Raw genomic sequence first — 72,089 nt, forward strand, 5'->3', positions numbered from 1 at the left:
CCCAAGGACCTACAGAAATAAGGGAACCATCTCATGTGTCACCCTACATTCTAAAAAAAGAGCGTGGGTCCGAGACTGTCGTCACTAGGCGTCATGGAAATCCATGGAGATGTCCCGAGGACATGGAGAACTCAATAGAACTGGTGGGTAGCAGCACACACAGAAGATACAGGAGATGGACCGGTTGGAGACAACACAAGAGCATTGAGGGAAGGTTGAGATAGGAGGAAATGCAACGGGATAGTCTTCAGAAGAAGCAAGTAGACCAAAAATAGGGTAGAACCAGGATGTATTGACCAAAGTTCATTAATCTCCAGGCAACCATTCCATTTCCACCAGGTAGGAATAGAGAAGGAATTGGGTAATTTCATTACAAAAGCAATTTTTAAGGTTCCATAGTCTAGTGAACGCAAGAGCTATGTCTTGCACCATCATCTGCCTACAAGTCAGGTGAGGAAGTCCACCAATGATATGTGGACATTGTGGGAAGCATACAACCTCTGTCTTGGTATTCACATGTTCCCTTTGAGTAGCTGACCCTTTACCAAAAATAGTAAATTGTAGGGGATCTGACTACAGGCAATAAGAAGACTAAGACTAAAAGCATTTCTTCAAGGAATTAGTCAAGGTGAAGTAGGATGAGGACCATTCAAGAAGGAGATGAAAATGAGGGGAAAGAGGAAGCCTCTAATGAACTGGTTAGGAAAGGAAGTTCCTCCAGAAATATGAGGGACTCGGTAGGACGTGAAGACTTTGAAGAGTTTGTGTTGAACTTTGAGGATTATGACCTTTGGGAATCCATCAAAACCCATCTATCCAATCCAGAAGGAGACGGTGTCCGTGAGTAACATTGATCTATTTCTGCTGTCTTCATGGCATTTGTGTTCTCTTTCATTACTATTTCAGGCGCCCTGTAATATAAGATGGAAATGTTTCCAATTCTGCTTGACATTATAAATATAAAAGGGGTTGTCTATTCAGTTTGGACCACCAGGGGTCTTATACCCACCACAAATTAGTGATTTTATCACCAGTCATTTTTGCTACAAATGAACATCCATCCATGAAGATAAATGATACATCTTCTCCAACATTTTCTAAATAAGTGTCAGACATTGCATACTTCTTAACCAGATTTTCTCAGATTAATCCAGTTATGTCGCGAGGCAACTTGGAAATGAGTGGGGACAAAAAAAGAGCAATAATGCTTAGCCAACCACACATTTATCAACCCTACAGCCATATTAATTCATTTTTTTAAATAAAGACTGATGGTGAGCCCTTTATAAAAAAACTTGCGTATCTTTTTAGAACAGTAATTCACAACCCTTACGACAAAGACTTATTAATAAAGGTTGAGGCATAAAAGCCCATAAAACAATATATGAAGGTTGTAAGCAGTCGTCTGAACCTGGTGATTTTGGTGAGACCGGCCGACCATCTCACGTGTATGGAGGCTTCCCGACTTTCCCTTGATGATAGGGGAAAGACGGAATGGACAACTGAATTTCAATGGTCGATACTATTGTTTGCAAGGTAGACAAGATGGTAAAAGTTGTAAGGTAGCAGCCAAGAAAAGTGCATACACACGTGGTCAAAATTGTTGGTAGCCCTTGTTTAATGACAGAAAAACTCACAATGGTCACAGAAATAACTTGAATCTGACAAAAGTAATAATAAATGAAAAATCTATGAAAATGAACAAATGAAAGTCAGACATTGCTTTTCAGCCATGCTTCCACAGAATTAAAAAAAAATAAATAAAACTCATGAAATAGGCCTGGACAGAAATGATGGCACCCCTGAAAATAATGTGACAAAAGGGACATGTAGAATCAAGGTGTGCCCACTAATTATCATCACAGGTGTGTACAATCCTGGAGTCAGTGAGTGGCCTGTATAGAGGCTCCAATACTCACTGTGCTGTGTGTTGTGACAAGGTGTGTATCACACTCACCATGGACCAGAGGAAGCGAAGGAAAGAGTTGTCTCAGGAGATTAGAAAGAAAATTATAGACAAACATGTTACAGGTAAAAGTTATAAGACCATCTCTCAGCAGCTTGATGTTCCTGTGACTACAGGTGCGCATATTATTCTGAAATTTAAGCTCCATGGGACTGTAGCCGACCTCCCTGGACGTGGCCACAGGAGGAAAATTGATGACAAATCAAAGAGACGGATAATACGAATGGTAACAAAAGAGCCCAGAAAAACATCTAAACAGATTAAAGGTGAACTTCAAGCTCAAGGAACATCAGTGTCCAATCGCACCATCCGCCATTGTATGAGCCAAAATGGACTTCAGGGGAGACGACCAAGGAGGACACCATTGTTGAAAAAACTCATAAAAAAGCCAGACTGGGATTTGCCAAACTACATGTTGACAAGACACAAAGCTTCTGGGAGAATGTCCTATGGACAGATGAGACAAAAATGGAACTTTTTGGCAAGGAACATCAGCTCTATGTTCACAGATGGAAAAATGAAGCATATCAAGAAAAGAACACTGTCCCCACTGTGAAACATGGAGGAGGCTCTGTTATGTTCTGGGGCTGCTTTGCTGCATTTGGCACAGGGTGTCTAGAATCTATGCAGGGTACAAAGAAATCTCAAGACTATCAAGGGATTCTAGAGAGAAATGTTCTGCCCAGTGTCAGAAAGCTTGTTCTCAGTCGCAGGCCATGGCTCTTGCAAGAGGATAATGACCCAAAATACACAGTAAAAAACACCCAATAATGGCTAAGAGGAAAACATTGTCCTATTCTGAAGTGGCCTTCTATGAGCCCTGACCTAAATCCTATTGCGCATCTTTGGAAAGAGCTAAAACATGCCATCTGGAAAAGGCAACCTTCAAACACAAGACAACTGGAGCAGTTTGCTCTTGAGGAGTGGCCAAAATACCTGTCGAGAGGCGCAGAAGTCTCATTGACAGTTACATGAATCGTTTGATTGCAGTGATTGCCTCAAAAGGTTGGGTAATAAAATATTAAGTTAAGGAACCATCATTTCTGTCCAGGCCAATTTCATGAGTTTTATTTTATTTATTTTTTTTAAATTCTGTGGAAGCATGGCGGAAAAGCAATAAATCTTTGATTTATTATTTTGTCAGATTCAAGTTATTTCTGTGACCAGTGTGGGCTTTTCTGTCATTAACGAGGGGTACCAACAATTTTGACCACATGTGTATGTGTATGGGGGAATCAGGAGACATAGCTGTCCTATAAACGATCCTTCGGTTGACAGCTCTCTTGGGTATATGGCCAACTCATGGGATTTTTGCCACTCTAGGCTGATGGATGCTCCAAAATTTGCAACAAAGGATCATGGATCACTTTTGAATGTTGCAGTTTTTAAGGAAGTGATATTGGAGACATGCATTTTCCGTGTATGAACAGCACAGCAGGAGGTGTTTGCTTTATGGTAGCTTCAATGAATGGGATTCAATTGGCAGAGAACTGTGAATAAACCAATGCAGTCTCTAGGAAGAAAACAAGGACTGAGAGCAACAGAGCGGTGTGCCCTGTGCAGATAGAGTGCAAACACCTGAGTATCTTGCTACAGAATGAGTCAAAAATTGGAAAGCATCTCACCATGACCTCGTAGGTATTGCCTATGACCCAATTATAGCACAGTGGCTCAGTGGTTAGCACTGCAGCTTTCCAGCGCTGGGGTCCTGGGTTCAAATCCCCTCCATATAACCATTAGCTAACACTTGGTTGTCTCATGTCTAGTTCTGAATCTGGAGGATCCTCCATCCCTGCGCAGGCAGCTTGTAGCAAAGAATCGCACAAGCCGGAAGGAAGCCACTGTCTTCCCACCACAGATAAACTGTGCCAAGAAAAAGCCAGAGAAGAAGGGGCCTCACGAGGTATGACCAAAAAACGAGATGCTTGGAGAGTAGCAGTCCTTGACAGTGCCACCACTTTTCTGTTTGTGTTATGGTGGTGAACCTCTTTGACACTTGCCAATGGCCCTAGATGCCACTTGGACCATTTGTATTGACCTGCTGTTTGATATCTCTAGGTCTTTGTGGAGCTGAACGAGCTTGTGTGTGAAGGAGCCCATGAAATGCAATGGAAGGAGACCGCTCGATGGATAAAATTTGAGGAGGATGTGGAGCAGGACACATCACGATGGGGAAAACCTCATGTGGCTTCACTGTCCTTCCGTAGCCTGCTGGAGCTCAGGAAGACCATCACTCATGGTGGGTTTGGGCATCGATTTGTTCACTATTTCTCAGTAAAGTCCCAGAATTTGCAGGAGGAACTCAGTGCTTATTTGATGTTGCCCCCTTAATATCGGAAGCATGACCCTGCTGGTATTGCAGTATGTTGGATATGACATCAGGATGTCCACCTGGACTTGTCCCAGCGTAGGTCTCATGTAACTTCTGCAGCTTTCACATTTTTAGGGCAGGGTTTCTGTAGCCATCTATGAGCACCTATGGCTACCAGTCGTATAGGGACATCTGTGTTTGGCAAATTATAATGGGGGCAACACTGGAGGGATGGGGCTTCGTTATGGCAGCATCTGCAGCTAGCACACGGTTATAGGGTAATCGTAATGAGGTGTCTGTGGCTGGCACAATTGATGGCTGACAATCTGGTATGGAGGTATCAGTGGTCCTGGTGGCCTTTACAGCTGCAGAATGATGCTGTGCAGTCGGGGAACACATTGAATGTTACATGGCAGTAAATCTCATTGAGTACAGTGTAATGATTGCAGGATGTTCAACTCTCGTCCTCTGTTTCATGACTGTATTCGTTTTTCAGGAGCTGTACTCTTGGATTTGGACCAGACCACTTTGCCCGGAATCGCCCAGATGATTGTAGAGACCATGGTTGTTTCTGACCAGATAAGAGCCGTCGATCGAGCTAACGTTTTGCAGTCTCTTATGTTGAAGCACAGGTAATCGGTGAAGTGGACCTGAAGTGACTGTAGACTTATCCTTGTGGAAAGTCGTAGATATATCTACAGTATATACTACCCATGGTTCTAATTTGTGTATAGAAGTCTGTGGCCTCTAATTTTGTTGTTTTCATATATCAAATGGACTTTAAAGCAATGAGCTTCCATGAGTGAGAACGTCTCTGCCGAGTGCTTTACTGGAGATTGTATCAATATTTGTTATGGTAAAGCCCCTTTAGAGGCGACCGGTCACCTCTCCGGACATGTATGTTTTAGAAAATACTTAAATTCCAAATGAAATAAGAAATCCGAATCACATTTTTATAGCTCATTGCCTTGTGCTGTCACTTTGTTATTCCTCCAAGAAATTTATGTTCAATTTGACAACTGGGCGTTACCAATTGGGGGCGTGTTTATCTCAGTCAGAAGTGATTAGAGAGGATGTGAGAGGACACCACCTCCCTGTCCGGTAACACCCAGTTGTTGATTTATTCATACATTTTTAAGAGGAACAGTGGAACAGATCGGCGCCGGGTTCTAAAAATTGTCACCTTACGGGAAATACCTAGAAATGACGAGTCACGGAAGATCACCAGGTCTCATTAACGATGCCACCATTTCTTTTGTAGCCACCCTAATGATGGAAGGGATTCTCACCACACTCGTAATACCTCCACTCCTGGTGCAAGCAACCACGTCACCCCCAACAGCCCACCCAAAGAAACCACAACCAGCAATTCCCATAATGACCAAGACAGCAAGCAGGTGAGCTTATACAGTAGGTTCTGTCTTAAAGGGGTTGGCTGGTGCTTTAGTATGATGGCCTGTCCTTAGGATTGGTCATCAATACCAGGTTGGTGGGGTGCAACTGTGGGTACACCCACCGATCAGCTGTTGCCCGTGCTGGCAGCGGCTAGATGTGATCAGTTGCAGAGAAACACAGCACAGCTCCACCAACTGCATGGTGGTCGCAGCGGGTACTGCAGAACTACCCTTATTAATTTGAATAGGGGTGGATACTATAGTGATATCACAGTACAGTACATAGTATATACACAGTGAAGGCACAGTAGTATTATTATTATACATTTATATAGCGCCATTTATTCCATGGCGCTTTACATGTGAAAAGGGGAAAAATAGACAAGAACAATAAACATATGTAAGACAAGGGACACACAAGTACGGAAGGAGAGGGGACCCTGCCCGCGAGGGCTCACAGTCTACAGGGATGGGTGAGGATACACTAAGAGAGAGTAGAGCTGGTTGTGCGGTGGTTCAGTAGACCGAGGATCATTGCAGGCTGTAGGCTTGTCGGAACAGGTGGGTCTTCAGGTTCTTGAAGGTTTCCGTTGATGGTGAGAGTCTGATGTGTTGCGGCAGAGAGTTACAGAGTATGGAGGAAGCACGGGAGAAGTCTTGTATGCGGTTGTGGGAAGAAGAGATGAGAGGGGAGTAGAGAAAGAGATCTTGAGAGGATCGAAAGTTGCATGCAGGTAGGTACCAGGAGACCATGTCACAGATGTATGGAGGAGACAGGTTGTGGATGGCTTTGTATGTCATGGTTAGGGTTTTGAACTGGAGCCTCGGGGCAATAGGAAGCCAGTGAAGGGTCTGGCATAGGGGGGAGGCTGGGGAATAGCGGGGAGACAGGTGGATTAGTCGGGCAGCAGAGTGTAGGATAGACTGGAGGGGTGCCAGTTTGCTAGAGGGGAGGCCAGAGAGTAGGAGGTTGCAGTAGTCAAGGCGGAAGATAAGGGCGTGCACTAGTGTTTTTGTGGTTTCATGGTTGAGGAATGCGCGGATCCAGGAAATATTTTTGAGTTTGAGGCAGTAGGAGGAGGCAAGGGCTTGGATATGTGGTTTGAAAGACAGGGCAGAGTCGAGGATCACCCCAAGGCACCGAGCGTGCGGGACGGGGGATAGAGAGCAGTCATTGACATTGATGGATAGGTCTGGTGGAGGGGTAGCGTGAGATGGGGGAAAGATGATGAATTCTGTTTTGTCCATGTTCAGTTTAAGAAAGCGAGCAGAGAAGAAGGCTGAGATAGCAGACAGACATTGTGGGACTTTGGTCAGTAAGGAGGTGAAGTCAGGTCCAGATAGGTAGATCTGCGTGTCATCGGCATAGAGATGATACTGCAAAGCCGTGGGATTCTATGAGCTGTCCCAGGCCGAAGGTGTAGATGGAGAAGACTAGGGGTCCTAGGACAGAGCCTTGAGGAACACCGACAGACAGGGGGCGAGGTGAGGAGGTGGTGTGGGAGATGGAGACACTAAATGTTCGGTCTGATGAGATCCAGGTTAGGGCCAAGTCTGTGATGCCAAGAGATGAGAGAATCTGTAGCAGGAGGGAATGGTCCACGGTGTCGAAGCCAGAGGACAGGTCCAGGAGGAGGACAGAGTAGTGTCGCTCGCTCTTGGCGGTTAGTAGGTCGTTAGTGACTTTAGTTAGGGCAGTTTCAGTTGAGTGATGGGGTCGGAAGCCAGACTGTAACCGGTGAAAGAGGGAACAGGAGGAGAGGTGGGAGGACAGTTCAAGATATACATGCTGTTCCAGTAGTTTTGAAGCGGAAGGCCTCTTTCACACATCCGTTTGTCTCCATCAGTCAAAATCCGCTTGACGGATGGTCATCCATTGGATCCGTTTTTTTACGGATCCACCAAAATTTTGGCGTCCGCTGACATGACTGGACGGATCATGAAACTTTTTTTTGCCTGGCCGGATCCGTATTTTTCACAGCGCATGCCCGGAAGAATTACCTTTGGCAGAAATTTAACCCTAAACCCGGTTCTGGCGGCTGAAAAAAACTCTCTCTTTCTCCTTATTCCAGACACGGTTCCTTTAAAATTCTACCTTACACGGGTCCGTCAAAACAACGGTCCGGTGCCACCCGTTTTTTTCAATCCGCCTACGGATCCATTTTCCACCATTTTGGCCGATTTAGACTGAGCAGAAAAACGGATGTGTGAAACAGGTCTTAGGGAGAAGAGATATCGGGCGATGGTTAGACACAGAGGATGGGTGTGATTGAGGCATGTTTGAAGGATGAGGGAAAGACACCATTTGTAAGTGAAAGGTTGAAGAGGTGTGTTAGAGAAGGGATGAAGACTGTGGCAAAGTTAGGGATGAGGTGGGACACTAGGGATGTCATGCACAAATGTATACAGAGATGTCACAGTACAGAGAGATTGCATACTGTGATGTCACAGTACAGAGAGATTGCATACCGTGATGTCACAGTACAGAGAGACTACATTCAGTGATGTCACGGTACAGAGAGATTGCATACCATGATGTCACAGTAGAGAGATTGCATACCATGATGTCACAGTACAGAGAGGTTGAATACAGTGATGTCACAGTTCAGAGAGACTACATACAGTGATGTCACGGTACAGAGAGATTGTGGGTCGCCCTCCCAGGGCCATGGGGTACTCGGTACCGGGCCAGTATCAGTGGGATGTGTCACAGCGGCGGTGACCCGGACTGTGGCCCTGGGCGCCCAAGTAATAGGAAGATGTGGATGTAGTTAGATGAATAGTTTATGACGCCACATATGGTGTTCGGCAAGGGAGGTGTTAAGCCGACACTGCAGACAGATCCTCTGGGACAGATGGTGTGGTGCAGCAATGGTGTTATAACCCTCCACAGGCAGGGCTGTTGTCCCAGGTCAGTGTAGATGTGGAGACACTTAGATGGTGTAGTGTCCAGCGCAGGCGATGCAGCAGTGCCAGGCGGACGGACGCAGGAAGGAATGGAGGACACCAGGGCATGTAGTTCCAAAGCTTTACTCACAGTCTGTAGTGCCCGCTTCTGTGCCATGTCCTCCAGGTCAGGGACTCAGTCAACCTCCAGGCAAGATGGAATGCTCCCTTCCACGCTCCACCAACTTATGTGCCTTTCTGAACGTCTCCTCTATAGCGCCTTTAAGTGTGAAGATCTCCTAGTACTGAGTTACACTGGAGTTCCTCCTGACAGATGTTCCCAAGAACTCTACTTGTACGGCAGACAGCTGTAGCCTGCTTCGGGGACTCCCTTCTCCTGAGTCCCGGCTCTCTATCCGTGTTGCTGTTGTGCCCTCAAGTCTTAGATGGGAGTAGTGCATTTACAGCTCACTACTCCACCGGTGTCTGCTGCAGAACCATAAGTGTCCATACAACCTCGGGGACCGGGCCCCGGCCTTGCGCTTAGAACTTCTAGGCAGGGTTCTTCCTCTAACCCACGTCCTATGTGTTCCCTTTTACTCCTACGTTCCGTACTTGTCTTTCCCTTCTATGGAAGCTCCGGCTTCGGTTCAATGTCCTTCTCCTTCTTTCTTTTCCCGTGCCAGCTGGCTCAGATCACTGTGGCAGCTGCAGCACTCCTTCCTCCATCCCTCTTCCAGGGATTCCCACTCCTCTCCGAGTGGCTCTCTGACTGTCCTTCCTCAGACTGAACTGAACTCAACTGACCTCTATCCTGGAACTGTCCCGCTCTTTTATATGTCTCCTAAACTCCACCCACCTCCCAGCACGTCTAGTGTTCCAAGCAGGGAACCACCAAAGGTGCTCTGCTTCTCTCTAAGCAAGGAGCTGCAATGTGGTTTTGCTGAACTACTCTATTGTGTGGGGTGCGAGTGTTGGAGCGTGGTCAGGAGCCCCCAACTTACCTGGATGGTGGGAAACTACACCTTAGGAGAAGGTGCAGTACCTCTGTGGTGACTGAGCCTCAGGGGCGCCACAATTGCATACCATGATTCACAGTAGATTGCATACAGTGATGTCACAGTACCTTGATAATACACACAGCAGTGTCACAGTGCAGGAATAATATGTACAGTGATGTCACAGTACAGGGATAATAATCAGCAATATTACCGTGGATAAGTAATGCACACAGTGATATCATAGCACATACTGTAAATACAGTAAGTAATAAAACACATAATCCTGTTGCACTGCTGGTATACTGAGTCACCGCACAGGTAGAGGGATACTACGCACAGCAGAGATACAACTACGATTTCACTGTAATAACTGTTCCATTTCCTGTCGCCCCCAGTAACACTTGCTGCCATTACTGTGTCATCTCCTCTAATTCTGTGATGTAGAAATCCCTGAATGGGCCTGATGGTCATCGGCTAAAGCACCGGAAGCTCATGGAGAAGATTCCAGAAAATGCAGAGGCCACCGTCGTCCTCGTGGGTCAGTAAATGTCGTCTGTATTCACCTGTGTACACCTCGCCTCACATTTATTAAATGTATTACAGTTTTTGCGCCTCATTTGACAAGTGGGTGTGGTTTTGTAATGAAGGAAAATGGCTTGGCAAAGAATGGGCGTGGCTCTTAATGCGCAAAATAATGGACCTCCCAAGAATTGTCCCCCCAGTGTAGCACTGACCACATGTGCTGGTATTATTCGCAGGTTGCGTGGAGTTCCTAGTCAATCCCGCCATGGCGTTTGTGCGTCTCAAAGAGGCGGTCCTGCTGGAGTCCGTCCTGGAGGTGCCGGTTCCTGTGCGGTTCCTGTTTGTTTTGCTTGGTCCCTCTCAGTCTAATATGGATTACCACGAGATCGGCCGCTCCATCTCCACTCTCATGTCAGACAAAGTAAGTACACCCTCTTCTCACAATGGGAGCAGACTAGTCACTACTATAGGAGGTATCCCAGTAAAGTTTCAATTAGAATCATAGAATCGTAGAGTTGGAAGGGACCTCCTGGGCCATCTGGTCCAACCCCCTGCTCAAAGCAGGATTCACTAAATCATCCCAGTCAGATGTCTGTCCAGCCTCTGTTTGAAGACTTCCATTGAAGGAGAACTCACCACTTCTCGTGGCAGCCTGTTCCACTCATTGATCACTCTAACTGTCAAAAAGTTTTTTCTAATATCTAATCTGTGTCTCCTCCCATTCAGTTTCATCCCATTGCTTCTAGTCTTTCCTTGTGCAAATGAGAATAAAGTTGATCCTTCTACAATGTGTTGTAGAAGGATCGGTGTTGTAGAAGGATCGGGCAGCACGGTGGCTCAGTGGTTAGCGCTGGAGTCCTGGGTTCGAGTCCCACCAACGACAACATCTGCAAGGAGTTTGTATGTTCTCCCCGTGTTTGCGTGGGTTTCCTCCGGGCACTCCGGTTTCCTCCCACACTCCAAAAAAAACATACTGATAGGGAATTTAGATTGTGAGCCCCATCAGGGACAGTGATGAAAATATGTGCAAACTGTAAAGCGCTGCGCAATATGTTAGCGCTATATAAAAATAAAGTATTATTATTAATGTGACAGCCCTTGAGATATTTGTAGACAGCTATTAAGTCTCCTCTCAGTCTTCTCTTTTGCAAACTCAACATTCCCAAATCCTGCAACCTTTCCTCATAAGACAGGGTTTGCAGACCGGTCACCATTCTGGTCGCTCTTTTCTGAACTTGCTCCAGTTTGTTGATGTCTTTTTTAAAATGTGTATAAACAATGTATAGTCACTGCACACGCTGATTGTACTTAATGTGAAGTAAATTTATTGCTTGACAGTGAGGAAGCGACATCAAACGACGTTTCGGCCACATCGGCCTTTATCACAAAGTCGCTGTAATCAAATACATACATAAAAATATCAAAAAAATTGTAAACTTTATACAAAATATATACACATAGTATCCAGAGAGCATGGAATATAAGCACTAGAATTATTTAGAAAGATGTGGAGACATCAAACACGTCTAACTGAGAGATAACGCGGTAGATAAGAAACATGAAGGAGCGTGGTCATACCCTTTTCAATTGAATGTAGGGTCTGTTTTCACCAAATCGATAGTGTCACTGCTAGGCATAAATGAGTTGATAGCATATTCTGTAAGTAGGGATAGATGAACATATCGTTAGGGTGACAAAGAAAAAAAGAAAAAAAAATAAAGAGTAAAAAATCAAGTACTGAACTGGGTGTCTGGAGGACAGATGGATAAAACAGATTAACCAGCATAAGTGGCGTAGCTAGTTGTATACAAAAAAAGACAGTGAGGGACTGTAAAAATATGCCCAGGTATCTAGCTGTCCAGACAAAAGCTGTATTCTATTTAGGGAAAACAAAGAAATATACCAAAGTTGCCGCTAAATCCTGTTCCTTGAAGAGGTGGTGGACTGGTAAATATGCCACTGCTAAACAAAGAAAAAGGGGGGACATTAGAGATGTGGCAGGATCGGTGGTCCTGGATTGGGACCATACAAAAGTTGGTGATGCAGCGGTGGTCCTGGGTAGGGACCATGGTAAGGTTGGTGGTACAGCAGTGGTCCCAATGGGACAGTACTTACTATTATTGGTGGCTCAGTGGAGTGTGAAGTCTGCACAATGGTGCCAGAGCAGTGAGTGAGCGCTGGATCACAGGCTGTGCTTTTTATACTGTCTGGTCCGGTCATGTGACCGGAAGTGACATCAGACGCCGGGGCGTGTGCATTGGAGCACGGCCGTAGTGTCTCACAGTGATCCCCACCAAAAAGATGGCGCTGGCTGTTCACACATGCGCAGTAGAGCGCAATCAAAGAAAACCTAATGAGGCCATGCAGAGACTGCTGTAGCTCTGAGTGGGACACACGCATCAGGGGGGGAGGTGCAGCGTGCTATATATAAAGAGACTGGGCAATTAACATATGGAAACAAATATAAACGAACAGTATTATTGCAAATCATACATGTAAATATACAGCATTTGAATTGCGTAGGAGTCCAAACTTAAACAAACATAAAAAATAAAAGAAATGAAAAGAGTGATGTCAGACCTAGGGGAGAGAATGGAGAAGGTTATGAACTCAAATCAAATGAATTATGAAGATTAGAAAAAAGGAAAAATAAAGAAGGAAAAATAATAAAGGGAAAAATAAAGATATAAAATGAGAATAGTAGAAAATAAAAAATAAAAATAAAAATAAACAAAAAATAAAAAATAAAAAGTAAAAAATAAAAAGTAAAAAAGAAAAAAGAAAAAAGAAAAAGAAAAAGGAACAAGGGGGGAAAAAAAAGAAAAAAAGAAAAGAAGAAAAAAAGGAAAAAAAAGGGGGGGAAAAAGAAGCCTGCAAGGAACAAAATATAAGGGGGAAAAAAAATTTTTTTGAAAAGTAAATAAAAAGACCAAATTTGTAAAGAAAAGGTGAAAATAAATTGTACGGCAAAATGCCTTCAAACAGAGGAAGGGAAAAAAAAGGGGGGAGGGGGGGGTTGTGGAAAACTTTTTTGCAAACAAGAAAAAGAAAAAACAAACAAAAACAAAAAAGAAAAAGAAAAAACAAAAAACAAAAAACAAAAACAAAAAACGAAAACACATTATGTTTCATTATCTTACCGCTTGGGTTAGATGTAAAAAGGGGAGACTCAAGAAGGCAACCAATCAATGGGTCTAGGGAAAGAGGAAGAGAAAAAAAGGAATTTTTATAAAAATTATTAGATTAGCCAATCGATTTCTCGATTGAGACCCCTCGGATGTAAGGTGTCTAGTGTGTAGATCCAGAATGTCTCCCGTTGCTTTAAAAGGCGAACATGGTTCCCACCTCTTTTGGGTCTAGGGACTTTTTCAATAATTTGGAACCGTAGTTGAGATACGTTGTGTCGGGCTTCCTTGAAATGGGCAGGAAGTGGGAGCCATGTTTTCCCGCATCTAATCGTAGACTTGTGACTGGATATTCTGTCCCTGATTGCCTGGGTGGTTTCACCCACATACAATAAACCACATGGACATTTGATGATGTAAACGACGAAGTTAGTTTCACAAGTGAAGTAATCCCTAATTGGATAGGATTTGCCAGAACGTGGGTGGACTATCTCACTGCCTTTGATGATATTGGAACAGCTCATGCAGTTTAGGCAAGGGAATGTACCAGTTCTCTTTTGTCCTGTTAGAGTATGTGTATTGATGTGACTGGAGGTACCCAGGTCAGCCCGGACAAGCTTGTCCTTAAGATTTTGAGGTCTCCTCAGGCACATCAATAGTGGGGATTTAAAGAGGTTAATCCTAGAATAGGATCTGGTCAATAGAGGCCAATGTTTGTGGATGAGATTATGTATTCTTTGCATGGACGGGTGGTGACCATGGACGAATGGGAGTCTGGGTGGTTTGATTGTTGTGGTTCTGGTGGTGTCGGGGTCAATCCGTGCTTTAGTCATCTCAGAAGCCAGAAGTGTAGATGGATAATGCCTAGATTCAAATCTATCAGACATTTCTTGTAATCTGAGGTCTCTAGTCGAAGGATCTGATACAATCCTGGTAATCCTTTTAAACTGTGATCGTGGGAGACTATTACGGGTGGACCTTGGATGACAACTGTCATACAGAAGGAGATTATTGCAATCGGTGGGTTTAGTGTAAAGATCGGATGACAGTGTTCCTTGTGCATCTTTTTTGACCCTAGTATCAAAAAAACTGATTGATTCCAGGTTGTGGGACATTGTAAATTTCAGCTCATGCCTGGCATTGTTGATGGTATCATAGAATTTAGAAAGGCTAGTTGAGTCCCCACCCCATATGCAAAAAATATCATCAATGTAGCGAAGCCACACTGTGGCAAATTCCTGGAAAAGTGGATTGGCGTAAATGTAGTCTCGTTCAAACTTATCCATGTAAAGATTTGCGTACGCGGGGGCTACATTAGAGCCCATCGCGGTGCCGCATGTCTGGATGAAAAAATCATCCTGGAATCGGAAGAAGTTTTCCCGTAAGACTATATTTAGAAGGTCCAAACACAAAGCCTGTGTGTCCGGTGCAGTATTAGCTTCCATGAGAGTTAGTCTGACTGCCTCTATACCTTTATCATGTGTTATTGATGTGTATAGACTGTTGACATCAAAGGTGCAGAGAATGCTGCTGGGTGAAACGGAATTAATGGAACGAATCTTATTCAGGAAATCGCCTGTGTCCAAAATAAAAGATTTAGTGGTGTGAGTAAATGGAGTTAATATTTTCTCTAGAAAAATGGATAAAGGATTGAGGATGGAGTCCGTGGAAGCTACTATTGGACGTCCAGGAGGGTTGTGTAGGTTTTTGTGGATTTTGGGGAGGGTGTAGAGTACCGGGGTTATGGGATGTTGGTTTGTCAGAAATGTTCTAGTCTTTGCATCTATGGTCTTAAGCTGCATATGTTTGTCAAGAATTTGGTCTATTTTCCTACGTATTTGGAATGTCGGGTCAGTATGAACTTTCCTGTATGTGTTGGTATCCGAGAGTTGTCTCTGAATTTCGGTCACGTATTGATTCTTGTTCATGACAACGATTGCTCCTCCTTTGTCTGCCGGTTTTATAATGATGTTTGGATTGTCCCTCAAGGATGAGATAGCTTGTTTTTCAACAGGTGATAAATTATGGCGGACGGGAAGTAGGCCCAATCGTTGGTCATGGATGGTCTGTTTAATATCCCTGTCAAGAAGGTCTATAAAAGTCTCAACTGCATGATTGGTTTTGGTAGGCATAAAGCTACTTGGGTTGTGTAGTCCTAAGGTGTCAATTGTAATCGAGGGGCTAATGACCCGATTGGAATCTGGAGCTATGCTGTTGGCTACCCTTGTTGAAGAATCGTCAAAATGTACCTTTAATCTAATGTTGCGGTAAAATTGTTGTAGGTCTTTCTCTAATTGGAAAGCATCCCATCTTGGTGTTGGACAGAATGAGAGTCCTAGGTTTAGCACTTTAAATTCTAAAAGGAGAAAGGGAGTAATCAGAGATATTTACAATTAAGTTTGGACTCCTACCTGTTGCGACCGAAGAGTCATCTGGCGATTTTGTTCCCCTCCTCCTCGACCGCCTTGTTGGCGTGCGTTTTGACCTAAAAAAGGAACTCTGGAAAGAGAGGTGCTGCCAGTGTCGCTCCCGGATCCTGGTGAAGAACCGCCAACTGGAGAGGATCCCCCGGAGGCTGTGTATCCCCCTTGGTGGCGGCGGAGTCTGGAACGGTAGTGTCTTGGTGCTGGACCTTACCATCTGTACACTCTGTTATTCAGGTAGTCTTCTGTGTCACGTTGAAATTTAGACCTCTTCCGTTCTTCTAGAGTTTTTCGATGTGTTAATAAAACAGTATCAACTTTATTTTTGAGAGTACTAAACTCAGTATTACTCAAAGTTGAAGTTAATTGGGTCTCTATAGTAGAGATTTTTGCTTCGGTATCAGTTATGGCTTCTTGAAGGTATTCGATTGTTAATAGAATTATATCGAATGAGCATTTATTCAGAATTCTCTGAAAAGTGGCACAGTACTTAGCGTTGTCAGAGAAAAGAGTAGGTCTCAAGTGGCTACGAAGCCCGCGGGGTATCTTCCCTTGTCGATGGTATTCGCCCAACGTGGCGCAGTGTAGATCATAAGCTATGAGTCTTTTCTTTTCTTTCTCCCAGTCTCTCGTCTTGATGTCCCTACTGGGAACGTGAAGAAAATCTGAGCCAGATCTGATTTTAGATAAAATTGTTGATCCTAGTGCATCGTCGTACATAAATGTTTCAGACGTCATGGATACTGGGTCGGTGCTAATAACCAAAGAAAACTGATACTAGGTAATACAGATGCCCCAAACTGGACACAATATTCCAGATGAGGTCTGACCAAAGAGGAGTAGAGGGAAATAATGACTTCACGTGATCTAGACTGTATGCTTCTGTTAATACATCCTAGAATTGCATTTGTCTTTTTTGCTGCTGCATCACACTGTTGACTCATATTCAGTCTGTGATCTATTAGTATACCCAAGTCTTTTTCACATGTGCTGTTGCTTAGCCCTATTCCTCCCATTCTGTATATGCTTTTTTCATTTTTATTGCCCAGATGTAGTACTTTGCATTTCTCCCTGTTAAAAACCATTCTGTTAGTTGCTGCCCACTTCTCCAGTTTATTTATATCTTTTTGAATCCTTTCTCTCTTCTCTAGTATTAGCTATCCCTCCTAGCTTTGTGTCATCAGCAAATTTAATCAGTTTACCCTCAATTCCTTCATCTAAATCGTTGATAAAGATGTTGAACAATACAGGGCCCAGGACAGAGCCCTGTGGTTCCCCACTTGAGACATTCTTCCAACTGGATGTGCAGCTATTTACGACCACTCTTTGGGTCCGATCACTAAGCCAGTTATGAATCCACCTAACAGTTGCCTTGTCCATTCCATACTTAGTAATTTTTTCAATAAGGATTGTATGAGATACTTTGTCAAATGCTTGGCTGAAGTCAAGATATACTATATCTACAGCATTTCCTTGATCCACCCAATCAGTGATTCCGTCATAGAAGGAAATTAAGTTTGTCTGACATGACTTATTAGTTACAAACCCATGCTGACTCTGTTTAATCACTTCATTCTTATCCCGATACTGACATACATGTTGTTTAATAATTTGTTCAAAGATCTTTCCTGGTATAGAAGTCAGACTCACCGGCCTATAGTTGCCTGGGTCCACCTTCTTCCCCTTTTTGAAGATAGGAACAACATTTGCTCTTCTCCAGTCTTCTGGCACTTCTCCTGTTCGCCAAGAATTTTCAAAGATTATGGAGAGGGGTTCAAAAATTTCTTCTGCTATCTCCTTCAGTACTCTGGGGTGTAATTCATCTAGCTCTGCTTGCTATCAGTGAATGGGAAGAGGAGAAAGCTATTTAGAAAAAGGAGATTTCCTTTAATATATTACTAGAATGCAATGAGCTCCCCATAGTGGTGGCTGCAGACAGGTTTTTATCCTGTATCTCTGTATACAGTGAGCTCCCCCTAGTGGTGACAGCAGACATGATCTTATGTATCTCTATATACAGGGGGCTCCCCCTAGTGGTGGCTGCAGACAGAATCTTATCATGTATATCTGAATACAGGGAGCTCCCCCTAGTGGTGACTGTAGACAGAATCTTATCATGTATCTCTGTATACAGTGAGCTCCCCCTAGTGGTGACTGCAGACAGGATCTTATCATGTATCTCTGTATACAGGGGGCTCCCCCTAGTAGTGGCTGCAGACAGAATCTTATCATGTATATCTGTATACAGGGATCTCCCCCTAGTGGTGACTGTAGACAGAATCTTATCATGTATCTCTGTATACAGGGAGCTCCCCCTAGTGGTGGCTGCAGACAGGTTCTTATCATGTATCTCTGTATACAGGGAGCTCCCCCTAGTGGTGGCTGCAGACAGGTAATGTCACGCGGGGCTTAGGTCAACTAAGGCAGAAATACCTGGGGCCCCTGTGATGTCCCTTTAACTAGGGGCAACCCTGTCTGACCCTCAACCCAGGGTTTTTGCTGAAGGTGAAAATGCCTGAGCCTCCACCCTTTCCTTATCTCCTGCTCAGCCCTAAGCTTAACCCTCCACCCTCCACCCAGTGAGGAGACAAACCACCGAAGCCCCAAACAATAAAGACAGACCGGGAGAACTTAAACTGCACCGCGCCGCATACACACAGGACTATACAGTAATGTGAACAGGGCACAACAAAACACAAATATGGGAAGGCGAGAAGGTAACAATGGATCATACGACACCAGATATGAATCTCTCTCTCTCCAACACCTCCACTCCAGACCGGAACCACTTGGTATGAAACACAAGCTATAATCGGCGACGCCCATAGGCCAGCATGACTATTTAAAGACTGTGGGCGTGACTAACCATCCAACCTGATCTTCAGCTAGATTAACCCCCGATAGCCTGAGAAACTCAAGCCGGCGCCACTGAGGCTATAGTGGACGGAGGTGGAACTACCTCTGCCTGCCGGACGCTGTGGTGTGAATAGCGTCCGACATGACAGTACCCTGTCTTCTACGAGGGACCCCAGGGCCCTCAAGACTCATAGGACCCGGCTTGTCCGGATGACGACGGTGAAAAGAACTGACCAGCCGATCTGCATGTATGTCCGAGGCTGGTACCCAAGACCTCTCCTCCGGACCATACCCCCGCCAGTGTACCAAATACTGAAGAGTACGGCGCACTACTCGAGAGTCCACTACCTTGGAGACCTCAAACTCTAAATCGCCATCCACCATGACTGGAGGTGGCATCGGCGTCGTGTCCACAGAGCCTACCACCTTTTTCAATAAAGCCCTGTGAAACACGTTGTGTATCTTGTATACTGCAGGGAGTTCCAACCGATAAACAACTGGGTTAATGATGGCAGCAATCTTAAAAGGCCCAATAAACCTTGGACCCAATTTTAAAGATGGAATTTTGAGTTTTATATTTTTAGTCGCTAACCACACCCATTCACCCACACACAGGTCCGGACCTGGCACGCGTCTACTGTCAGCCACCCGCTTGTACCTCGCACTCATGCTCAACAAACGCTGTTTCACCCTCCTCCAGACCGATGATAATTGAGCTCCTAGCTGGTCCTCCTCCGGGACGCCCCCCGAGTCACCCTGACGTAAGGTACAAAATTGAGGATGTTGACCGTAAACACAAAAGAACGGAGACTCTCCCGATGACTCTTGACGGTGATTATTTAACGCGAACTCGGCCAGAGGAAGGAAAGTAGACCACTCCTCTTGGTTGTCGGACACAAAGCATCGTAAATACTGCTCCAGATTTTGGTTCATGCGCTCAGTTTGACCATTTGACTGTGGATGAAACGCCGATGAATGTGACAACTTGATCCCCAAACGTGAGCAAAAAGCTTTCCAAAACCTCGCAACAAATTGAGTTCCCCTATCAGATACTATGTCCGACGGAACTCCGTGGAGTCTGACCACCTCCTGCACAAACACCTGAGCCAACGTCTTCGCATTGGGCAAGGAGGGCAATGAGACAAAATGCGCCATCTTTGAAAATCGGTCAACCACCACCAGGATGACCGTGTTCCCCGCCGAGACTGGCAAGTCAGTGATAAAATCCATGGAGATTTCTGTCCATGGCCTATTAGGTACCCCCAGAGGCTGTAGCGTGCCAGCAGGACGGGCTCGGGGCGACTTGGCCCTGGCGCACATGATGCAAGCTGCCACGTACGAGACCACGTCCTGCCGGATTTTGGGCCACCAGAAACGACGCGATACCAGCTCCAAGGTGCCCTTAACCCCTGGATGACCAGCCAGTACTGAGTCGTGATGTTCCCTCAACACCTTAAGACGAAGATGAAGGGGTACAAATGATTTGTTGGCGGGAAGTCCTGGCGGTACCTCCTCTTGGGCCTCGGTAATCTCCGCCTCTACCTCAGTCGTGAGAGACGAAACCACTACACCTTCCTGGAGGATGGGTACCGGCTCTTCCCGAGGTTCTACCCCCGGAAAACACCTGGACAAGGCATCCGCCTTGGTGTTTTTAGCCCCGGGACGGTAAGTCACCAGAAAATTGAAACGTGTAAAGAACAATGCCCAGCGAGCCTGCCTAGGAGACAGACGCTTGCCGACTCCAGATAGAGCAGGTTCTTATGGTCGGTGATGACTGTGACCTGGTGAGCCGCCCCCTCCAAGAAGTGTCGCCATTCCTCAAAAGCCAATTTGATGGCCAACAACTCCCTGTTGCCGATATCATAATTCCGTTCGGCCGGCGACAGCTTCTTGGAGAAGTAGGCGCATGGATGCATATCGCTCAAAGATGAGCCCTGTGACAGTACTGCCCCCACTCCCACCTCAGACGCATCAACCTCCACCACAAAAGGTTTAGACACGTCCGGTTGCACCAGAATGGGGGCTGAAGCAAAACTGTTCTTCAGACGCTCAAATGCACGTATCGCCACCTCAGACCAGCTAGTCAGATCGGTACCTTTTTTTGTCATGTCCGTGAGCGGTTTGGCTATAGTAGAAAAGTGTTTTATAAAGTTCCTATAATAATTAGCAAACCCAAGGAACCGCTGGAGCGCTTTCAGATTATCAGGCCTTTCCCATTGTAGCACCGCTTGCACCTTAGCGGTGTCCATTTTAAACCCTGCGGCGGACACAATATATCCCAAAAAAGGCAACTCCTGAACAAAAAATAAGCATTTTTCCAGCTTAGCATAGAGCTGGTTCTCCCGGAGCAACTGTAACACCTGCCTGACATGCTCTAAATGAATGTCCCGGTCGCTAGAATAAATGAGGATATCATCCAGGTATACAATCACAAATTTCCCCAGGACATGAGCAAACACGTCATTAATAAAATGTTAGAAAACAGCAGGCGCGGTTGTCAACCCAAATGGCATAACCAGGCTCTCAAAATGACCCTCAGGAGTGTTAAAGGCCGTCTTCCACTCATCCCCCTGACGGACCCTTATGAGGTTATACGCCCCCCTGAGGTCAAGCTTGGAAAACCACTTTGCCCCCGCCACCTGGTTGAACAAATCAGGGATCAAAGGCATCGGGTATGGATCACGGATCGTAATCTGGTTTAACTCCTGGAAATCCAGACACGGCCGTAACCCCCCCATCTTTCTTCTTAATGAAGAAAAACCCCGCTGCTACAGGCGAGGACGAAGGCCAGATGTGTCCTTTGCTCAGACTCTCCGCGATGTAGTCTTTCAGAGCTTGTCTCTCTGGACCAGAAATATTAAACATCCTGGCCTTAGGTAATTTGGCCCCGGGTTTTAACCTAATCGCACAGTCATAGGCTCTATGTGGAGGCAGTTCTGAGCAACCCTTCTCAGAGAAAACATCCGCGAAATCCTGCAAAGCCTCCAGAAGGCTGGGCGTCACGGCGGACACACATGTGGCCAAGCAATTGTCCTGGCAAAAACCACTCCATTGGACTATGTCCTGAGTTTTCCAATCAATCACCGGGTTGTGCCTGGACAACCATGGAAAACCCAAGACCATTTGTGCTGGGAGATTACGGAGGACCCTACATGTAACCCACTCCGAATGTAGGACCCCAATGTGGAGTTTCACCTCAGCCACAAACTCCGTAATCTCCCCCTGAGGGAGGGGAGCGGCATTAATGGTAACCACCTGAATAGGATGAGGGAGTTTTTCGATCTTAAACCCGGCAGTGCCTGCAAACTCCTCATCTATGAGATTGGTGGCGGAACCGCTATCCACAAACACTGATATTGGTAGCTCTCTGCCGGCGATAATAACCTTGGCAGGGAGCATACATTGAGATACCATCATGGAGGATATGCATACGCTCAGCTGGGTCTCCTCCATGCCCACTGAGCTTAGTAGTTTTCCGCCGGTGTGACCTTCTTCGGTAGCACAGGACAAGCGTTAACATAATGATTCCTTTTACCACAGTAAAAACATGCTCCGGGCTTCGTGAACCCAGGGACGCGACGCTTAACCTGTGACACCCCCGCAATTTGCATAGGCTCAGTGGGCTCACCTGCAGCATCCACACTTGCACCTCTGCTTTCCCCCAGGGGTAGCGTCTCCTGTGCCCCCTGACGCAAACGGCGATCAATACGTATAACCAAACTCATGGCAGACTCCAACGATGCAGGAGTCTCATACATCAGGAGGGCTTGTTTAACTCTTCCTGAGACCCCATGAATAAACTGACTCCGCAGCGCTGGGTCGTTCCACTGTGTGTCTACTGCCCAACGGCGAAATTCGGAGCAATAGTCTTCCGCCATACGTTCCCCCTGACGGAGGGCGTGGATTTTAGATTCTGCTTGAGCTAATCTGTCGGGATCATCATAAATGAGTCCGAGTGCAGAAAAAACATTATCGACAGAATGAAATGTAGCAGAGTCAGCTGGTAAGGAAAATGCCCATGCTTGGGGGTCCCCACTCAGTAATGATAACACCAGGCCCACCCGCTGAGCCTCATTACCTGAGGAGACCGGGCGCATGCGGAAGTATAACTTGCAGGCCTCCCGAAATATGACAAATTTGCTGCGTTCCCCTGAGAATCGTTCTGGCAGCGGGATCTTCGGCTCTGCACCGATACCTGCAGATGCCGTTTGCACCTTCGCTACTACCAGGCCCTGCTGCTGAACTGCCCCTTTCAAATCTGAGACCTGTAAGGATAGCGCCGCCAACTGGCGGGTTATGGAATCCATGGGATCCATGGACTCCTGAAAAATGTGGGCCGATTATAATGTCACGCGGGGATTAGGTCAACTAAGGCAGAAATACCCGGGGCCCCTGTGATGTCCCTTTAACTAGGGGCAACCCTGTCTGACCCTCAACCCAGGGTTTTTGCTGAAGGTGCAAATGCCTGAGCCTCCACCCTTTCCTTATCTCCTGCTCAGCCCTAAGCTTAACCCTCCACCCTCCACCCAGTGAGGAGTCACACCACCAAAGCCCCAAACAATAAAGACAGACAGGGAGAACTTAAACTGCACCGCGCCGCACACACACAGGACTATACAGTAATGTGAACAGGGCACAACAAAACACAAATATGGGAAGGCGAGAAGGTAACAATGGATCATACGACACCAGATATGAATCTCTCTCTCTTGAACACCTCCACTCCAGACCGGAACCACTTGGTATGACACACAAGCTATAATCGGCGACGCCCATAGGCCAGCATGACTATTTAAAGACTGTGGGCGTGACTAACCATCCAACCTGATCTTCAGCTAGATTAACCCCCGATAGCCTGAGAAACTCAAGCCGGCGCCACTGAGGCTATAGTGGACGGAGGTGGAACTACCTCTGCCTGCCGGACGCTGTGGTGTGAATAGCGTCCGACATGACAGGTTCTTATCATGTATCTCTGTATACAGGGAGCTCCCCCTAGTGGTGGCTGCCGACAGAATCTTATCATGTATCTCTGTATACAAGGAGCTCCCCCTAGTGGTGACTGCAGACAGGATCTTATCATGTATCTGTGTATACAGGGAGCTCCCCCTAGTGGTGACAGCAGACAGGATCTTACTATATATCTCTGTATACAGGAAACTCCCCCTAGTGGTGAATGCAGACATGATCTTTTCATGTATCTCTGTATACAGTGTGCTCCCCCTAGTGGTGGCTGCAGACAGGATCTTACCATGTATCTCTGTATACAAGCAGCTCCCCCTAGTGGTGGCTGCAGACAGGCTCTTACCATGTATCTCTGTATACAGGGAGCTCCCCCTAGTGGTGACTGCAGATAGTATGTTATCATGTATCTGTGTATACAGGGAGCTCCCCCTATTGGTGACTGCAGACAGGATCTTATGTATCTCTGTATACAGGGAGCTCCCCCTAGTGGTGGCTGCAGGCACAATCTTATCATGTATCTCTGTATACAGGGAGCTCCCCCTAGTGGTGGCTGCAGACAGGATCTTATCATGTATCTCTGTATACAGGGAGCTCCCCCTAGTGGTGACTGCAGACAGGATCTTATCATGTATCTCTGCATACAGGGAGCTCCCCATAGGGATAGGTGCAAGCAGCCAAAAAAAAGTTATATCCCGGTCATATAATATCTAGACAAAAAGTAGTGCCAGGTCCCCTTTAATGCTAATCTACTAGTGATCTTGTGCATAGAATTTATTCAATGCACTTAATACAATATCTGTCCCTGAAGAATCAGACACTTGACTTTTGCTTTATTTCTGTATCCGCAAAATTACAGTTAAGATAAACCCTCGATATTTCCGCACTCACGACCTGCAGAGATGTGTGATTTCTCCATCCTGTAGCCCAATGAGGGTGACAGTAATTAGATCTTATTAATTATCAGATTGAGCAGGAAAATCGTGATCGCGACCATCTCGTGTCGCACGGATAAAAGCGTAAATTCCAGAGGTTGTAAAGAAAGTCCTGACACCGTGTGATTATTACTCCCTGCTGGGATTTTTTTCTCTTCTTTAATTGGATTAATTACAGTGATTTTACGAGCGCAGGATATATATGAGCAGCGGCAATTATAAGGAGATTATTAGGTTCTGCAGATGGATGGAATAATGATGGGGTCTGCGTGTACGGAGCCCGCGCTGTAATTTGCCGGTGATGTAGAGCCCGGCTCTGTGCTCCGTTCTGGCGGGGTTATTTTCATGCATAATTTAGTGGCGGCCTCGTGCTCGATGCTCATTTTACTAGTTTTCAGTATTAATAATGCACAGAAAGCTGGATCTACAACGGCGGAAATTGCTTTATGGCGTATAATGTGCTAGACGCGGAGGTAATTATATTTCAGACAGATGTTGAGCTAGATTGAAAGAAGAATTCCGGGGAGTTTCTTTTTAGCATAATGGTTCAATCTGCCCCTATTCATACGGATTCTTAAAGCGAATGTGTCATTAAAATATTATCTACTGTTTTAATCAAGTTTTTATGTTTAATGTTTTTTATTTTATATTAATCTAAATTTAATGTACATGGAAAAAAAAAGAATTCTGCAATTTTCACATTAGCCACTAGGTTTAATATTAGACCCCTACTTCCTGTTTTTCAACTGGTTATTGGCAGCGGAACACTGACTCAGGCCCTATATGTTTGTATAGAATTGTTATCTGAGCATGCTCCAATCTGGACTAAGATTATTGTACAGGAGGAGGAGTAGGTGAGCTGTGACATCACCTCTTGTGATTGGTGGATTCTGTGGTATCTACTGTATATAGAGGTGTTATCAGTCATTGTACAAGAGGAGGTGAGCTGTGACATTGCCTATTGTGAAAGGTGCATCCTGTGTTATGTACTGTATATAAAGGAGTTATCAGTCAATGCACAGGAGGAGGAGGAGGTGAGCTGTGACATCACCTCTTGTGAATGGTGGATATCCTGTGTTACCTACTGTATATAGAGATGTTCTCACTCATTGTACAGGAGGAGGAGGTGAGCTGTGACATCATCTATTGTGAATGGTGGATCCTGTGTTATCTACTGTATAAAGAGGTGTTATCAGTAATTGTACAGGATGAGGAGGTGAGCTGTGACATCACCTATTGTGAATGGTGGATTCTGTGTTACCTACTGAGGTGTTATCAGTCATTGTACATCATTCCCTGATGGTCTTTTACAATAATTGTCTTTTTTTCTGGAGCAGCTTCGCTGGTGGTCTTGCCACCGTTTTTGCAGTGACTCAGCTGACAGCGTTTTTTTCCATTAAGTAGCTTTGCCGGTGTCTTAATGGCATCGTGTGCATGTGCCCTTAGTTCTTGGTTATCACTCAGACAATGAAATATCAAATTCCAGATTAATGGAATGTAACTGTAATTTACTTTCCAGGTGTTTCATGAAGCTGCGTACATGGCCGCGGAGAGACATGACCTCCTGAACGCCATCAATGATTTTCTGGACTGCAGTATGGTTCTTCCTCCGTGTGAGATGCAAGGGAAGGATCTTCTCCGCTCCATTGCTACTTTCCAGAAGGAACTACTGAGGAAGAGGAGGGAGAGAGAGCAGCGGCGTTCAGCCAAGGAGCATCCCGCTCCTAAAGAGACTGGACTATCGGAAGGTGAGACAGTTGAGGCCATTTTGCATTTTGTGTTTTGCAAGATGCATCTAATGTCATGTCCTCTCTTATGCACAGACACTAGTGAGATGAAGCCAGAGGAGGACGACGACGATGAAGATGACAGCGAGCTAGATCCACTGGAACGTTCAGGATTTTGTTTTGGGGGTCTTATTCGGGACATACGCAGGCGATATGTGAAGTACGGGAGCGATATCAAGGATGGTCTCAACAGTCAGTGTTTCGCCGCCGCTTTGTTCATCTACTTTGCGGCTCTGTCTCCGGCTATTACCTTTGGAGGTCTCTTAGGTAAGTTCTGGGCAATTTTTTAGTTACTTCTATATGTCTTACATATTCCAGTCACAGCCAAAGCTACAAGAAAGAATGTTAAAACATGAGAAACACTGTTGTATGCTACAAACATTCTTCACTTTTTCAGGTGAGAAGACTCAAGGACTGATGGGTGTATCAGAGCTCATAGTGTCAACCTCGGTGCTCGGGGTACTGTTCTCCTTACTCGCTGCACAGCCCTTGCTCATTATTGGCTTTTCTGGTCCACTTCTTGTTTTTGAAGAAGCGTTTTTCAAGGTATAAGGAAAATACTACAAGTTTTCAAGACCTCTGCTTGCTGTCATTCAATAGGGTCATTTATTGTTTCACTTTCTGTGGATGAAATCTAACCTGGTCATGAGTGTGACTGTTTTTTTTTTTTTTTTAAAGTTACAGTATAATTATCTTGTAGCAAGCAATATACTCAAATGTTACCAGGCAGCTCCTATTAAATGGCAGCAGGCAGAGTTTTTGTGAACTGTGAGTAATCTATACAGTCGTATTAGAAAAATTGTATAACTTCCTGCTGCATAAAGAATAAGCTTTGTTTGCTTTAGGGTATAAATTGCAAAAGTCATTATCTAACCACAGAATACCTGATAAATAGCATCACTGGAGGGTTTTTATTGTAGGATTCCCACCGACCATGAAAACAAGGGTCCCCAAGTCTTCTCTGTGAATGGCTGAGATATCTGCTTTAGATTAAAAAAAATATTAAAAACAGGCAGCAGTGATGACCCCATAGCGGTTCCACTTTCTAATCTTTTTCTTAAAATCATATTTCTGAAAAGAATGTAATTTTTTTTACATAATACAAAAATGCTAATTATAAATATAGGCGAATGTTTTGTTAAGGGATGGGCCATTAAAAAAATCCTGGAAAAAGCTTACAGTGTTTTAAAATGAATACTTTCCTCACTAATAAACTATAGTTCCAGAAATGTGTTTTTAATCTAACTAGTTCCATAATGTGTTAATATATCATTACAATGATGAGAGTTTTGATTTTTTTGGAACAGGGTAACAGTCACCTACATAAAATCATGATAGAATTTGGACTATCTGAAGCCACCACTAGGGGGACCTTAGGAACTTACTGTATACTGTTTTTATACATTTTACGTTATTGAGTTTAATTTATAATCGGCTCCCCCTGGTGGCTGCAGGAAACTAGAATTTGTTTAATTTATAAATAATTTAAAGGGTTATAGCAAGATGAACTGACATCTGCATAAAGGTAGTTTATGCCTTTTAAAAATAATTATTACTCATCTGATGGATCTTCTGTGGCTTCAGCACTGCTGATCTAGTCTTGTTGTGGGTCTCTGTTTAGTTCTATGTAGCAGTCACGTGCTACATGTTATTGCTGCAGCCAATGACTGACTGATTGCACCAAAGAAAACATCGTGGAATCTTTAAAACTGTAAGATGTTATCTCTTCTTTAAACCAGTTTTGCCAGGTGCAGGACATAGAGTACCTGACCGGCCGGGTGTGGATTGGTTTTTGGTTGGTCCTGTTTGCCCTGGTGATGGTGGCAGCTGAAGGCAGCTTTCTGGTCCGTTACATCTCTCCATTCACCCAAGAAATCTTTGCATTTCTAATTTCCCTCATCTTCATCAATGAAACTTTTTACAAGTTATATAAGGTGGGATTTATGATTCTTTCCTTCATGTAATAACTTATGTTAGTGATTTACATAATTAAAGGGAATTGTCAAGTTTATGAAAAAGTTTTTCTGAGAATTGTATAATGCATAATTTCTGCAATTTGCAACTCGAGGGATCTTTCCAGTACAGGTGCACTTTTTTTTTTTTTATTTTAAAAAGCAACCCACATAGTATATGGGGAAATAATTAAAAAAAAAATTACAATATTGTGAAACTCTGAAATGCTAATACTTATCTCTTTTCCCTAGGTCTTTACAGATCACCCGCTTCTAAGAACGTACCCGTCTGGAGGGTCGGGAAGTCGCACGACTACTGTGGGTCCTCGTATGCAACCCAATACGGCTTTACTATCCCTTATACTAATGTCAGGAACTTTTCTCATCGCTTTCTTCCTGCGGAAGTTCAAGAATAGTCGTTTCTTGGGAGGGAAGGTGGGGTGCAAAAGACACATGATATGGGGGCCAGGGGTTATCTGCTTGTCTCTGTCTCTAATTGTGACTTATTTTTCAGGCAAGGAGGGTTATTGGTGATTTCGGGATTCCCATATCTATTCTAGTAATGGTCTTTATTGATTACACCATAACTGATACATACACACAGGTATATTTTCAAATACTATATCTAAGAATAAGATAAGAATATTGCTACTGTAATAATGCCGACTATGTACAAGAATATAACTACTATAATACTGCCCCCTATGTACAAGAATATAACTACTATAATACTGCCCCCCTATGTACAGGAATATAGCTACTATAATACTGCCCCCTATGTACAAGAATATAACTACTATAATACTGCCCCTATGTACAAGAATATAACTACTATAATACTGCTCCTATGTACAAGAATATAACTACTATAATACTGCCCCTATGTACAAGAATATAACTACTATAATACTGCCCCTGTGTACAAGAATATAACTACTATAATACTGCCCCTATATACAAGAATATAACTACTATAATACTGCTCCTATGTACAGGAATATAACTACTATAATACTGCCCCTATGTATAAGAATATAACTACTATAATACTGCCCCCTATGTACAAGAATATAACTACTATAATACTGCTCCTATGTACAAGAATATAACTACTATAATACTGCCCCTATGTACAAGAATATAACTACTATAATACTGCCCCTTTGTACAAGAATATAACTACTATAATACTGCTCCCTATGGACAAGAATATAACTACTATAATACTGCCCCTATGTACAAGAATATAACAACTATAATACTGCCCCCTATGTACAAGAATATAACTACTATAATATTGCTCCTATGTACAAGAATATAACTACTATAATACTGCCCCTATGTACAAGAATATAACTACTATAATACTGCCCCTATGTACAAGAATATAACTACTATAATACTGCCCCTTTGTACAAGAATATAACTACAATAATACTGCCCCTATGTACAAGAATATAACTACTATAATACTGCCCCTATGTACAAGAATATAACTACTATAACACTGCCCCCTATGTACAAGAATATAACTACTATAATACTGCTCCTATGTACAAGAATATAACTACTATAATACTGCTCCCTATGTCAAGAATATAACTACTATAATACTGCCCCTATGTACAAGAATATAACTACTATAATACTGCCCCTATATACAAGAATATAACTACTATAATACTGCTCCTATATACAAGAATATAACTACTATAATACTGTTCCTATATACAAGAATATAACTACTATAATACTGCCCCTATGTACAAGAATATAACTACTATAATACTGCCCCTATATACAAGAATATAACTACTATAATACTGCTCCTATATACAAGAATATAACTACTATAATACTGCTCCTATGTACAAGAATATAACTACTATAATACTGCTCCCTATGTACAAGAATATAACTACTATAATACTGTTCCTATATACAAGAATATAACTACTATAATACTGCTCCTATATACAAGAATATAACTACTATAATACTGCCCCTATGTACAAGAATATAACTAATATAATACTGCCCCTATGTGCAAGAATATAACTACTATAATTCTGCTCCCGTGTATCAGAACACTACGTTGTACTATAATACTGCAATATATGCCTAAAATTAGGACTTGTTCAGATGAGTGTATGGTTGACGTGCCGTTTAGTCTATGGGTGAGCAATACAATTCCACATCTCATACACCACTTCTGTACCGTACAGCATCTCATTTTTATGATACTTTGCCATTATTAATGTAGGAAGCTGTGTTTGTTCATGTTCATTAATACGGACACTAGGATGGAATAGAAATGACAATATGGATGAAAATCCTGAGTTTCCGGATGGTTTCTCTTCCGCTCGTTTGAACCCGGCTTTGGTCTATAAGCACAGTTACGATCCTGTGATTATAACACACGTGTGCACGTAATGGAGAACGTCACCTTTCCAATCTCACCTTTTGTCTAGAAACTGAATGTTCCATCCGGATTGTCGGTTACGTCTCCCGGTAAACGTGGTTGGTTTATCCATCCCATGGGGACGTCAAGTCCATTCCCCCTGTGGATGATGTTCGCCTCGGCTATCCCAGCGCTGTTGGTTTTCATCCTTATCTTTATGGAGACTCAGATCACAACGTGAGTGGCGCTGATACAATAAGTCTATTGGATGTCTAGTTTAGACACAAAACCTCCTGTTGGGGAATCTTCAGCTGCTATAGGAGGGTCATCTCCTGTTCAGAAGCCACAGCAGCGAGGGGGTGCACACACTTCTGTCTCTGGAGGACCCGGTCCCTCTGAGCATTTCACAGACGGCTCATTGATTGCAGTGCACACCATGTAATACCTCATTTTCCCTGTGGGGGCACTGTGGGTATTTTTTTGCATGTTAGAATTTATTCATTAGAATCTGATGTTTTTATTTTCCTTTTTTCTTTGTGCCTGGTCCCTCCGCAGTCTCATAGTCAGCAGAAAGGAGAGGTGCCTACAGAAGGGCAGTGGGTTTCACCTGGACCTCCTACTTATCGGCACTATGGGTGGTCTTTGCGCACTGTTTGGGCTTCCATGGTTGACAGCGACTACAGTGCGAACTGTCACTCATGTTAATGCATTAACTTTGATGAGCAAGACTGCGCCGGGAGAAAGACCGCGGATCTCCGAGGTTAAAGAGCAGAGAATCACAGGCGTGCTGATCGCCGCACTAGTAGGTAAAGAGCATAAAGAAATCTGTCCGTCCGTATAATAGCAATGATCTATGTCATATATATACCTTCTATCTATGTAATTGTGATGTTACTGCACAGGACTAATAGATACAGTGATGTCACAGTACAGGAATAATGCACACAATGATGTCACAGTACAAGAATAGTCCACACATTTATGTCACAGGACAGAGATAATACCCACAGTGATGTCACAGTACAGGGATAACGCACAGTGATGTCACAGTACAGGGATAATACACACAGTGATGTCACAGTACAGAGATAATACACACAGTGATGTCACAGTACAGGGATAATACACACAGTGATGTCACAGTACAGGGATAATACACACAGTGATGTCACAGTACAGAGATAATACACACAGTGATGTCACAGTACAGGGATAATACACACAGTGATGTCACAGTACAGGGATAATACACACAGTAATGTCACAGTACAGGGATAAAACACACAGTGATGTCACAGTACAGGGATAATACACACAGTGATGTCACAGTACAGGGATAATACACACAGTGATGTCACAGTACAGAGATAATACACACAGTAATGTCACAGTACAGGGATAATACACACAGTGATGTTACAGTACAGAGATAATACACACAGTGATGTCACAGTACAGGGATAATACACACAGTGATGTCACAGTACAGGGATAATACACACAGTAATGTCACAGTACAGGGATAAAACACACAGTGATGTCACAGTACAGGGATAATACACACAGTGATGTCACAGTACAGGAATAATACACACAGTGATGTCACAGTACAGAGATAATGCACACAGTAATGTCACAGTACAGGGATAAAACACACAGTGATGTCACAGTACAGGGATAATACCCACAGTGATGTCACAGTACAGGGATAATGCACAGTGATGTCACAGTACAGGGATAATACACACAGTGATGTCACAGTACAGAGATAATACACACAGTGATGTCACAGTACAGTGATAATGCACACAGTGATGTCACAGTACAGGGATAATACACACAGTGATCTCACAGTACAGGGATAAAACACACAGTGATGTCACAGTACAGGGATAATACACACAGTGATGTCACAGTACAGGGATAATACACACAGTAATGTCACAGTACAGGGATAAAACACACAGTGATGTCACAGTACAGAGATAATACACACAGTGATGTCACAGTACAGAGATAAAAATGACAAAAATCTTGGCACTCAATATGTGAAATATTCAGACACTTTTATTTTGTGCATCCAGACAGAAAGGTTTAAACGTTTTCGGTCCAGCATAGGACCTTCACCAGAAAAATCTTGTTTTACTGAAATATACATTCAAAAGAAGAACAAAAACAAGGCGTTAATTGCTGTCCGCATCATCACAGAAATACATACTCACAAAAGACATGACAAAAATATATGTTCCGACTTCATCAAAAATTCAAAGGAGAGAGAGACGGCTCGTAGAGGTACTATCCAAGGGTGCTTTGCGGAGTCAGGTGATGGTAACTCCAAAAGTGCTGTCACAGTGCAGGGATAATACACACAATGATATCATAGTGCAGAGATAATACACACAGTGATGTCACAGTACAGGGATAATCCACACATTTATGTCACAGTACAGAGATAATACACACAGTGATGTTACAGTACAGGGATAATGCACACAGTGATGTCACAGAGATAATACACACAGTGATGTCACAGTACAGAGATAATAAACACAGTGATGTCACAGTACAGGGATAATGCACACAATGATATCATAGTGCAGAGATAATACACACAGTGATGTCACAGTACAGGGATAATCCACACATTTATGTCACAGTACAGAGATAATACACACAGTGCTGTCACAGAGATAATACACACAGTGATGTTACAGTACAGGGATAATGCACACAGTGATGTCACAGAGATAATACACACAGTGATTTCACAGTACAGAGATAATAAACACAGTGATGTCACAGTACAGAGATAATACACCGTGATGTCACAGTACAGGGATAATACACACAGTGATGTCACAGTACAGGGATAATACACACAGTGATACATTGTACGAGGTCTCAGGTGCCTCTGCATCCTCTGGTTCCCTATAGTTGCTCTGCATTCTTTTTAACACTATTTTATTAGAATCTAAATTGTGTAATTGCAGTACCACACATGACCTCTAGTTGTCACTGTTGCACAAACTCCATTGAATAAAAAGGAAACATTTCCATTATTGCAGTTTCTGGAAGGTGACACCCCATTACTTGTCTATGCATATTGCTTTCTGTACAATTTCTGAGGTTTAACAAACCCCCTCCACATACACTTGTATCTTTATTATATCAATGTCAATGCAATTATCAGGCTGTTGTTGCAAACAGTTTTGTTATTTACCACAAATTCATTTCCATCTGTTTCACTAATAAAGGACTATCCATAGTAATGGGAGAGATGTTACGTCAGATCCCACTAGCTGTACTTTTTGGGATTTTCTTGTATATGGGAGTGACCTCTCTAACTGGAATTCAACTTTTTGAGAGGCTTCTTCTTATCCTCATGCATCCGAAACATCATCCAGAACACACCTACGTGGTGAAGGTGAGCCGGTCCAGCTAGTGATGTAAATGCATCTCATGGAGTGCTCTATTCTATAAATGGGAAAGTTTCTACATTAAGTGGATTTAATTAGAATTTACTGTATGTATATTTCCCTAGGTGTGCACATGGAGGATGCACCTGTTCACCTGCGTACAGCTCTCCTGCATTGTGCTATTATGGGTAGTGAAGTCTTCTCCAGCGTCACTCGCCTTCCCATTCCTCCTCATACTCACTGTCCCACTAAGGAGGTTTATACTGCCTCGCTTTTTCAATGAGCGAGAACTAAAAGTTGTAAGTAACCATTACAAATATTATATTATTATTAGCATTAATGATCCAGCTGCCTGTAAGAACGGGGGAAAGGAAGTAACAACTGCTCTGAAGACATTTCTCACTTGTACAGATGGTTGGAATTTCTGCCCCTATGTAAAAGACTATAAGTACTATAATACTGCCTCTATGTACAAGAATATAACTACAATAATACTGCCCCTATGTACAAGAATATAACTACTATAATACTGCCCCTATGTACAAGAATATAACTACAATAATACTGCCCCTATGTACAAGAATATAACTACTATAATACTGCCCCTATGTACAAGAATATAACTACAATAATACTGCCCCTATGTAAAAGAATATAACTACTATAATACTGCTCCTATGTACAAGAATATAACTACAATAATACTGCCCCTATGTACAAGACTATAACTACTATAATACTGCCTCTATGTACAAGAATATAACTACAATAATACTGCCCCTATGTACAAGAATATAACTACTATAATACTGCTCCTATGTACAAGAATATAACTACTATAATACTGCCCCTATGTAAAAGAATATAACTACTATAATACTGCCCCTGTGTACAAGAATATAACTACTATAATACTGCCCCTATGTAAAAGACTATAAGTACTATAATACTGCCTCTATGTACAAGAATATAACTACAATAATACTGCCCCTATGTACAAGAATATAACTACTATAATACTGCTCCTATGTACAAGAATATAACTACTATAATACTGCCCCTATGTACAAGAATATAACTACTATAATACTGCCCCTATGTAAAAGACTATAAGTACTATAATACTGCCTCTATGTACAAGAATATAACTACAATAATACTGCCCCTATGTACAAGAATATAACTACTATAATACTGCTCCTATGTACAAGAATATAACTACTATAATACTGCCCCTATGTAAAAGAATATAACTACTATAATACTGCCCCTGTGTACAAGAATATAACTACTATAATACTGCCCCTATGTAAAAGACTATAAGTACTATAATACTGCCTCTATGTACAAGAATATAACTACAATAATACTGCCCCTACGTACAAGAATATAACTACTATAATACTGCTCCTATGTACAAGAATATAACTACTATAATACTGCCCCTATTTAAAAGAATATAACTACTATAATACTGCCCCTGTGTACAAGAATATAACTACTATAATACTGTCCCCTATGTAAAAGACTATAAGTACTATAATACTGCCTCTATGTACAAGAATATAACTACTATAATACTGCCCCTATGTACTTTATAAGAATATAGCTACTATAATACTGCCCCTATGTACAAGAATATAACTACTATAATACTGCCTCTATGTACAAGAATATAACTACTATAATACTGCCCCCTATGTACAAGAATATAACTACTATAATACTGCCCCTATGTACAAGAATATAACTACTATAATACTGCCCCCTATGTACAAGAATATAACTACTATAATAATGCCCACTATGTACAAGAATATTACTACTATAATACTGCCCCCTATTTACAAGAATATAACTACTATAATACTGCCCACTATGTACAAGAATATAACTACTATAATGCTGCTCCTATGTACAAGAATATAACTACTATAATACTGCCCCTATATACAAGATTATAACTACTATAATACTGCCCCCTATGTACAAGAATATAACTACTATAATACGGCCCCCTATGTACAAGAATATAACTACTATAATACTGCTCCTATGTACAAGAATACAACTACTATAATACTGCTCCTATGTACAAGAATATAACTACTATAATACTGCCCCTATGTACAAGAATATAACTACTATAATACTGCCCCTATGTACAAGAATATAACTACTATAATACTGCCCCTATGTACAAGAATATAACTACTATAATACTGCTCCTATGTACAAGAATATAACTACTATAATATGGCCCCCTATGTACAAGAATATAACTACTATAATACTGCTCCTATGTACAAGAATACAACTACTATATTACTGCTCCTATGTACAAGAATACATCTACTATAATACTGCCCCTATGCACAAGAATATAACTACTATAATACTGCTCCTATGTACAAGAATATAACTACTATAATACTGCTCCTATGTACAAGAGTAGAACTACTATAATACTACCTCTATGTACAAGAATATAACTACTATAATACTGCTCCTATGTACAAAACTATAACTACTATAATACTGCCCCCTATGTACAAGAATATAACTACTATAATACTGCTCCTATGTACAAGAATATAACTACTATAATACTGCCCCCTATGTACAAGAATATAACTACTATAATACTGCTCCCTATGGACAAGAATATAACTACTATAATACTGCTCCCTATGGACAAGAATATAACTACTATAATACTGCCCCTATGTACAAGAATATAACTACTATAATACTGCCCCCATGTACAAGAATATAACTACTATAATACTGCTCCTACAGTATATACAAGAATATAACTACTATAATACTGCCTCTATGTACAAGAATATAACTACTATAATACTACCCCTATGTACAAGAATATATCACAAAGGTTATGTCACTGTCAGGTGACCCAATAACCAAGAGTGTCACTCATTTCATAAAATACATATTTTATTAAACATTAATTAACATACAACCATAAAACCATTGCCTCAAACCAACACTTATAGGAAGGAGAAACAGCAAAAGGATACAATTCCAATTATATAATGTGTCAAAAATTAAAACTACTATAATACTGTCCCTATGTACAAGAGTATAACTACTATAATACTGCTCCTATGTACAAGAATATAACTGCTATAAGGCTGTGTGCACACGCTGCGGATTTTGCTGCGGTTCCGCAGCGGTTTTGGCCGCTGCGGACCCGCAGCAGTTTTTGCTGCGGTGTACAGTACCATGATTCCCTATGGGAATCAAAAACCGCAGTGCAGACGGTGCGGAATTTTCCGCGCGGATTATCTGCGGTTTTCAATCCGCAGAAAGAATTGACATGTCAATTCTTTCTGCGGATTCTCCTGCGGTTTGCCATCTCCTCCATTGAGGAGATGAAAAACCGCAGGGCAAAACCGCAGAGCAATCCGCAGGTAAAACCGCAGGTCTTTTGACCTGCAGTTTCACCTGCGGATTTTACAAAATCCGCGCGGATGAATCCGCACATAATCCGCAGCGTGTGCACACAGCCTGATACTGCTCCTATTTTCAAGAATATAACTACTATAATACTGCCCCCTATGTGCAAGTATATAACTACTATAATACTGCTCCTATGTACAAGAATATAACTACTATAATACTACCCCTATGTACAAGAATATAACTACTATAATACTGCCTCTATGTACAAGAATATAACTACTATAATATTGCTCCTATGTACAAGAGTATAACTACTATAATACTGCCTCTATGTACAAGAAAATAACTACTATAATACTGCTCCTATGTACAAGAATATAACTACTATAATACTGCCTCTATGTACAAGAATATAACTACTATAATACCGCCTCTATCATAGAATCATAGAATCATAGAATCGTAGAGTTGGAAGGGACCTCCTGGGCCATCTGGTCCAACCCCCTGCTCAAAGCAGGATTCGCTAAATCATCCCAGTCAGATGCCTGTCCAGCCTCTGTTTTAAGACTTCCATTGAAGGAGAACTCACCACTTCTCGTGGCAGCCTGTTCCACTCATTGATCACTCTAACTGTCAAAAAGTTTTTTCTAATATCTAATCTGTGTCTTCTCCCATTCAGTTTCATCCCATTGCTTCTAGTCTTTCCTTGTGCAAATGAGAATAAAGTTGCTCCTTCTACAATGTGACAGCCCTTTAAATATTTGTAGACAGCTATTAAGTCTCCTCTCAGTCTTCTCTTTTGCAAACTAAACATTCCCAAATCCTGCAACCTTTCCTCATAAGACAGGGTTTGCAGACCGGTCACCATTCTGGTCGCTCTTTTCTGAACTTGCTCCAGTTTGTTGATGTCTTTTTTAAAATGTGGCGCCCAAAACTGGACACAATATTCCAGATGAGGTCTGACCAAAGAGGAGTAGAGGGAAATAATGACTTCACGTGATCTAGACTGTATGCTTCTGTTAATACATCCTAGAATTGCATTTGCCTTTTTTGCTGCTGCATCACACTGTTGACTCATATTCAGTCTGTGATCTATTAGTATACCCAAGTCTTTTTCACATGTGCTGTCACTTAGCCCTATTCCTCCCATTCTATATATGCTTTTTTTCATTTTTATTGCCCAGATGTAGTACTTTGCATTTCTCCCTGTTAAAAACCATTCTGTTAGTTGCTGCCCACTTCTCCAGTTTATTTATATCTTTTTGAATCCTCTCTCTCTTCTCTAGTATTAGCTATCCCTCCTAGCTTTGTGTCATCAGCAAATTTAATCAGTTTACCCTCAATTCCTTCATCTAAATCATTGATAAAGATGTTGAACAATACAGGGCCCAGGACAGAGCCCTGTGGTACCCCACTTGAGACATTCCTCCAACTGGATGTGCAGCCATTTACGACCACTCTTTGGGTCCGATCACTAAGCCAGTTATGAATCCACCTAACAGTTGCCTTGTCCATTCCATACTTAGTCATTTTTTCAATAAGGATTGTATGAGAGACTTTGTCAAATGCTTTGCTGAAGTCAAGATATACTATATCTACAGCATTTGCTTGATCCACCCGTGATACCGTCATAGAAGGAAATTAAGTTAGTCTGACATGACTTATTAGTTACAAACCCATGCTGACTCTGTTTAATCACTTCATTCTTATCCAGGTACTGACATACATGTTGTTTAATAATTTGTTCAAAGATCTTTCCTGGTATAGAAGTCAGACTCACTGGCCTATAGTTGCCTGGGTCCACCTTCTTCCCCTTTTTGAAGATAGGAACAACATTTGCTCTTCTCCAATCTTCTGGCACTTCTCCTGTTCTCCAAGAATTTTCAAAGATTATGGAGAGGGGTTCAAAAATTTCTTCTGCTATCTCCTTCAGTACTCTGGGGTGTAATTCATCTGGACCTGGAGACTTGAATTCATTTAGGTTAGCTAAGTGTTTCCTCACTATCTTTCTGTTTATAGATATCCTGAATTCTTCTATTCCCTTAATAGGACAGTGAATAACAGTTGATGTTACATTTCCTTTCTGAGAGAAAACAGATGCAAAATAGGAATTTAAAAGTTCAGCCTTCTCAACATCCTGTCTTACCATGTCATCATTTTCATCCTGTAAAAATCCTATAGCATCTTTGACTTTTCTTTTACTTTTGACATATCCCCAAAATCCTTTATTATTGCTTTTGACATCTCTTGCAAGCCTCAATTCATTTTCAGCTTTAGATAATCTGATTTGTGCCCTGCAGGTTCTGCAGACAGCATTATATTCTTCTTTAGATATGCCTCCCTCTTTCCATTTTATAAAGATTTTTTTCTTCCTTTTTAGCATGTGTTAAGTTCTGTGTTCATCCATCCTGGTTTCCTTAAATGCTTCCTATTCTTCCCTTTTTTCGGAATTGTTAACAATTGTGCTTTGAGAATTTCATTTTTCAAGATTTCCCATCCTTCCTGGACATTTTTGTCTTTAAGGATATCCAGCCATTGGATCCCTCCAATTCTCTTTCTGAATCCCTTAAAATCTGCCTTTCTGAAATCTAACCTTGACGTCTGAGTCTTCACAGGTCTTCCACCTCTAGTTATCCAAAATTCTAAAATAGCATGGTCGCTACCTCCTAGGGTCCCAGCCACTTTTACCTCCTCAACCATTTCCTCCCTGTTTATAAGGATTAGATCCAAGGTAGCAGTTCCCCTTGTTTTCCCCCTACCTTTTGGAAGATAAAGTTGTCAGCAAGAGAGGATAAGAATCTCCTTGACCTGTTAGTTTTGCCTGAGAGAGATTCCCAACAAATGTCTGGATAGTTGAAATCTCCCATGACAACTATGTCATATTTTTTGGAGAACTTGGCCATTTGATGCATAAAGAGTTCATCCATAACTTCAGCTTGCACAGGCGGCCTGTAGTAAATGCCTACAATGGTGTCCTTTCCATTGTTCTGTCCTTGTATTCTTACCCAAACAGTTTCCACAGAACTCCCAGTCTCTGAAGCTTCAATCTCTGTGCAGATATACGCGTTTCTAACATACAATGCGACACCCCCTCCTCGTTTATCAAGTCTGTTTCTTGCAAATAAGTTGTATCCTTCTAGTCTTGTATTCCAATCATGTGTATCGTCCCACCAAGTTTCAGTGATTCCAATGACATCATATTTCTTTTCCTGTGTTAATAGTTCCAATTCTCCTTGTTTGTTGCCCATGCTTTGTGCATTAGTATAGAAACATTTTAGTTTGTGATTGGTTTCTCTTTCTCCAATATTTTTATTAATTAGATTATTTCGTCTTTGTTCTTCCTTTCCACTTCTAATAGCAGAGTTCTCAATAGCATTTGTCAGGTGTATGGCTTTTTCTGGTCTTTTGCTTCCCTTCCCATGTACAAGAATATAACTACTATAATACTGCCCCTATGTACAAGAATATAACTACTATAATACTGCCCCTATGTACAAGAATATAACTACTATAATACTGCCTCTATCTACAAGAATATAACTACTATAATACTGCCTCTATGTACAAGAATATAACTACTGTAATACTGCCCCCTATGTACAAAAATATAACTACTATAATACTGCCTCTATCTACAAGAATATAAATACTATAATACTGCTCCTATGTACAAGAATATAACTGCTATAATACTGCTCCTATATACAAGAATATAACTGCTATAATACTGCTCCTATATACAAGAATATAACTACTATAATACTGCTCCTATGTACAAGAATATAACTACTATAATACTGCTCCTATATACAAGAATATAACTACTATAATACTGCTCCTATCTACAAGAATATAACTACTATAATACTGCCTCTATGTACAAGAATATAACTGCTATAATACTGCCCCCTATGTACAAAAATATAACTACTATAATACTGCCTCTATCTACAAGAATATAAATACTATAATACTGCTCCTATGTACAAGAATATAACTGCTATAATACTGCCCCCTATGTACAAAAATATAACTACTATAATACTGCTCCTATATACAAGAATATAACTACTATAATACTGCTCCTATATACAAGAATATAACTACTATAATACTGCTCCTATGTACAAGAATATAACTACTATAATACTGCTCCTATGTACAAGAATATAACTACTATAATACTGCTCCTATATACAAGAATATAACTACTATATTACTGCTCATATATACAAGAATATAACTACTATAATACTGCTCCTATGTGCAAGAATATAACTACTATAATACTGCTCCTATGTACAACAATATATCTACTATAATACTGCCCCTATGTATAAGAATATAACTACTATAATACTGCCCCTATATACAAGAATATAACTACCATAATACTGCTCCTATGTACAAGAATATAACTACTATAATACTACCCCTATGTACAAGAATATAACTACTATAATACTGCCTCTATGTACAAGAATATAACTACTATAATACCGCCTCTATGTACAAGAATATAACTACTATAATACTGCTCCCTATGTACAAGAATATAACTACTATAATACTGCCTCTATGTACAAGAATATAACTACTATAATACTGCCCCTATGTACAAGAATATAACTACTATAATACTGCCTCTATGTACAAGAATATAACTACTATAATACTGCCCCTATGTACAAGAATATAACTACTATAATACTGCCTCTATCTACAAGAATATAACTACTATAATACTGCCTCTATGTACAAGAATATAACTACTGTAATACTGCCCCATATGTACAAAAATATAACTACTATAATACTGCCTCTATCTACAAGAATATAAATACTATAATACTGCTCCTATGTACAAGAATATAACTGCTATAATACTGCTCCTATATACAAGAATATAACTGCTATAATACTGCTCCTATATACAAGAATATAACTACTATAATACTGCTCCTATGTACAAGAATATAACTACTATAATACTGCTCCTATATACAAGAATATAACTACTATAATACTGCTCCTATATACAAGAATATAACTACTATAATACTGCTCCTATCTACAAGAATATAACTACTATAATACTGCCTCTATGTACAAGAATATAACTACTATAATATTGCCCCCTATGTACAAAAATATAAATACTATAATACTGCTCCTATATACAAGAAAATAACTACTATAATACTGCTCCTATGTACAAGAATATAACTACTATAATACTGCTCCTATGTACAAGAATATAACTACTATAATACTGCTCCTATATACAAGAATATAGCTACTATAATACTGCTCCTATATACAAGAATATAACTACTATAATACTGCTCCTATGTGCAAGAATATAACTACTATAATACTGCCCCTATGTACAAGAATATATCTACTATAATACTGCCCCTATGTATAAGAATATAACTACTATAATACTGCTCCTATATACAAGAATATATCTACTATAATACTGCCCCTATATACAAGAATATAACTACCATAATACTGCTCCTATGTACAAGAATATAACTACTATAATACTGCTCCTATGTACAAGAATATAACTACTATAATACTGCTCCTATGTACAAGAATATAACTACTATAATACACAATTGCAGATTCTGCTGACGATTTTATGTTATTTCCTTTTTTTCTGTATTAGTTGGATTCTGAAGATGTTGCACCAAACTTTGATGAAGACGGCCAAGATGAATACAATGAGCTTCATATGCCTGTCTGACACATTCCCGTTGTCATTTCTCCTTTCTGGTGCCAATTTACCCTTCATCTATTTCATTGATGATCACATAGCATTAATAGATAGGGGCTAGATATTGCCAAAGAAAAGTTTTGATTGACCGATCGCTCCAAAACAGACACAAATGTTCACCATCGCATAGAAGCTTCTGCCACCGAACGATCAATGGAAACATTTGCCTTAAATTGTTTGATAGCTTCCACCATGGACTGAGCTTCAGGGATCGGATCTGTTGGATATTAGTCCTAAGGAGCTTGCATAAGAATAGCTCCCCCAGTGGCCAGTTGGTGAATTGCATTCTTAGATTTCCATTTACCTTTTTCATGTTGTTAGCAACATTTCTAAATAAATATTTTCTTATTTATTAGTATTTTCTTTTTTTATTCTATCATAGAGCAATCTTGTTATTTATTAGTAAATCAAGTTAGACTCTGTTTGTTTGTATCATACAGATGCACCACATGGCGACACATAATTGCTATTTTTTATTCCATTTTATTTTGGATGGGGAGAGTTTTGTGTTCCCGTTAATTAGCGATAAGAGGATTGTCCAGACTGCATTCAATTGTAACAAACTCTCAGCTGTGTGGATCATGAAGTTTGTATTAAATATGACATTTTCTGGGAATAGTGGCATCAAAAGTGAGGAGGAAGGGGAACATTTTTGTTCTTAACCACCCCCCTCTGCAATAGTGATTGAAGGTTTCAAAGAGATAACAATAAGCCTATTAAAACCCACCCAAGGCTTTATGGATATATCTGAGTTACGCCTACATTTGCCAACTATTTTGAATTGTTTCTTGGAGAGATGTGATTGCTGTTTTTTTTTAATTTAAAATGCCCCTCTCTCAGACCACTCCCATTTTCATAGGCCACGCCCAATTTACAACCTGTCCTACCCCCAGAATTTGCAGAATTCTGGCATCACAGCAAAGGAAACACTTGGTTGCACAGTCTTCCCAGAGGTTTGATGCAAATGTTCTCCATGTTACTGGAGAGCTTTACATTGGATCTGGAGTAATACATTAAAGGGACGTTACGGTTACAAACTGATCAAATATTGACAGGGTGGGTGATCATTTCTGGATCGGTGGTGGTCCAACCGCTGAGACCCCCAACCAGTGGCGTAACTTTAGACTGATGGGCCCCGCTGCAAGATTTGTATCTGGTCTCCCCTGCATGTAGTAATGTCCCCCATCCTGGGCCCATCCTAGGATATTTGTCCCCAATCCTAGTATATATGTCCTTCATCCTAGCCCCATACTGGTATATATGTCCCATACTGGTATATACGTCCCATCCTGGTATATATGTCCCTTATCCTGGGCCCCATCCTGATATGTATATGTCTCATCCTGGTATATACTGTATTTCCCATCCTAGTATATATGTCCCTTATCCTGGGCCCCATCCTGGTAAATATATGTCCCATCATGGTGTATATATATATATATATATATATATATATATGTCTCATCCTGGAATATATGTCCTTCATCATAACCGCATCCTGGTATATATGTCCCATCTTGGTATATATGTTCCATCCTGGTATATATGTCTCATCCTGGTGTATATGTCCCATCCTGGTATATATGTCCCATCCTGGTATGTATATGTCCCATCCTGGTATATATATGTCCCATCCTGGTATATATGTCTCATCCTGGTGTATATGTCCCATCCTGGTATATATGTCCCATCCTGGTATGTATATGTCCCATCCTGGTATATATATGTCCCATCCTGGTATATATGTCTCATCCTGGTGTATATGTCCCATCCTGGTATATATGTCCCATCCTGGTGTATATGTCCCATCCTGGTATATATGTCCCATCCTGGTATGTATATGTCCCATCCTGGTATATATATGTCCCATCCTGGTATATATGTCTCATCCTGGTGTATATGTCCCATCCTGGTATATATGTCCCATCCTGGTGTATATGTCCCATCCTGGTATATATATGTCCCATCCTGGTATATATGTCTCATCCTGGTGTATATGTCCCATCCTGGTATATATGTCTCATCCTGGTGTATATGTCCCATCCTGGTGTATATGTCCCATCCTGGTATATATATGTCCCATCCTGGTATATATGTCTCATCCTGGTGTATATGTCCCATCCTGGTATATATGTCTCATCCTGGTGTATATGTCCCATCCTGGTATATATGTCCCATCCTGGTGTATATGTCCCATCCTGGTATATATATGTCCCATCCTGGTATATATGTCTCATCCTGGTGTATATGTCCCATCCTGGTATATATGTCTCATCCTGGTATATATGTCCCATCCTGGTGTATATGTCCCATCCTGGTATATATATGTCCCATCCTGGTATATATGTCTCATCCTGGTGTATATGTCCCATCCTGGTATATATGTCTCATCCTGGTGTATATGTCCCATCCTGGTGTATATGTCCCATCCTGGTGTATATGTCCCTTCCTGGTGTATATGTCCCTTATCCTGGGCCCCATCTTGGTATATATGTCCTTCATTCTAGCCCCATCCTGGTATATATCTCCCCCATTATACCTCTGTTCTTTAATGCATATTAAAAAAAATATATATATATATGATTCTACTCGCCTTCCCTCCGCTCCCCTGCCGTGTGGCGTCCTCTTCAGAAGCCGGCAGCTTACTGCAGCATGCAAGCGACGGGACCACGAGACGTCACTGCCATGTGGCCCCGTTATGTGCACGCCGATGTCAGCTGCTGCCCGGGAAAGTCTATTGCAGCAGAAGTACCTGACTGGTTTCTGCGTCGCTGTACACTTCAGCTGAATGCGCGTCCGAAGAAACACATCCAGCTGAAGTTTGCAGTGGTGTTGGCTGGGCCCTCACCTGCTACCTCTACTTCCCGATCGTTACTGCCCTGCCCCCAGCAGGATAGCGCGGTTGTGCCCATGCTCGACCGTCGTTCCATTCATTCCCTATGAGGCTGAATACAGCTGAGCACAGCGCTCCGGCATTCCCATAGAGAATGAATACCCAATAAATACATACGTATTCAATACAAATACAAATCCTAAACTAAAAAAAATGTTGTACAACAGTAAGACGGATACAAATTCAATAATGAATGCAATAATCACTAATACAAGTTTTTATTAGATATAAACATTGTAATCCAGAAACAGCAGATACAATGTATATCCCATTAATAGTTACTGCCCATACATTTCAACAAAAATAATTATTTTAAATTAGCTTGGGTTTTTGTTTTTACACATTCTACTTGAAAAAAAAAAAAAAAAAACTCCAAAAATGCAAAAAAAAAAGACCTCAGCAAAATGAATGAGAATAAAAATAAATTACAGTTCTAGGAAAATATGCTCAAAAGTCAAAATGAAACAAATTTTTGTCACCTTTCCGTGAATGACTTAATTTTTTTTACGAACTTTCCATTAAACAAAGGTCATAAATGATTTTTATTTTTACTTTGGGGAAGTGTCTTTAAGAAGCTGCGTGGGCGAGAGAGACCTACAGGATTCTTATGTGAGTGTGATCAGTCTGAAGAGGCTCAGACGAGACGGATGAGAGGCTCTGGACTTGTGCCAGATGGAGCAGTGAGCATGTGCGACTATCACTCCTATTAACAGTGAATGGAGCAGTGAGCATGTGCGACCGCCATTCCTATAGACAGTGTATGGAGCAGTGAGCATGTGCGACCGCCATTCCTATAGACAGTGTATGGAGCAGTGAGCATGTGCGACCGCCATTCCTATAGACAGTGTATGGAGCAGTGAGCATGTGCGATCACCATTCCTATAGTGTATGGATCAGTGAGCATGTGCGATCACCTTTTCTATAGACAGTATGGTCGCACTTGCTCACTGCTGCTCTGTTCACACAGCAGATTATGGCTCCCCAGTTCTCGTGATTGGCAGAGGTCTCAGACGCTTGATCATATATTTATCACTATCCTGTGGACAGATGATTCCTGTTATCTCTTGGAGGTACTGCTGATTGCTGTCAGCTCTTGGGCAGCCCCTTTGAGCACTGTATGGCGCATTACGTTACCATTTTATGATGGCATTACTATACTTTATCAATTAAATCTGCACCGATCATCTGATGTCAGACCCTCAGTGATGGGGCGAAACCTCCGCTTTTCCATTTCTTCCAACACCGGCAGAGAGATTCCTCCTCCCGTTTGTGCTTGGAGGAGGATGGCTCTCTGACTATGTGACTCGCCCAATTAGCTCAGCCAGGATCATGAAACTGGGTCCAACGCTGGATTACTGGTGCAGATTTGAGACCATACAGGGTTTTCAAACACAATGCAAAAATAATGTAACTTCAAGTGTCCAGTATGGTGTAGCTTTTTTGGAATAGGGGTTGTGCAAACTTATGCAATGACTTTGCCGGCCAAGTTTATTTATCAAGAATGGTCCAGCTTCTTCTTTTGCCCTTCCGGAGACTGACAATATCTGCGATTCGTGACCTCATCCTCGGAGCGTTGGCCGCGCGCCAGAACAGGACTGCAGCCGACACGTAACCAGACTGATGAGAATGAACGGATCTGCTCTAATTGTACTTAATGAGTCGAGAATATTTCTGCAAATCCAACAAGACGACGGGAGATCAAAAGCAGAGAGAAAACCAGATAACGCATTAGTGCTGATGGAATCTTCACTTCTTTCTTCCCATAAAACACAAACATCAGAGGAAATACCGACTGTTTCCAGGAGCTAAAATGCATCGTCCGGCTGACACAGTGATGGAACATATTTATAAAACATATCTAGAAAACGGCCATCGCATCGAAACGCGTGGAGTTGCCCTTAGAGTATATTTACATGTTGTGGACGTATGTAACGGGCGCTGCAGGGATCCTCGCAAACATCAAGACAAAAAACTGCTGTATGACCACAAAAAGCGATCACCGTCACCCTCCTCGGCATCTGCGCTCCACCACTTAGGGTCCTGTCCACTTAACGATGCACCAGCGATCCCGACAACGATACGACCTTGTCAGGATCACTGGTGCATCGCTCCATGATCGCTGGTGAGCTGCCAAACGGGCAGACTCACCAGCGATCAGGACCAGCGAGGATGCGGGTAACTAAGCGCCGCCGTCACTTAGTTACCCACTGTGTACCTTGGTTATTAGCTCCCTGCGCGAGCATGGATATCAGCGTGCTTGCGCAGGGAGCTGGTAACCAAGGTACACAGTGGGTAACTAAGTGACGGCGGTGCTTAGTTACCCGATATTTACCTTAGATACCAGTTCCCAGCGTCACAGCGCTGGGAGCGTCGCTGATCGTTGGTCTCCCGCTGCCACACGCAGCGATGCGCGCTGGCCAGCGGGAGACCAATGATCAAAAAATGGCCCAGGATGTTCAAGCACGATCAGCGATACCCGGCGGGGGGCGGTCGCTGATGCCTGTCACACACAGCGATATCGCTGGTGAGATCGCTGTGACGTCACAAAATCAGTGATCTTGCTGTGTATGACGGGTGTTGTGAGTTCATTTTTCCCTTCACCATTGAGGTCTGATGAACTCCCTACTCTGGTGAAGGAAGGTAGTGAGGCTGATTACCAAACACCTGGGCAGCTAGATGATGACTGGGTGGCTGGAATTGAGGACTGGATATAAGGCTGCCGACGCCCTTCTTCCTGGCTGGTGATTTTCCTGCTGGATTCTTGGAGACCAGTCTGATTCCTGCATCTCAAAGCTAAGTTTTTCTGCTCTTGTTTGTACTCTTCAGTTTTGTTTTTGTTTTACCTTGTTTTTTGGGAGTTCTGCCATCCCCGGCCGGGGGTGAGCTGAACTCCATTTTTGTCTCTGATCTGTTGATATTTTGCTCTGTCTTCAGAATATACCTGAGTGCTGATATAGTCTTTTGAAGCCTAGCGACTTCAGGGCCTGTTTTTCCTATCAGTCGGTTGGCTCATTTTGATAGGGTTTTTGCGGATGGCAGACAGCAGCTTTCCTATCCTGTCCTATGTAGTTAGCTTGGGCCCCATCATTTGCTCAACCTATCTTTCTATCTGTGTTAGTGTTTTCATCTTGCTTCACCGTCATTATATGTTGGAGGCTGCCTATTGCTTTGGGGTCTGCTCTGGGGCAGTTTAGTTTTTCCCCTTTCTGTCTTTAGGCTATATAGTTCTCCGGCTGTGATCGAGGGGTCTAGGGCACCGTAGGAACCCCCCACGGCTACTGCTAGTTGTTGTGGATAGGTTCAGGGGTCTGCAATCCGATAGCTGCCAACCTCTCTGTTTTTTCTGGACTTAGCTGGTATTTTGTTTTTTCCTCCTTCGGTGACTCATCATAACAGCCCATTACTGTCCCTCAAACTTTTTGTCCTGGTTATATAGTAAACAGTGAACATGCTCAATGAGAACTTTGGTCGATAAGCAAAGCCTCCTTAAAGTGAATGTGTCATCAGAAAATGACCAATTGTCCGAACTCTTTCAATTTTGACATTTGTCATTAGGTCTACTATTAGACTCATACTTCCTGCTGTGTACAGAAGACCTTTCAGCAGTCTCATTATCATCAAAGACAAGATTATAACAACTGATGACACCTATATATACAATAGATAACACAGGATTAACCATTCACAATAGGTTATGTCACAGCTCACCTCCTCCTTCTCCTGTACAATGACTGATAACCCCTCTATATACAGTAGATAACAGGATCCACCATTCACAGTAAGTGATGTCACAGCTCACCTCCTCCTCCCCCAGTACAATGACTGATAACAGCTGACAGTGTTAGGGAGGCTAGTTGTGTTTTATTGGTTTCCTGACTCGGATAATTAAAGAAACACTACCAGTTATCTTGTGAAACAACAAATTCAAAAAAGCTGGTGATGTTAGCTCTCATGGAAGCAGTAGTAATATTGGCTGCTACTTTCCCAGGAAACAATATTTGAAGGTGATTAGAAATCTGGGTGTTCTGACAGCTTCCATAAATCCGTTACGACCGGACTCGGATACGTCGGTGGTGGCCCATGTCCTTCAGAGCGTAGAGTGACCATCCGAGGAGTATTCGGAGCCGTGAGAGAAGACCGAGTTGGAGTTCTCCCATTCCCCGTCACTGGCCGCCCTGACAGATTCCTCGTGTGGCTCCTTTCGCAGGTTTGACGAGGCCTCCAGTTGTGCACAATGTTCCCGAACCTGGAAGTTTATAATAAACCAGTCAACCAGGTCTTTCAACATTTGGATCCCCTTTTTCGGAGAATATTAAACCTTGGCTTGATTCACCCACCAAATTTGTTCAAGTCACACGCACCTTTGGACATAATCTGGGAATATAAGGCAGGTATAGCTAGGACGTAATGGGAGAAGAGGGAGAAATTTGTTACCTCGCTTTCACACTAAATGGCGGTACTATGTTGGCTTACATGGTATGGTGACATTTTTAGCTATATATATATTTTTTTTTGCCTTGACAGCTGGATCCCCCATAGTTTTTCTGAACCAAACATGATTTCCATACAGGCTTATAATCCAAATTTCGGTTCCTTTGAATTTCGCTAGGCAATTGTTGTCACAGAACACTATACTGGATAAATAATGCCGCCATACATATTGTCCACATAATACTGCTATATAGTGTCACAGCAACCTCACACAATGTTATCAGATCTCACATGGTAACTGTAAGGCTGTGTGCACACGACGCAGAATTCCTGCGGATCCGTAGCGGATTTTACTGTGCAGAAATGCTGCGGATCCGCAGTGTGATTTACAGTAGCATGTAAATCAATGAAAAAAAAAAGCCTCTGTGCAGGCGCTGCGGATTTTTCCACGCGGTTTTCCTGCGGTACAAAATCCGCAGCATGTCACTTCTTTTGTGCGGTTTTCCACCTCCCCAGTCTCCAAATCCGCAGGGGGAAAACCGCACAAAAACCGCAAGAAAACAGGAAGAAAAAAGGAAGAAATCCGCAGGAAAAATGCAGGTCATTTGACCTGCGGATTCCTTCAATTCTGCGCGGAAAAATCAGCAGGGCAAAAAAGTACGTGTGCACTCAGCCTAAAGCGAACCAAGCCGCATTCATCAGGGATTTGCTAAGCAATGAGCTACGTGCAGTCTGCGGGGCCGTCTGCATTTTCCCAGTGTATAAAGTTTAATTATATCATCAGGAAAAGTTCTGGAACTTTGTGATATCGTGCATGATTTTTTTAAGAAATCTTGCTACAAATATCCACAGTGTACATTGACAAGATGTTCAGGTGTAAGACCCATAGCATGTCAGTTTATGCTGCCGATATCGGTGCAAATTTTACCCTTTTAGACTTCCCTGCACCTATTTTTGCAATGACATGTGCAGTGGTAAATACCGATGATTGTATCACTGCGGGAGGACTTCAGGGAAGATGTTACGTGGGAACATGGTTTTGCACCAAATAGGCAACGTGTGAACTTGCTTTGAAGTGTTTGGGGCAGATTTTTCACCAGTTTATCTGCAGCAAAACTCTCAAGTGATAGGACTTGTTCACACATTGGGTTTTTCCTGCGCGTTTCCCACATTTTCGCCCCGAAACAACTCAGCTTCTTACCATCCCAGCAAAGTGAATGCGATTCCTGAAATCTCATGCAGACGCTGCCTCATTATTCCTTGCAGATTTTAGATTTGCAGCACGTCAATTCCTTCAGCGCTTTTTCATCCATTCAAACGAATGGGAAAAATAAACGCAAGCATGAACGCAGTAAAATCTCACATATTTTGTGTAGAGTTTTTCCTGCCAAGTGATACATTTTGGCGCAGAAATGTCTGCTGCAAATACTTAATGTGCACATACGCCTACATTTGGATTTTCCTGCAGATTTCCTTTTCAAAAGTTGAAATCCAGCACAAAGAATAATGAAACCTTCTGCTTCTCTTAATTGTTGCCGATCGGCTTTCTAACAATTTGTAGATGAGATTTGTTAATCTCTAATCTTTTTACTTTCCATTGAATTATTCTGCAGATATTCTACACATAAAATCTGCACTGAATATTGAGCCTGTGAATTTGACCTAAAATGGTCAGCCATCTAGTAAGTTGAAAGATTCAAGAAAATGGTCTTCATCTTATACTAAAACTAGACCAGATACTAAGGCAATGAATTTAAGCGTCATTCCGCCCCCCTCTCCAGGCTTGGGAACTTTTCTATCACTCCATTGCTATCTTTTGTTCTTTTTGTATCTGTATTTTATACTGTTTAGCTTTTAGAAATGTACGTAAAAGAATTAGTTTCCTAGAGAATAATTGTATTGTAGACCGAACTACATGGCCTTACAGTAGGATAATGGATTTCTACTGAGGAATTATTACGGTATATATGAACGAATAGGATTAAGGTCATGCTTTGCATACTTACCTATGATGAATCAACAAAGGACTTTCAATATTCCATTGTAAGACTATATACATTTCACAGAATGTTCTTTTTGTTTTCCATTTAAAACTCAATAAAAAGATATTTAAAAAAACAAAATGGTCAGCCATCTTTTCAATAAAAGTCGAGTTAACTCTTAAGGCCTGTTTCACACTTCAGTTTTTCCTTTCAGTCTAAATCCGCCAAAATAGCGGAAAACAGATCCGCAGGCAGACTGATAGGAACGTGTGGCAACGGATCGGCGGATGTACGGATCCGGCGAAGTTAAAAATTTTAAGGAACTGCGCCTGGGAATTCATACCAGCGATGTGGGCAGTCATCGCGGGAGCAGGGGATGAGGAGCGATGATCTCGGGTGCAGGCGAGGAGGAGCATCGTGGGGGGGAGAGAGAGAGAGAGAAAATGCGGATCCGCACAGCAAAAAAACGTTACAGGCTCCGTTCGGTGATCTCAGCGGATGCCACAATTCTTGCGGATCCGCACAAATACGGACGCAACGGACGATCATCAGTCAAAATCCACCGACAATGCAAGTCAATGGGGAAAAAAACGGATCCGCAAAGAAAAATGGCGGATCCGTTTTTTTTTGCAAAACGGCGGATTCTGACTGATGGTCACAAACGGATGTGTGAAACAGGCCTTAGATACATCCCAAGAGAGCTTACCATATCTATCTGTCGGATGAGCGATGGTCGGACCTCCAGCTCCAGCTGCCAGTCACAACTTACTATCCGTTGCCGGAAGTTTTCTAGGTCAAGCTGCCGCTGTACTTTCTCCAAACGCCTTTGGTTCTCCAGGCTTATATCAGAATTTTCTTGCCCATCTCTCTGGATGAAATTCTGCAACTCACTAATGTCCTGTTGGAGACTCTGCACCTTCTGCCTGGTGTCCTTCACCTGCTGTTTCAAGGCGTCGGCGCGTCCTGCTCTCCATAGGAGAAACATCAGATGTTCTCTCACATCCTTCAGTTCGGCTTGGGTCTCTTCATCAGCTGCAGAATTAACGGACCGTGACATTTTCTTGGTGTTTTGAACTTGAAACTCATGGTTTAATTGTCTCGGTTGTGGGATTATACCTGAAGGGTTCTTATTCCGAGCCTCGTGGAGAAGGATCCAGTTTCCAGCTAAATTAGCCGTCACTAGACTTTCTTCAAATATGTCTGGAATACAATGCAGTAAACCCATTGATTGAGAAGGTTTATGGGCTTCCCGACTCCCCGAGCTGAGCAGAAGGGCCCAACTACGTCGATGGTGGAAGAGTAGCCTGGCGGTGCTCATAATATTACCAGAGGATAAGAGTGCGGTTGAGGGAACCGTTAGGGTCTCTGCCTCATCGTTGATATACAGGTTATCACACAATCGGAAAACCACATGTTCATCGAACGCATCCTTCATGGTGCCAAGGTACGCAACGTAGGACAACAACCAAGAAAAGTATCTTCGGAGCGATATCCCTCGTTCTCCAGATGTGGAGGTAGATTGGACATATTGCTCTATCTTCTTCCAGCTGTCAAAGTTTTCCTTCAGATCTTCGGAAAGCGAAGCCAAGGCTCTTTGCAAAGTTTGCAAGTCAAAGTTGACGCGACACTTCTGGACCTGCTCTTCAAAGACTTTGATCTCATCTCGCAATGACGAATACAGTTTCTCCATCTTGGAAATGTTATAAACTCTATTCATAGTTTTCGCAATGGTCCAATGACAAGTCCAAGTTTAGCAAAACTTTTTCATCCTTTTTGAGATCTTGTTTCATGTCATGGGGCAAATCTTTATTTTTCAACTCTAGAAAGCTCTTTGACGGCTCCGGACTTGTTGCCTTTGTTGCTCTCGCCTGTCTCAGGTGTCTCTGCACATTTACTGAGCTCCTAAAACTCACTCTCTTGTTTCCTGGTAACTCCCGGCAGGTTCAGACCTGCTGATTCCAACTTCATGTTTAGTTTCTAGGTGACAACTACGACCCGTCCGCCCGGTGCTCATTGTGAGTGGAGACAGATGGATTTATAAGCGATAAATCTTTGGCATTATTGCTAGGATATTATAAGGGATTGTTACATTCCCTAGTCAGTGTTATGCTTCTGTACCCACTCGCAGAAGATGTGCGGCAAAAATTGATTTAAATACATCATGTACATGAATTTATGCAAACCCCATGGGGCAGAAATTTCTGCAACAAATCTGCCATGTGTGAATATGTCCAAACAATCCCTATGATGTTGGGAGGACTGGCGCCTTGAATTCCTGGAGGTTGATTCCCATAAATATTACTGGACTATACTGACTGGTCAGTTACCTAAGTTTCACACTTCCGTTTTTGTGTCCGCCAAACGGATCCGTTTCCGTTTTTTTGACGGAAACTGATGCAAACGGATCCGTTTTTTTGACGGATCCGCGGTAACCGTAATGGAAGTCTATGGGACAAAAAAACGGATCCTGCAAAAAATGGCGGATCCGTTTTTTTAAGGAAAACAACGGATTTTGACGGATTTGAAAAAACGGAAGTGTGAGAAGTTTGTTGTATGCAAAATTAATTAACATATCCAATGCCCCTTTATATAACACATTCCCCCAATGCTTGAATTACAAATAATGCATATAACCAGACCCCCAGAATGACTATAGACCCCAGACCAGAGCTGATAAACAAATGCAGACCACAGACTTGTCCTCCTATATACAGACCCTAGACCAGACCACCTGAATACACACGACACACCTGAGCCCTTCACAAATACTAACCAAACCAGGCCCCCCAAACAAACACAGATCCCAGATCAGGCAATATAAATAAAGGGCCAACACCCCTAAATAAAACTTCAGACTAAACCCACTAAATAAATATAGACCCCAGACCCGACCCTCTAAATACAGACCCCAAACCTGACCCTAGAAATACAGACCCCAGACCAGGCTCTCTAAATTCATATCCCAGAACAATCCCTCTAGTTACAGACCCCAGACCAGACTCTCTAAATTCAGATCCCAGACCAGACCCTCTAAACACAGACCCCAGACCAATCCCTCTAGATACAGACCCCAGACTAGACCCTCTAAATTCAGATCCCAGACCAATCCCTCTAGATACAGACCCCAGACCAGACCCTCTAAACACAGACCCCAGACCAATCCCTCTAGATACAGACCCCAGACTAGACCCTCTAAATACAGACCCAGAACAGATCCCAGACCAATCCTTCTAAATGCAGACCCCAGACCAGACCCTCTAAATACAGACCCCAGACCAATCTCTCTAAATACAGACCCCAGACCAGGAACTCTAAATAAAGACCAAGAACAGACCCACTAAATACAAACCCCCACACCTGACCATAGAAATACAAACCTCAGACCAGACCCTCTAAATGCAGACCTCAGACCAGACCCACTAAACACAGACCCCAGACAAGACCCCCCCCAAAAAAAAAACAAAAAAAACAAACCTGATTTAAACACTAGGTCATTTTCTGATGAGTGATGACATCTACCTTATAATCCAGCTGGGAACAGTAACTAAGCCAGTACCCACTTTTGGCCAGCAGAGGGCAGAGTGACATCCTCTGATGCAAGAGATTGGAAGAGACACAAAATCTGTGATAATTTGAGAAATTCCCATAAATGAGGCATAAGGTGTTACATAATGTCGGCTCGTATGTCAGTGCATTGTGCAATTCGGTTGCGCTATTAGGGGGAAATCTGTACGTTTTAATGGTAGAAGGTCCCCGATAGGCTGATGACAGGAGTCCTGCTGCTGGGACCCTGGCTGTAATCTGTAGGGACAGCTCGGCAGCAAAATATTTAGCACTGTTCTTTGCGGTCCTGGGTTGAAATAAGCGAGAAAACTGAGAATATTTACTTTCTGTGCCCTCAGTTGGATTTAATAGAAGTTATACTGATCCCCAAAAGAGACAGGAACTGATGTAAATGAGGAGAATCTGTGTACGACGCTGCAGAATATGTTAGTGTTATCTAAGCAAGAAGAAAAAATAACCTAGCGGCAAGTGTTGATTTTCCCCACAGCGCGCCCGCAGGGCAAATGGAGAATTACACAGCCCAAGTCAAAATCAATGCGTGAACCTTGCCTTAAAGAGGTGGTCCCGAATGAGAAACCCCCCTCCCTAATTTGGTGCTTGAAAATGTATTTTCTATCATAGACTTCCCTCTAAAAATGAAGAATTTCCAATGATTCACAAACAGGGATCGTTGGGCGCAGTCACATCTTTCCGCCGCACAGAGAATAAATCATCAGCTTTACCCTCCACACACGACCGTCCCCCGGGCAATGGCTCAGGACATGATATACTTTGATTTTTAGCCATTACTAGGCAGATGTTCACAGCAGGGACCTGGCCCCTGGGGCCTCATTTATGTCAGGGCCACAGGTTGGTAGTAGTGATTTAATATGTCCATTGACATGCCTGGGCATCCAATCCTGCCTGCAGCTGCCCCCTGTATAGATTTCACCCCTAAATAACCTCTTTTATGTCCACTAATGTCCTACACTTTTGCCCTTGGATGCGTCCCTATTTTTAATGTGCATCTGTTATAGCCCTGAATTTCCGCAAAATATACCTGCAATCTGAAATTATCATCTTAGTGTCCCTTTAATGAGCTTTTCAAGATACCCAGCTTTCCCAGACCCCTGAACGGCACAGCCTAGAATATATTACTGCACAACGAGGCGGATACGCCACTCAGGAGACTGGGAAAGTTGGATAATGTGCCACATGGGAGGTGTAACATCAATCATATTGGTCATCACCCAGCTCTCCCAAAAAAGGAATGAGTCGATGATTGAGGGGATTCGGGTTCAGAAATTTCCGTTTTCTGTAAAGGGGTGATGATGTCTGTACAGCGCTGCTGAATATGTTGGTGCTATATCAGCCAGAAGAATAAAGGAATAAATAAGGTGCTGGTGACATTTTTCACCAGAACACGAATTTGGGGCTAAACATTGCTAGATCAATGGTGGTCCGACCGCTAAAATCCCCATAATAATAATAATAATAATAAATTTTATTTCTATAGCGCCGACATATTCCGCAGCACTTTACATTTCAGAGGGGATTTGTACAGACAATAGACATTACAGCATAACAATAATCACATACAGTAGATTATAACAAATACCAAGAGGAAAGAGGGCCCTGCTCGCAAGCTTACAGTCTATGAGGGAAGAGGGAGACACGAAAGGTGGGTGGACCAGTCATAATGTTAAGTGTGTAACAGTACAGACACAGAGGGCTAATGGAGGCATAAAGCATGTGGGAACATGATGCGGGGAACCTGGTTATGGTAAAACTTTTGGCTCTGCCACACAGGGATAGGTTAGGTTAATGTGTTGAGGCGATAGGCCAGTCTGAATAAATGCGTTTTCAGGACACGCTTAAAATTGTGGGGATTGGGGACTAATCGTATTGACCTGGGAAGTGCATTCCAAAGAATTGGTGCGGCACGTATAAAGTCTTTGAGACGGGAGTGGGAGGTTCTGACTATTGAGGATGCTAATCTCAGGTCATCAGCAGAACGGAGGGCGCGGGTAGGGTGGTATACTGAAACAAGGGAGGAGATGTAGGGTGGTGCTGAGCCATGGAGGGCTTTGTGAGTGAGGGTAATAAGTTTAGACTGAATTCTGGAGTGGATGGGTAGCCAGTGTAATGACTGGCACAAGGTAGAGGCATCGGTGTAACGATTGGTGAGGAATATGATCCTGGCTGCAGCATTCAAGACAGATTGGAGGGGGGAGAGTTTGGTAAGAGGGAAATGATGGTGAGGAAAAATGAGAAAAAGCACCATTTCCAATAGGAGTCGTGAGAACTGAAAGGAGCGGGTGGTGAGGGCTCCGCCACTTTTACGTTGTGGTGCAAGGTCCCGTTCTTGACATAAGTGGGGGTCCCAGGGGTGGGATACATCAGACATTATGGAATATCCTGTAGATCTACCACATATGTTTGAGATCGGAATAACCCCTTTAAGGCATAAATCAATAATACATGGTTATCTCTAATAAAGGACCCGGCGATCCCACGCTCGGGACCACTGACAACTCCACTCTTGGACCCTCCACCCTCATATGTAGATTACAGGAGGGGGTTTTACTACATGTAGCTGTGGGTCGCCCGCCAGGGCCGTGGAGTATTCGGTACCGGGCCGGTATCTCAGAGGGAAGTGTCACAGTAGCGGTGACCCGGTCCGTGGCCCTGGGCGTCCATGTAAATGGGGTTGAGCATGGCTGATTAAAATTTATAAGTGGGTGATTCGTGACGCCACCTGTGGTTTCTGGTCAGTTTGACCAGCGCAGCAGGGTTGCTTCCCTGGGACAGATGGTGTGGTGCAGCAATGATGTTGTAGCCCTCCACAGGTGGAGCTGTAGTCCCAGGGCAGAGTAGATGAAGTTGGCAAATGAGGAGATAGTGGATGGTGCAGTGTTATGATTGAGTCACCGTAGGAGGCAAAAATAGAAATGCTAGCTAAGTCCAGAAAACGAGAGAAGTTGGCAGCTATCGGATTGCAGACCCCTGAACCTATCAACACAACTAGCCGTAGCCGTGGGGGGCTCCTACGATGCCCTAGGCCCCTCGATCACAGCCGGAGGACTACATAGCCTAAAGACAGAAAGGGAAATCTAAACTGCCCAGAGCAGACCCCAAAGCAAAAGGCAGCCCCCACATATAATGACGGTGAAGCAAGAAGAAAGAACAAAACACAGACAGAAAGATAGACTGAGCAAAGATGGGGCCCAAGCTAGCTTAGATAGGAAAGGATAGGAAGGCTGCTGTCTGCAATCCGTGAAAAACTCTATGAAAATAAGAGCCAACAAACTGACAGTAAAAAAGGCCCTGAAGACGCTAGGCTTCAAAAAAGGCTATGTCAGTACTCAGGAATATTCTGAAGACAGAGCAACAGGCAAAAGGAGATTCAGCTCACCCCAGCAGGGAATGGCAGAATCCAGAAAAGCAAGGAAAACAAAACACTAATGCAAAAAGGCAAAGCAGAAATCTTAGCTTTAGATGAGCAGGAATCAGACTGGTTTCCTAGAAGTCCACAGAGAAATCACCCGCAGGCCAGAAGGGCGTCGGCAGCCTTATATCCAGTCATTAACTCCACTCAGCCAGTCATCATCATCAGCCCCAGGTGTTTGACAATCAGGCTCACTACCTTTCTTCACCAGAAGAGAGAGTTCCTCGGGCCTCAGTAGTGAAGGGGAAAATGAACTCACAACAGTGCAGTTTTAGGCACAGAGATGTAGCAGTGCTGAGTGGGTTGGCACAGGAAGAAGGCAAGGAGACAGATGAATGCAGTTCCAGTTCTTTTACTCACGTTCTTGGCACAGACAGGTGCCCGCTTCCATGCTGTGGTCTCCAGATCAGGGGCTCAGCCAACTCCCAGGCAGATGGAATTAACCTTTCCTGCTCTCCCTTTCGTGTGCCTGTTCTGAACGTCTCCACACTAGCGCTTGTACTGAAGTACTTGTAGTTGTGTGTTAAACCCAAGTTCCTCCTTCTTGATGTTACTTAGATCTCTACTTGTACGGCAGACAGCTGTAGCCTGCTTCGGGGACTTCTTACTACCTAGTCCCGGCTCACCCACGTTGCTGTTGTGCCCCCAAGTCTTAGGTGGGAATAAAGTGGTGACAACTTCTATTCCTCCGGTGTCTGCTGCAGGACCATTAGTATCCATACAACCTCGGGGACCGGACCCCGGCCTTGCGCTGTGAACTTGAGGAAGGGCTCCACTCCGACCCTAGTCCTTAGTTCTCTTCTTCTCCTTACATTCCGTACTAAACTATCTTCCTTCTGGAGAATCAGGCTTTCTAGTTCTTTTTCCCGTGCCAGCAGCTTCAGGTCACAGGAGTCTGCTGCAGCACCTCCTTCACTCCATCCCTCTCAGGGGATCTTCTGTCACAGACTGACCTTTTCCTAATATTATCCCGCTCTCTTGTGCAGTCTAAGCTCCACCCACCTCCCAGCACTCTTCGTGTTCCAAGCAGGGAGCCACCAAAGGTGCTTTGCTACACTACTATGTTGTGTGGGATGCGGGTGTTGGAGGCTGGTCAGGAGTTACCATCTTACCTGGAGGGTGGGATACTACACCTCAGGAGGAGGTGCAGTACCTCAGTGGCGACTGAGCCTCAGGGGCGCCACAGCTGCCTATGACAAAGTGCTACTAGTAATGTTGCCACCGATAGATGTCCTAATATTTTGCACAGCATTTTTAGAATAAAAAAAGAAACAAAAAAAAAAGCGGAACAACTGCACAAAACACAGGACATGGCATCACGTGATGGAGCGAGGCATTCAGTCAGTGTGGGTGTGAACTTTCCGGGTTGTGACCTGGGTTGTACGGTGCAGCACTTCCCTATTTTATGTAGTTATTGCAGATCGTGCGGTTTCTGGGTCGGGATTTTCACTTCCTCTTGTATCGATAGTGATGGAGGTGATGGTGGGTGAGGTTTTGTTCCAAAATATTACAAAAGTTTCACTTCAGCTCCGTTTATTTGTAACTGGGATAGTTTCTCACAATGGCGCAGCTATACTCCTCAAGCTAAAAAATGCCGAAAACACAGGGACACTACATTGAGCTATAGGAAAGGGTGTGGATATATACATATTTGGACCTGGCACGTATGTATGCAGCAAAAATGCATGATTATGTGTAAGGACTGTAAAGCAGGGACAGACAGTAAGGAGAGATCAAAGGGTACCGCCATGGGAGCCCTAGAGGCCTCAGCTACCCAAGACCACAATAATATATCTTTACCACTCACCTGTCCTGGCTCCGGCACTGGGCATTGTATCCTTCATCCTTCTGTTCTGGCCGCCTTCTCTCCTATTCCGCATGTCTGGTAGCCAAAGCTCAGCACTCTGCTTTGGACAATACGAGCAGTGCTCTGTCGCTAGTTAACGCTACTGTACCACTGGGTACTCAGGTACTAGCTTTGCTATGCTGCTGCTTAATTTTGATACATCACTGTGTCAGTTTTACACTGAACGCTGAGACAAATCAAGCTCTGTTACATTAAACCTCACGGCAAACACAGCTCTGTCTTCTCCAGTTGCCATTGTTCTACTACCTCCTTCAATGTTCCACCTAGTGCGCGGAACTGCACCAACATCACCAGTCCGTGCTGTATTAGGACTGCTCTTCCAGACCAAAGAGCTTTGAGGAACCACCTCATCCGGTTAGACTCAACACCATACTAGGGGCTTAGACTTTCGAAACACAACCAGTCAGAAAAATGGAGGTGCCCTGATGGCTGATTGTTATGGAGCCACTAGCATGGCCACCTTTTCTGCAAAATGCCAATGAACAGGCCCTAAAAAGACACTTTTAAGTTTGGTTTTTACAAAGCCCTACACTTTTTTGACCCGTTTGTGGGACTCTGTTGGCAAAATCGGGACTGTTGGAGAGTATTCTGTTCACCTTTAAAGGGGTTGTCCAGGATTACAAAAACATGGCTATTTTCATCCAGGAACAGTGCCACCCCTGTCCATAGGTTGTATCTAGTAATACAGCTCTGCCTGTTCTATTGAAATCCAGAGGACTCAGCTGCAATACCATTCACAACCTGTATGACAAGTGTGGCGCCGTTTTTGGAAGGCACAATGTTTTGTTTTATATTCTTAAACAACTATTTTAAAACATGAGATATTAGGGTTCTGTTTATTAATACAAAGCTTAAAAAAGCCATGTCTCCTATCTACTAGAAACAGCACCACACATGTCCCCAAGGACGTATGTGGTATTGCAGCCCCATTCTTTAAGCTGCACATAAGTGCAATACCATATGCAGCCTATGGACAGGAGTGGCGCTGCTTCTAGTAGAGAGTAGCCATGCTTTCCATACTAAATGTATAATGTTTGCCATTCCGAAGTGCTACAAAAATGGCATCAATGACTTCCCTGTCATCACAGGATTTACTGCTGGTACAATTTATTCCATTGCAGCTACTGGTAAACTTCGGGGCCCGCAGCTAATTAAGAGACTGACGGGCTGATTTCATACTAATTAAATTTGTACAAATAGAGAGCATGTTTATTGTGTCTGCTGACGAGTCAGACAAATGCGTCTATCTGAGGCGGAGGAGGGGAGTCATCACAGCAGATAAATTACTTTACTCTCTATCATTAAATGAAATGAAAAACTGCAAAGGTATTGTATGATAGAGGTCCAGCCGAACACATGAGAAGAAGCAGAAGATTGAGTGCAGCTCTGGAGTATGGCTGTAATTCAGAATCAGTACAGTAATGTATGTACACAGTGACTGCACTAGCAGAATGGTGAGTGCAGCTCTGGAGTATAATACAGGAGGAAACTCAGGATCAGTAATGTAATGTATGTACACAGTGACTGCACTAGCAGAATGGTGAGTGCAGCTCTGGAGTATAATACAGGATGTGCTAAGAAAAAAAGAAGAAAGCAGGATGGCACTCACCGTTCACTTAAAACCGATCATAGGACCTGTTGAAGCGCATTGGGCGCGAAACGGATGTTGTCCGTCTTTCATCACATTGCTCCCGTGCCGTGCCTATGCCATGTTCACGTGAAATAAAGTGATCGATTTTAAATGAACGGTGAGTGCCATCCTGATTTCTTCTTTTTTTCTCAGCTTTTAAACTTCATGTTTTTACAACATGGGATTAAGGTGGTGCATTCGATGTGGATGTGAAAATACGTGTGCTGAAATTCAGGGTATTTTTGTGAACGGTGCCGAATATCTGTTTTCTCTTCTTCTGTGGATAATACAGGATGTAACTGAGGATCAGTAATGTAATGTATGTACACAGTGACTGCACCAGCAGAATAGTGAGTGCAGCTCTGGGGTATAATACAGGATGTAACTCAGGATCAATAATGTAATGTATGTACACAGTGACTGCACCAGCAGAATAGTGAGTGCAGCTCTGGGGTATAATACAGGATGTAACTGAGGATCAGTAATGTAATGTATGTATACAGTGACTGCACCAGCAGAATAGTGAGTGCAGCTCTGGGGTATAATACAGGATGTAACTCAGGATCAATAATGTAATGTATGTACACAGTGACTGCACCAGCAGAATAGTGAGTGCAGCTCTGGGGTATAATACAGGATGTAACTCAGGATCAATAATGTAATGTATGTACACAGTGACTGCACCAGCAGAATAGTGAGTGCAGCTCTGGGGTATAATACAGGATGTAACTGAGGATCAGTAATGTAATGTATGTATACAGTGACTGCACCAGCAGAATAGTGAGTGCAGCTCTGGAGTATAATACAGGATGTAACTGAGGATCAGTAATGTAATGTATGTACACAGCGACTGCACCAGCAGAATAGTGAGTGCAGCTCTGGAGTATACTACAGGATGTAACTGAGGATAAGTAATGTAATGTATGTACACAGTGACTGCACCAGCAGAATAGTGAGTGCAGCTCTGGGGTATAATACAGGATGTAACTCAGGATCAGTAATGTAATGTATGTACACAGTGACTGCACCAGCAGAATAGTGAGTGCAGCTCTGGAGTATAATACAGGATGTAACTGAGGATCAGTAATGTAATGTATGTACACAGCGACTGCACCAGCAGAATAGTGAGTGCAGCTCTGGGGTATAATACAGGAGGTAACTCAGGATCAGTAATGTCATGTATGTACACAGCGACTGCACCAGCAGAATAGTGAGCGCAGCTCTGGGGTATAATACAGGATGTAACTCAGGATCAGTAATGTAATGTATGTACACGCTAACTGCACCAGCAGAATAGTGAGTGCAGCTCTGGGGTATAATGCAGGATATAGCTCAGGATCAGTAATGTAATGCATGTATACAGTGATTCAAATTTATGCACAGATTAAACCTATTGTAAATGTAAACTGTGAGATAGTAATGTGATTATCAGAGGTGATTAGAGAATGTTAGGATTTCCTCCTTCAAAATTAGATTACGTAGCTTTGCAGAATGCAGGATTCTTTGCTGATGTCACCAATTACAGCTGTGATATTGATGTGTACGCCTTGTGCTGTGTAGTTGATTGACAGGAACCTTTCGCATGTAATGACAAGTGAAGCGCACAGTGAAGTTGTCGGTGACTGGTGATCCATACAGCAATTAATGGATTACTTGATGATAATTAGGAGTACATAGAAAAGAGCAAGTAAGCAGAAACAAAATTGAACATACTCAGAGATCTTCTTCACTTTCATGGCTGCAAGATGTAATCCTTCCTTCTTCTATTACATGCAGGAGCCTGAAAATCTACATTTAGTCTCAGATTAAGAACATACAGCAGTCACAGAATCTCCACTGTGTGAACCAGAAATGTGAGGGAAAAAAATGAAACATTCTGCTATTTTCCCTTGTGTCTTTATGGGGACATTTGTTACTAATACTGTGAAAAAAGAGACACTGTGTACATTCATTACATTACTGATCCCGTACTGATCCTGAGTTACCTCCTGTATTATACTGCAGAGCTGCACTCACTATTCTGCTGGTGCAGTCACTGTGTACATACATTACTGATCCTGAGTTACCTCCTGTATTATACTCCAGAGCTGCACTCACTATTCTGCTGGTGCAGTCACTGTGTACATACATTACATTACTGATCCTGAGTTACATCCTGTATTATACTCCAGAGCTGCACTCACTATTCTGATGGTGGAGTCACTGTGTACATACATTGCTGATCCTGAGTTACATCCTGTATTATACTCCAGAGCTGCACTCACTATTCTGCTGGTGCAGTCACTGTGCACATACATTACATTACTGATCCTGAGTTACATCCTGTAGTATACTCCAGAGCTGCTCTCACTATTCTGCGGGTGCAGTCACTGTGTACATACATTACATTACTGATCCTGAGTCACATCCTGTATTATACTCCAGAGCTGCACTCACTATTCTGCTGGTGCAGTCACTGTGTACATACATTACATTACTGATCCTGAGTTACATCCTGTATTATACCCCAGAGCTGCACTCACTATTCTGCTGGTGCAGTCACTGTGTACATACATTACTGATCCTGAGTTACATCCTGTATTATACCCCAGAGCTGCACTCACTATTCTGCTGGTGCAGTCACTGTGTACATACATTACATTACTGATCCTGAGTTACCTCCTGTATTATACTCCAGAGCTGCACTCACTATTCAGCTGGTGCAGTCACTGTGTACATACATTACATTACTGATCCTGAGTTACATCCTGTATTATGCTCCAGAGCTGAACTCACTATTCTGCTGGTGCAGTCACTGTGTACATACATTACTGATCCTGAGTTACATCCTGTATTATACTCCAGAGCTGCACTCACTATTCTGCTGGTGCAGTCACTGTGTACATACACTCACTGGCCACTTTATTAGGTACACCATGCTAGTAAGGGGTTGGACCCCCTTTTGCCTTCAGAACTGCCTCAATTCTTCGTGGCAGAGATTCAACAAGGTGCTGGAAGCATTCCTCAGAGATTTTGGACCATATTGACATGATGGCATCACACAGTTGGCGCAGATTTGTCGGCTGCACATCCCTGATGCGAATCTCCCGTTCCACCACATCCCAAAGATGCTCTATTGGATTGAGATCTGGTGACTGAGGAGGCCATTTGAGTACAGTGAACTCATTGTCATGTTCAAGAAACCAATCTGAGATGATTCGAGCTTTATGACATGGCGCATTATCCTGCTGAAAGTAGCCATCAGATGTTGGTTACATTGTGGTCATAAAGGGATGGACATGGTCAGCAACAATACTCAGGTAGGCTGTGGCGTTGCAACGATGCTCAATTGGTACCAAGGGGCCCAAAGAGTGCCCAGAAAAAATTCCCCACACCATGACACCACCACCACCAGCCTGAACCGTTGATACAAGGCAGGATGGATCCATGCTTTCATGTTGTTTACGCCAAATTCTGACCCTACCATCCGAATGTCGCAGCAGAAATCGAGACTCATCAGACCAGGCAACGTTTTTCCAATCTTCTACTGTCCAATTTCGATGAGCTTGTGCAAATTGTAGCCTCAGTTTCCTGTTCTTAGCTGAGAGGAGTGGTACCCAGTGTGGTCTTCTGCTGCTGTAGCCCATCTGCCTCAAAGTTCGACGCACTGTGCGTTCAGAGATGCTCTTCTGCCTACCTTGGTTGTAACGGGTGGCAATTTGAGTCACTGTTGCCTTTCTATCAGCTCGAACCAGTCTGCCCATTCTCCTCTGACCTCTGGCATCAACAAGGCATTTCCGGCCACAGAACTGCCGCTCACTGGATTTTTTTTCTTTTTCGGACCATTCTCTGTAAACCCTAGAGATGGTTGTGCGTGAAAATCCCAGTAGATCAGCAGTTTCTGAAATACTCAGACCAGCCCTTCTGGCACCAACAATCTTGCCACGTTCAAAGGCACTCAAATCACCTTTCTTCCCCATACTGATGCTCGGTTTGAACTGCAGGAGATTGTCTTGACCATGTCTACATGCCTAAATGCACTGAGTTGCCGCCATGTGATTGGCTGATTAGAAATTAAGTCTTAACACACAGTTGGACAGGTGTACCTAATAAAGTGGCCAGTGAGTGTACATTACATTACTGATCCTGAGTTACATCCTGTATTATAGTCCAGAGCTGCACTCACTATTCTGCTGGTGCAGTCACTGTGTACATACATTACATTACTGATCCTGAGTTACATCCTGTATTATACCCCAGAGCTGCACTCACTATTCTGCTTGTGCAGTCACTGTGTACATACATTATATTACTGATCCTGAGTTACATCCTGTATTATACCCCAGAGCTGCACTCACAATTCTGCTGGTGCAGTCACTGTGTACATACATTACTGATCCTGAGTTACATCCTGTATTATGCTCCAGAGCTGAACTCACTATTCTGCTGGTGCAGTCACTGTGTACATACATTACTGATCCTGAGTTACATCCTGTATTATACTCCAGAGCTGCACTCACTATTCTGCTGGTGCAGTCACTGTGTACATACATTACATTACTGATCCTGAGTTACATCCTGTATTATACTCCAGAGCTGCACTCACTATTCTGCTGGTGGAGTCACTGTGTACATACATTACTGATCCTGAGTTACATCCTGTATTATACTCCAGAGCTGCACTCACTATTCTGCTGGTGCAGTCACTGTGCACATACATTACATTACTGATCCTGAGTTACATCCTGTAGTATACTCCAGAGCTGCACTCACTATTCTGCTGGTGCAGTCACTGTGTACATACATTACATTACTGATCCTGAGTTACATCCTGTATTATACCCCAGAGCTGCACTCACTATTCTGCTGGTGCAGTCACTGTGTACATACATTACTGATCCTGAGTTACATCCTGTATTATACCCCAGAGCTGCACTCACTATTCTGCTGGTGCAGTCACTGTGTACATACATTACATTACTGATCCTGAGTTACCTCCTGTATTATACTCCAGAGCTGCACTCCCTATTCAGCTGGTGCAGTCACTGTGTACATACATTACATTACTGATCCTGAGTTACATCCTGTATTATGCTCCAGAGCTGAACTCACTATTCTGCTGGTGCAGTCACTGTGTACATACATTACTGATCCTGAGTTACATCCTGTATTATACTCCAGAGCTGCACTCACTATTCTGCTGGTGCAGTCACTGTGTACATACATTACATTACTGATCCTGAGTTACATCCTGTATTATAGTCCAGAGCTGCACTCACTATTCTGCTGGTGCAGTCACTGTGTACATACATTACATTACTGATCCTGAGTTACATCCTGTATTATACTCCAGAGCTGCACTCACTATTCTGCTGGTGCAGTCACTGTGTACATACATTACATTACTGATCCTGAGTTACATCCTGTATTATACCCCAGAGCTGCACTCACTATTCTGCTGGTGCAGTCACTGTGTACATACATTATATTACTGATCCTGAGTTACATCCTGTATTATACCCCAGAGCTGCACTCACAATTCTGCTGGTGCAGTCACTGTATACATACATTACTGATCCTGAGTTACATCCTGTATTATGCTCCAGAGCTGAACTCACTATTCTGCTGGTGCAGTCACTGTGTACATACATTACTGATCCTGAGTTACATCCTGTATTATGCTCCAGAGCTGAACTCACTATTCTGCTGGTGCAGTCACTGTGTACATACATTACTGATCCTGAGTTACATCCTGTATTATACCCCAGAGCTGCACTCACAATTCTGCTGGTGCAGTCACTGTGTACATACATTACTGATCCTGAGTTACATCCTGTCTTATGCTCCAGAGCTGAACTCACTATTCTGCTGGTGCAGTCACTGTGTACATACATTACTGATCCTGAGTTACATCCTGTATTATACCCCAGAGCTGCACTCACAATTCTGCTGGTGCAGTCACTGTGTACATACATTACTGATCCTGAGTTACATCCTGTCTTATGCTCCAGAGCTGAACTCACTATTCTGCTGGTGCAGTCACTGTGTACATACATTACATTACTGATCCTGAGTTACATCCTGTATTATACCCCAGAGCTGCGCTCAGTATTCTGCTGGTGGAGTCACTGTTGTCATTAGGCCATTTATGGTATTACAGCTCGCTGCATACATGTCATACACACTGCCGCCCATGGAGAAGAGCAGTGCTGAATCTGATTAATAGCAGCCAAACTACATGTTCTGGGCATTTAGTAGATTTATGGGGGAGCTCTGTACACGTTGCTGAGTGCACTTCCAATTGTTCCATGGTTCGGCCGGTGACAATCGCTTCCATTTATTGGGGAAGGTGCTGCCCCTTCATGTGGGTGCTGTGATGTCACATGGCGGATGTGAGCAGTCACTGTGATACATCTCTGAGCTCTGTGGATATATTGGGATTGTGCTACATTCCCATTTCCCTATAACTCCGCACAGCGCCATGTTTTTCAGCTGACTCATGGCGATACGACGCGCTGTCCTTGCCCACCAGCCAGGAATGTAGATAAGGTCAGATGATTTCATCCTCAGCGCCATTATTAATCACAATGACCTCAGAGATGATTCCACTGACTGATGCGAGATCACAGAGGCCACAAGATCGGCCTCGCACCCTTGTGATATAGTCTGTGTTATAACCAGTGGATGAGGAAAAGTTCTAATGTACTTTATGTATCTATTCCTTTCCATCTTTAAGATTTCTGCTTTCTAGCAGAGAGAGGGATTGATTAATTGTTCTGTCCTGCTCTAATATGTGGGATTTGCAGGTGCGCAGGATGCAGTGACGAGTCGCGAGACAAGTAGGTGCTTTCTATAGTAACGTTTATAAGACCAGAGGGAACTTTCCTCAGTCCCGGCCTGATCACCAAAAGGGGTAACACGGGCTGCCCTCGCAGGGGTTCTATACAAGCAAACACAAACGGGTAGAACACGACTACTCCCAGCAACAGCCGGTCACTATAGGGCCGCGGTATGGCCGACTACGGGTCCTTAATTATAAAGTCAATTTAGCCGTCCAGACGTCCCTCGCCGTTGGGGTTGGTGGTCTTTCGGCGTAGTAGTTGCTGGGCCCAGTTGCTGAGGCGATGATGAAGACTTTGCGCACTCCGGCGCGCTGATGACACTGAAGCCCCACAGGCTGTGGCGTAGTCCTTGGACGGTTGGGCCGCAGCCCCTGGCTTGGGGCAAGCGGCAGCGATGAGTGGTGGCGAATAACAGGCCACCTGCGCAGCTAGCGGCTGCAACGGGGAGTCCGCGGTCAGCAGAGGCCCGGCCCCCTGCTGAGGACCGGAGCTGGACAGTGGTGGCCGCCAGCGGTACTGTACTTGCCGCGGCCACTGGTGAGAACAGGGCGGCTGCAGGTGGCGGGGAACAGGCCGCAGCTGCGAGCTGGAGCGAGATCGCAGCGGCCGCGGGTGACCGCGGGAAGGCCGCAGCTGAGGGGAGGCGGCAGCAGCCGCGGGTTGAACTGGGACCGCAGTGGCCGCGGGCTGAAGCGGGGCGGCAACGGCCGCGAATGACCGCGGGCAGGCTGCTGCCGCGGTCTGGAAGAAGGTGGCGGACGCTGGTCGACACGGGGCAGCGGTTCTTGGACACGGTCGTCTCGGCGCCGTCCCACTGATGTCCAGGGGAAGTATCCTGTCTCTGGCCTCCTTCCTGGCTCTGGTGAGTCGCTCTTGCTCTCAGTCGCTCCCACGATCTCCTGCTCCTTCTGTCTCGTTCTGCTGACTCATCGTCCCGGGAATTCCCCTCCTCCTTTATACTGGTCCCTCCCCCAGCCCATCTGTCTGTCGCAACGGTCCGTCCCCGAACTCTGTCCCCCGGAAACAGTTTCCCCCCGGAACCCAGGTGACGGTCCCCTTGGTTCCGACCCGGACACTCGACAGGGACCCTCTCTCCCACAAATACATCAACCAATCAAATCTCTTCTGTCTGTTACAATGTATCAGTCCCAAATGCAAACTGGATACAATTGTAGCAATCTCTCAGCTGTGTGATGTGGGAATGTGTTGATACGTGGGAATTTATGAAATAAACTCGCACAGAAAGCAATCTCAGCACTTCCTCCATAGTGTAGCTGGAAGAAAGTGAGAGTGAAGTATTTTTTATTTATTTATTTAGCTCACTTATATAGCGCCATCATGCTCCAGAATGCTGTACAGACATCATCATTATCGCTGTCCCCATTGGTGCTCACAATCCACGCAAACACGGGAGAACATACAAACTCCTAGCAGACGTTGTCCTGTTAATCAATGAGCCGACATACTCTACATCACGTATCCCCAACCAGTGGCTGTGTGCTCAGGCGATTGCCGCTCTCAGCTGTATTGACATGCTCAGGGGGCATTATTACTTGTTGGGGGCACAAAGGGGAAATATTTATTGATAAGGGACATCTGGGCCATGATTATTTTGTAAGTGACACTGAGACTATTACTACTAGGAGCAATTGGGGCATTGTTACATTATAAGGGGGCGCTTGGGGCATTATTACTTTTCAATCGGGCATCGGGGCCTTTATTACTTTATAAGGTGGTGCTTGCAGTAATATTACTATATAATTCAAATGGAATGGCCTCTCTCGGAGCGTGGCTGTCATGGTAAGGCTGGTTTCACATTAGCGTTTTTTTGTGCAGCGTGTCTATGCGCATGCGTCATGCGCACCTATGTTTAACATGGGGGGCGCATGGTCTAGCGTTTGCACGCGTTCGTATGCGTTATCGTGCACACGCATTTTTTCATCGTGTGCGCCTAGGCACGCCCGACGCAACCTGTTGCATTTTTGGGTCTGTCCAACGGCATCAAAAAAACACATGCGCACGCTTGTGCACGGAATGCGACAAAATAATGCATTACAGTCTATGGGAACGCATGCGCACACCTGCGCTTAAAAACGCATGTGTTTTAAGAGTTAACATGACTACAAACTGGTTGAAACGCATGCGCCTAAAAATACAAATGCATGAAAAACGCATGATGCGTTTTTTGCATGCGTTTCTATTGCACACGAAGCGCAGCGCTAAAAAACGCTAATGCGAAAGTAGCCTAAGAAATGTTGGGGACTCCAGATTTGCACAATACTAGTTCTCACACCTGTTTCCAGTCCGTACAATCCTCTGTGACTCAGACTGA

At 43.1% G+C, this 72,089-nt stretch overlaps 2 protein-coding genes and 1 long non-coding RNA gene across 3 annotated transcripts; 1 reads left to right on the forward strand and 2 right to left on the reverse strand.

The window, feature by feature from the left end:
• Positions 1–638: 638 nt before the first annotated feature.
• On the forward strand, positions 639–43,543 carry SLC4A3 (solute carrier family 4 member 3). The gene is made up of 18 exons (XM_073545516.1): positions 639–840; positions 3,733–3,869; positions 4,025–4,205; positions 4,774–4,909; positions 5,539–5,674; positions 10,003–10,096; positions 10,317–10,501; positions 25,898–26,126; positions 26,202–26,432; positions 26,563–26,711; positions 27,905–28,099; positions 28,370–28,552; positions 28,632–28,721; positions 30,589–30,755; positions 31,074–31,324; positions 33,773–33,942; positions 34,060–34,233; positions 43,035–43,543. The coding sequence occupies exons 1-18, from the start codon at positions 639–641 to the stop codon at positions 43,110–43,112; spliced, it is 2,988 nt and encodes a 995-aa protein (XP_073401617.1). The 3' UTR covers positions 43,113–43,543.
• Positions 10,822–17,749, reverse strand: LOC141049263 (uncharacterized). Its single transcript, XR_012220305.1, has 4 exons — positions 15,617–17,749; positions 13,221–13,274; positions 11,659–11,737; positions 10,822–11,473 (listed from the first exon to the last, which is right to left on the reverse strand). It is a non-coding gene; the product is annotated as an uncharacterized lncRNA (long non-coding RNA).
• Positions 43,544–49,876: 6,333 nt separating the features above from the next.
• LOC141049264 (uncharacterized) lies at positions 49,877–54,818 on the reverse strand. The gene is made up of 2 exons (XM_073545517.1): positions 53,155–54,818; positions 49,877–50,281 (listed from the first exon to the last, which is right to left on the reverse strand). Exons 1-2 carry the CDS (start codon positions 54,163–54,165, stop codon positions 50,123–50,125), a joined length of 1,170 nt encoding a protein of 389 aa, XP_073401618.1. The 5' UTR covers positions 54,166–54,818; the 3' UTR covers positions 49,877–50,122.
• Positions 54,819–72,089: the final 17,271 nt, after the last annotated feature.

The sequence above is a fragment of the Dendrobates tinctorius genome, unplaced genomic scaffold, assembly GCF_039654945.1.
Source record: "Dendrobates tinctorius isolate UK_male_01 unplaced genomic scaffold, ASM3965494v1 ptg000143l, whole genome shotgun sequence".
Lineage (NCBI taxonomy): Eukaryota > Metazoa > Chordata > Amphibia > Anura > Dendrobatidae > Dendrobates > Dendrobates tinctorius.

Bases quoted from the DNA above. Each gene is read 5' to 3' on its own strand.
- LOC141049264 (XM_073545517.1), bottom strand. From the start codon at position 54,165: ATGAATAGAGTTTATAACATTTCCAAGATGGAGAAACTGTATTCGTCA. The intron at 50,282-53,154 runs GTAAGCTCTCTT...ATAAACTTCCAG, and splicing joins TCATCCGACAGATAGATATG to GTTCGGGAACATTGTGCACA.
- SLC4A3 (XM_073545516.1), top strand. From the start codon at position 639: ATGAGGACCATTCAAGAAGGAGATGAAAATGAGGGGAAAGAGGAAGCC. The intron at 5,675-10,002 runs GTGAGCTTATAC...TCTGTGATGTAG, and splicing joins ATGACCAAGACAGCAAGCAG to AAATCCCTGAATGGGCCTGA. The intron at 28,722-30,588 runs GTATATTTTCAA...CCTTTTGTCTAG, and splicing joins TAACTGATACATACACACAG to AAACTGAATGTTCCATCCGG.